General features: G+C 36.6%; 3 protein-coding genes and 1 long non-coding RNA gene across 4 annotated transcripts; 2 read left to right on the plus strand and 2 right to left on the minus strand.

Annotated features, from left to right (window-relative positions):
* Window positions 1–9981: 9981 nt before the first annotated feature.
* On the minus strand, window positions 9982–10476 carry LOC145822341 (uncharacterized). The gene has a single exon (XM_082919127.1). The coding sequence runs from the start codon at window positions 10474–10476 to the stop codon at window positions 9982–9984; it is 495 nt and encodes a 164-aa protein (XP_082775253.1).
* A 12673-nt stretch (window positions 10477–23149) lies between these two features.
* On the plus strand, window positions 23150–28461 carry LOC114281623 (serine/threonine-protein kinase PBL27). Its single transcript, XM_028224171.2, has 6 exons — window positions 23150–24136; window positions 24398–24655; window positions 24766–24938; window positions 25033–25112; window positions 25233–25380; window positions 27809–28461. Exons 1-6 carry the CDS (start codon window positions 23191–23193, stop codon window positions 28151–28153), a joined length of 1950 nt encoding a protein of 649 aa, XP_028079972.2. The 5' UTR covers window positions 23150–23190; the 3' UTR covers window positions 28154–28461.
* A 5620-nt stretch (window positions 28462–34081) lies between these two features.
* LOC114281605 (uncharacterized) lies at window positions 34082–36229 on the minus strand. Its single transcript, XR_003635965.2, has 2 exons — window positions 35923–36229; window positions 34082–34721 (listed from the first exon to the last, which is right to left on the minus strand). It is a non-coding gene; the product is annotated as an uncharacterized LOC114281605 (long non-coding RNA).
* A 22547-nt stretch (window positions 36230–58776) lies between these two features.
* LOC114281606 (putative calcium-binding protein CML18) lies at window positions 58777–59675 on the plus strand. The gene has a single exon (XM_028224150.2). It carries the CDS (start codon window positions 58911–58913, stop codon window positions 59406–59408), a length of 498 nt encoding a protein of 165 aa, XP_028079951.2. The 5' UTR covers window positions 58777–58910; the 3' UTR covers window positions 59409–59675.
* The last annotated feature ends 12414 nt before the right edge of the window (window positions 59676–72089 follow it).

Raw genomic sequence — 72089 nt, forward strand, 5'->3', positions numbered from 1 at the left:
TGTAGAGCTTTGCATTGGAAAAATCAACTGGGTTAAAATCATACATACTCTCTGCAAGAGAACTTTCCATTACATGGGGCTATCAGCCAATGTATTGGATCTGGAAGTTCATGTATGGATCAAGGTTAGTAGTATTGGTATTCTATTTCCATTTTAATTTCTAATCAATTGTGTATCTCTCATCACTTGTCTTTGATGGAAAGGTTAGTGCCTTGGTGGTTAGTGTTGTTTGTTGTTTTTTTATTTTTTATGGTGTGCTTAATATTTGTTTTAGGCAAGCCTGCAGAGGAAGTCATGGATATGTTGTTAGTTGTAGTTTGATACATAGCCTTGTTTATTGTTTCCTAGATGTGGGATTTGTTGGATTGTTAGTTTTTATGTTGGCTTGTTACAGCAGATTTGTTGAAACATAGCCTAACAATGGAATATTGAAATGATTTTGCCTAACAATGGAATATTGTTGAAACATATCCATGACTTGTTGAAACATAGCCTAAAAATGAAATAATCATTTTGCCTAACAATGGAATATTGAAATGATGCTTAGCAAATTTGAGAGGATTCCGCCTGCCTAAGTGTGTGTGGTTCTTACGTTTTGTTAATTTTGTGTGGGGACACGTACTTCATTTATATTAACTTGTTATGCATTACTAGATAGTTGCTCTCTGTTTTACTCTTCCCTCTAATAAGTTGACTATGATTTTCTAGTTAACCTACCTCATTTGTGCCACTTGTATAAGCTCTATAGCCTTGTTAACTTTGTTTTGTTTAAAATAATTTTCTTTTTATTTTCTGTTTATTTTATTTTGGGTGCAAAAATGTGGACTGCTTGGAGGCATTAATTGTTTGGAAAGGTTTATGACAATGGAGTTCTGCATATACGTAAGCAAATTCTCTTGGCAAAACTAAACTATTTAAATAGATTACCAATATAAATGATGAGGGACCCCCTTTATGTATTTCTTCTGTCTTTCTTTTAATCTTATTGTATATATGTTTTAAATAATTGAATGTTGCTATGGAAAAATGCAAAAAATCATGTGGTTAGATGGCATTGTAACATAAATTAGAATTTCTCTTTTATTTGCTGCAGCTAAAAGTTTGTACCTAGTTTCTGAACTTTATATGTTTTGTCCACACTTAAAAAGAAAAAAAGAAAAAAAGAAAAAAGAAAAAGAAAAAGAAAAAGAAAAAGAAAAAGAAAAGAAGGGTAGTGAGAATGCTATCTCCTTTTTATTTTATAATTTTTTTCTTGTTGAGTTTGGTGCATGGATTATGAGTAGGAACATTTATCGGTTGGTGGAATTTGGCAAACAAATATCTCTTTCTTTGAAGAGAATTTCAAAGGAGTTACTGATCTTGAAACAATGTCTTCATAATCAGAGGGCAACAACCTCTCCCAAACAATGTCAGAATTTGCTGCAGAACGAAACGAAGATGATACTGACAAAGACCTGCATGCATCTAGAGGTAAGGTGTTGGAGAGAATTGTGGATACACAGTCGTCCAGCAACATGGTTGAGTACAACCCTGAAATTGTTTTGGTTTTTTGTCTGTTTTTGTTTTAAAAAATGTAGGAAATAAATAGGCAGTGTGAAATAGAGTTTGAAAACAAAAATCAAATGATATCAGAAGACTCATTCTTGTACTTATTTTGTGTTCCAAACAATTTAGGAGAAATTACACTTAAGTGAATAAAGTCAAAATAAATTTCAAATTAATGGCATATCTTATTAACTTTAATAATTGAAATTATAAATTTTTTGATGACTTTACAATTTTTTTTTGGTCATACAATTAATTCACAACAACATTTTAATGTAGATCTAAAGTTTGACTTATCGAGAATGAACAGTTTCTTTCCTCAATAAATGCTAATAATTTACTAGCCAATAAGCTTTATGTTCATATGACCATTCAAAGCATGTGAAGATTTGTTTTAGCTGGTTGGCTCTCAAAAAACTGCCGCAAAACTTGTTACAAAGTCCAGGCCTATTCCTCTTTCAGTACTACTGCAAAATGGATCACAAAACACTTAGAATGGTGCGAATCTTATCGTGTGTGTTTACACAATAAGCCTCGCTCCCTGTGACATTTTTGCAATTTAATTTTGTGTAGATATGTTTTTGTGAGTATTAATATTCACAAAATTATTTTAAAAACACTATTTGGTAATACAATTAGGCAAACAAATGGTTAAAAGTGCCTCTCAGTTATTGTTTAAAACTGAGATTTGTGTGAAAATGTAAATGCAGAAAAAATTTAAAAACATACTTGAGAGGGTAATTTATATGAAAATTGGGCCGAGCTAGGTAAATGGGCTGTTATGGGCCGCAGTACGAAGGGCCGAGTGGAATGGCCGTATAAGTTACTCCGGTCTTGTGAATGTTTTGGAGTTAGTCCGGTCCGAAAGAAGGTTGAAGTTACTGGCCTAGAGATGCTTTGGAGCTAGACCGGTCCTAGAGTTGAACCGGTCTTGACATGTTAGTTCGGTCTAACTGTACCATGAGTTGTGCATGAGAAGCCGAAGTAGGGAGTAAAGGGAAGAACCGAACTAAGTATAGTCCGGCCAACTCTGCGGCTCAGCGTAGCCAAGATTGCTTCGGTCATGATGGAGTTCGGCCGTGGTAATAACCATCTCACTTGGTTTAAGCAGTGAGGGGGGTGTTGGAGGATAAGGATGATCCTTCAGGAGGTTCAATCCTAGGACTCTGTGTGGAGGAATAGAAGTCCTACTAGGATTGTGCCACGCGAAACCTATAAAAGCTCACAAACATTACCTTTGGGGAGGTAATACACAACTTTGCTTTCTGAATTCACAGAGCTTTGTCTATTTGTCAAGTTCGCTGACTTAGGCATCGGAGAGGTTTCCGGCACACACCCGCCGGCTAGCTCATGTTTGTGTTTTCAGGTGATAAAGCGACGACGTACGGAGGAGTGCAGACTTGGTCAACAGGATTATACGAGAAGGTTTATTTCTTTCCCGTACAATACTCATCCCTAGAAAAGTACCTCTCAACTAGAAAATTTCATTATCTGTATTTTGTATTTTATTACAACCCAAATAAATTAGTTATAAACAAATGTAAATAAAAACAAACAGAACATTAAGATCTGGATTATATGCCTCCATACACCATAATTTATCAAAGATTTATGTACCCACAACAATTTAAACAAACTGCAAACAACAGATTGATCACTCAAGAAATGGATCCATCTTTCAGTTGGGTTTGCATAAAACATAAATATATAAGAATTTCAGGCCAGAAAACACAACAAAACAATGATCAATATATTTTCTATGTAAGGAAAACATGATAAATCTCAAAACTAGACTAGCCACAGAGCCAATATCTGTAAAAAAACAAAAAAAAAGTCACTAGAAACCAGAACCTCAGTCCTCAGATCATCCAAACAAGAAAATCTCCCAACAAACACACACACACACACTCATATATACACATTATATTTATGGAAGAACATGAAACCAAAAGAATTGAATAACCAAGAAGTCAGCAAGATTGGATCAAGAAAATGCATATTGGGCTCAACAATAGTCAATAGTGTCAATTTTTAGAATCACATATATACTGGGCTTAGCAATAGCCTACAGTCAGCAAGATCAGATCAAGAAAATGCATGTTAGATTCTGATAAGCAAATAAACTAAACCTTATATATTAATATGCAAAATTGATGATTGATAGGGTTTTGAAAAATTAGGGAAATCAAAGAGAAGAAATCATTCATGAACATAAACATTGAGAGCGAGCGAGAGACATAGAGCGAAAGAGAGAGAGAGAGAGAGAGAGAGAGAGAGAGAGAGAGGGTTTATACCTCAAATTGATTTTAGGGAGAGTTGAAAATGTTGCGGAAAATGGAGAGGGCGAGGGCCCTGGTGGGTAAGACATTGTGCAACAAGAAGAGTATGAGAAAGACGAGGGGCGCGGTGAAGAGAAGGTAAGAGATAGTACAAAACCCTTACCTAGATGACGGTAGCGAGGCAAAGACGGATGGTGGCAAGGTGAAGACAGATGGAGATGCCGACGGTGAAGAGGAAGGACAGCAGGCGGTGATGCTGACGGTGAAGGAGAGGTGAATGGCGCGATTCAGAGGGCCAAATGTGATTAGGCGGGATTTTGGTGAAATATACTTTGAATTTGTTTCAAAAGGTTTTCCCTACAACAGAAACATTGGTCGGCCAAAATTACACTGCAGAAGCAAAACGATGTCGTTTCTACATTTGCAACCAAATCCCATTAGTCGCTAAAAGATTTTGGTCTCTTACCTAATTTTTCACTTTCTGCCATAAATTTTTAGCGACTAATATTTCAAACTAGTCGCAGAAAATCACTTTTGTGCGACTAAATCACTTTAGTCAGTAAAAGTAAGAACTTTCAGCTACCAATTTTTTTATTAGTCGGCAAAAGTGATTGGCAAAAATGTAATTTCCTGCTCTCTAGAGAGAACAAGAGACTGAACTTGTTTGGGTGTATGTACATATTGATAGAAAATATGAAAAAAATAAAATAAATCATAACTAATAAATTGGGCCGTAATGTGAGAGTATTCCCACCAAAAAATAAATCTATCTTTTCAAATTGTTTAACTTTATTGCCGACTAACTGTTTTTTGGTCACTAAAAATAAGTATTTGCCGAACACATTTTTGGTTGGCAAAGATCAAAAGTAAAAAAATTTCATTAATAATTGGCGACGAAAAGACTAGATTAGTCGCAAAAAAGGTACCTTCGCCGACAAACCTTTTTAGTCGCCAAATCTCAATCAACGGCGACTAAAATATTAGTCACTAAAAGTATTAATTTGGCGACTAATTTTTTTTGGTTGTTGAAAATAAGTTTTTGGCGACCAAATTTCTGGTCGCCAAAGAAAAAAATAATTTTTTATTTTCCATTCGGCGACTAAATTGTTTTAGTAGCCAAAACTCAATATATGGCAACTAAAATATTTTTTGGTGGGGGAAAATAAGTTTTTGGCGACTAAAATTTTGGTCGCTAATTCCACAACTAACTTGTTTTTGATCTTCTGCGACCAACTTATTTTTTAGTTGCCAAAATGTGACATTACGCGACCAAATATATAGTTGGTCGCCAAAAGCATATCACTTTCTGCGACCAACTCATTTTTTGGTCGCCCAAATATGACCTTCTGCGACCAACTCATATTGGTCGCCAAAAATAATGATCATTCGCGACTAATAAATATTTGGTCGCCAAAAGATAACTTTTAGCTACCAACTTTTATATTGGTCGCGGAAAGTGGTCGCTAAAAATGCAGATTCTTGTAGTGCCTGCACCACCGCCAATGAGAGGTGGGAGGAGGCCATGACCAATAATGAAGAACTGCGTGACCAGGCGATCAAAGACAAAGAATAGGCAAATGGTTGGATCACGTAGTTGGAGAAGGCCCTAGCGGAGAAGAGGGCCAAATTGGCATCTGAGAGGGCGGTGTACCCCGACTTGTGTATGGCGGCCGTAGAGCAATTTAAGGGGTCCATCGACTTCCAAATGACCATTGATGCCGCTGTTACCAGTAGCTTGGCAAAGAAAAGGGATGAGGGGACTGGGCCATCGGGAGTGGCCGCTGGAGGTAGGAGTAAAGATTAAGTGATCCAAAGCTTCTAGCGGTTTGACTTCTATAAGCACGAGATGAGCGAGTTCTGGGACAGCGGCTGGATGACCTTCAAATATAAGGCGCAAGAGCTGTTCCCGGACATGGACTTCAGCCTTGTGAAGGTAGGAGAAGACGACGCCGCCCAGACCCCTTTGGACGAGGGGATTGAAGAGGAAGATCTTGCCTCCAGTGAGGAAAAATGATTTTTATAACTAGGTGTAAAAATTTTGTGTTTGTTTGTTTGTTTTTTTGTTTTTTTTTTTGTTTTTTATATATATGTAATTTTTGCAACGAATTGTGTGAAAGTGGAAGTTTGTGAATAAAACAACGAGTTTTCTTTTGTATTATTACTGTCGTTATGCTTCTGAGTTGTAAATTGGGAATAATAAAAATGGTTAAGCAGATTTTAATAAAAAATGGGTGTGAAAATGAGACTTGTGCGTGAATTGTGATGTAAAAAAGTTTTAAAATGGGCAATCAGGCTAACTTGTAAGAAAACCATGATGTAAAAAAGTTTAAAAATGGTCAAATAGGCTAACTTGTATGATTAGTGAAAATGAATGGGCATGGACCTGGATTTAACTAAGTATAGCAACAACTGAGACCAGTTTTGATTCAGACCAACAGAATTCTTCATGCTAGTTCCGACTAAGATTGGAAGGTCTCTATCAGGCTGAAACTTTAATTAACTCAGTCTGGCTGAGCCCTTCGTGCTCAGTCTGGCTGAGGCTTAAGTTAACTTAGTCTGGCTGAGCTCTTCGTGCTCAGTTTGGTTGAGGCTTTAATTAACTCAGTCTGACTGAGCTCTTCATGCTCAGTCTGGCTGAGGCTTAAGTTGACGCAGTCTTAAGTTAACTCAGTCTGGCTGAGCACTAGTTAACAAGTCGTTATTGAAACATAACGTAGATAATGGAGATATAAAGTCATTGTCATTTAAGGCGTAGCCTATTGATCACAAGTTTACACCATGTATGGAAAGGGCAAAAACGAACAAGTGTGTAGATTGTCAAAAAGAACATACAACAACTGATCAATACAAAAATAGGAGATGCCACTTTACTAGAAATAACACTTCAAGTGCTCGGCGTTCCATGGATAGGGGAGGTCTCTGTCTTCCATGTCTTGGAGTTGGTAAGTGCCTGGGCGTGGTCTAGCCTTAACAATGTAAGGTCCTTCCCATTTGGTTGCTGGCTTGCCTTCGGCGGGATTTTTGGTAGCAAGAGTTGCTTATCGCAAGACTAGGTCCCCCACTGCGAACTCTCTCGGTCGGACTTTGCAGTTGTAATGTGTTCTCATTTTCTGTTGATATGAGGCCCGTCTGACAACAGTGGTCTCTCGAAGTTCTTCAATCAGGTCCAGGTCAGCCCAACGCAGTTTGTCGGTTAATTCTGGATTCGGGTGTAGAACCCTCGGGGTCGGCAGGCCGATTTCCATTGGGATGACCGCCTCAGCGCCGTATATTAAGCGAAAGGAGGTCTCCCTAGTAGGGGTTTGGGCGGTAGTTCGATAAGCCCAGAGTACGTTTGGTAGTTCTTCAGCCCAGAGTCCCTTAGCGGCTTCCAACTTAGTTTTGATGATCTTCAAAAGAGAGTGATTGGTGACTTCGACTTGCTCATTGGCTTGGGGATGACCTAGGGAGGAGAAACATGGCTTAATGTGGAGCTCTGCAAAAAATTTCCTGAACTTGACATTGTCAAATTGTTTGCCATTGTCTGAGACGATGGCTTGAGGGCTTCCAAATCGGCATACGATCGACTGCTAGATGAATCTAGTTATATTCCGTTCAGTGATTGTGGCGAGGGGTTCCACTTCCACCCATTTGGTAAAGTAATCAATGGCAACTACATTGAACTTGGCTTGGCCCCTACCGGTTGGCAATGGACCAACTAAGTCGATGCCCCATTTGCCGAATAGGTAAAGGACTGCAAAGCGTAATCAGTTCTGTCGGTGGAGCATGGGGGATGTTGGCAAAACACTGACATTTATCACACTTAAGCACAAATTCGGTGGGATCTTGGCTGAGAATAGGCCAGAAGTAGCCGATGTGAAGGATTTTATGGGCCAGTGACCTGGCGCCCAAATGATTACCACATACACCCTCGTGGACTTCCCTCATCACATAGGTCGCTTAAGCAAGACTGAGACACTTGAGGTATAGGCGTGAAAATCCATGTTTGTATAGTAGGCCGCTGATGAGGATGTAATTGGACGACCGGGTTCTGACTTTGGCGGCCTGTTGTTTCTCGTCTGGAAACTCCCCACTTGTCAAAAACAGAAGAATGTTCGCAGCCCATGGGATAGGTTCATTTTGAAGGAAGCGAACCTCCTACTGGGTTGGCGAAGTAGTCGGGTGGGCCAGGTATTCAAGACGGACACCATGGCTGAGGTTTGACTAGTTGGCCGAGGCTAATTGGGCCATTTCATCTGCGTTGGAGTTTTTCTGACCAAGGGATGTGTTTGATATGAAAAGTATTGAAAAGGTGAACAAGGGGGAGTTCAATATCCCTGTAAGCTCGCATCATGTCTTCCTTGGCGTCAAATTCCCCTATAATTTGCCCAACGATCAATTGGGAATCACTGAACACTTGGATATGGCTTACACCAATGTCTTTGGCCAGGCGAAGACCTGCTATCAAGGCCTCATATTTGGCTTCATTATTGCTAGCATCGAATAGGAAACGGAGGGCACACTTAAAATAACCGTCCTCAGGGGCGGTGAGGATGAGACCAGCCCCACTGCCTTCTTTACGGGATGATTCATCGACATTGAGGGTCCAGGAATGGGGGTCTTCTACCTCAGTGTTGAATTGCCTTGGTAGAGGGGGTGTGGTTGGAGTGGGATTGGTGAATTCTAAGATAAAATCGACGACAACCTGTCCTTTGATCGCTGTTCGACGTCGGTAAAAGATTTCAAATTGGCTGAGCTCGACAGACCATTGCATAAGTCTGCCGAACAGCTCTGGTTGTTGCATTATCTTCTTCAAAGGTTGATCAGTGAGGACCACTATGGAGTGAGCTTGGAAATAAGGTCGGAGTCGTCTTGCGGCTATGACCAAGACAAGGGCCATTTTTTCCAGCAGAGGGTAGTTCTGTTTTGCCCCCTTAAGAGCTCGGCTAATGTAATAAACCGGACGCTGTACTAAGCCGTCCTCCCTGATGAAGGCTGCACTAACTGAGGTATTTGATACGGCTAAGTAGAGAAAGAGGATCTCGCTTGAGAGTGCCTGAGAAATTAAGGGGGGTTAGCCATGCACTGCTTCAATTGTTGAAAGGCATTTTCGGATTTGGTGGTCCATTCAAAGGCCTGTCGAAGGACTTTGAAAAAAGGGAAGACACTTGTCTATTGCGCGAGAGATAAAACGGTTGAGGGCGGTGACTCTGCCGATAAACCGTTGAACCTTTTTAACCATTTTGGGAGACTGTATTTCTATCAGGGCCTTGATCTTTTCGGGGTTGGCCTTGATGCCCCGCTGAAGAACTTCCCAGATCCTACGCCGAAGGCGCATTTCTCCAGATTCAGTTTCATTTGATACTTACGTAGGGTTTCGAAAGTCTCTCGCTGGTTTGTCAGATGATCAAAGGAGAGTTTGCTCTTGGTAAGCATGTCATTGACGTAGACTTCCATGTTCTGACCTATCTGATGGTGAAAGACGGCATTGACCAACCGTTGGTAAGTTGCTCCAGCATTTTTCAATCCGAAGGGCATGACACGATAGTGGTAAGTTCCTCTGTCGGTGATGAAAGAGGTGTGTTCCTGGTCAGTCGGGTGCATCTAAATTTGATTGTAGCCGGAGAAGGCGTCCATGAAATTGAGCATCTGATGTCCAATAGTGGCGTCGACAAGCAGATCTATACAAGAGAGGGGATAACTATCTTTGGGGCAAGCTCGATTGAGGTTGGAGTAGTTGATGCAAAGTCGCCATTTACCGTTGTTTTTACGGACCAGAACCACATTTTACAGCCATCTGGAGTAGTCTACATTCTTGACGAATCGTGCCTCCAGTAGTTTGTCTACCTCAGAAGCAATAAGGGCATTGCGTTCCAGATGAAAGACACGCTGCTTCTGGCGAAAAGGTTAGAAATAGGGCTCGATGCTAAGACGATGTGTGATGAAATATGGATCGATACTCGGCATGTCGGAATGGGTCCAGGCAAATACATCATTGTGCTGAGTTAGGAGGGCTGTAAGGTCGGCCTTGGCTTGGGAGGAGAGTTGGCTGCCGATCTTGGCTGTTTTTGTTGGGTTGGCTGGGTCGATGGGGACTTCAACAAGTTCTTCTACTGGTTCCCTCTAACTAACTCGTCTTCGTCTCTGACATCGAGCCCTTCGATGATCATGGCCTCTTTTAGCTTGACCTCTTTGAGTGAAGCGACATAGCATTCTCTGGCCACTGTCTACTCTCCCTCACGGTGCCGACCCCGAGGTCGGTAGAAAATTTCATGGCCAGATGGTATGTGGATGTGACAGCATGAAAAGCGTTGAGGGTTGTACGGCCGAGGATGATGTTATAAGCGGAGGCACAGTTGACGACAAGGAAAATGAGTAACTTGGTGGTTTGCCGTAGATGCTCTTCGATGGTGATGGGAAGATCGATGGAGCCTATGGAGGTCACCTGATCCCCAGTGAAACCGACTAGTGGGGTTTGGAGAGGGGACAAACTTTTTTCCCCAACCTTGAGCTGGCGATAGGCGTTCAGGAAGATGATGTCTGAAGAGCTTCCATTGTCGACAAGCACTCGTCTAACTTTGTAATTGGACAGGAGAGCAGAGATGAGAAGGGGTTCGTCATGAGGGTATCGGATGCTTGTGCAATCGGTCTCTGTAAAGGTGATGGGCTCCATCCATTGTTTGGGGTGTTTGAAGGGGCGATCCAACGTCGCGACTTCTTTGTTGGAGCCCTGCCTGATTTTTCTGAGTTCGGCTCACTGGGCTGAATGGGATGGTCCTCCACACACAAGTCCGCCAGCAATGACTCTGATTTCTCCAACCGGGAGAGCAGGGTTACCTTGTGCTCGGAGTTGTGGCAGCGGCCGATCATTGCCTTGGTTGGGTTGTACGGGTTGTCGGGGAGGGGTGTGTCGGCGGTTGCCCCTAGTAGGTTCGGTCCTTGGCTGTTGCTGGGGACGGGTTGCCGTGAACTGACTGAGGCGCCCCTGGCGTATCAAGCTTTCTACTTGGTCTTTAAGGTTAACACATTCCTTGGTGTTGTGGCTGTGGTCTTGATAGAAACAATAGTATTTGGATTGGTCTCGCTAGTTGGAAGGAGATTCTGAGGGTTGTGGCCATTTCAAATTGTAATCTCGTTGGATTTGGTTTAAGACTTGCTTCATGGGGGAGTTGAGGGGTGTGTACCGTTCGAATCGACTGGGCGGTCGGGTAGGTGCCGATCGGTCGGCTCAAGCGGTTCGATCGGTATATTGAGGTGTTTGCTGTGTGTACTGGGTGGTTCTGGTTTCAGGTTCCTTTCTCTTCTCTCTGAGGGTTGGGTTTTTGGTATTGGAATTTTGGCGAGCGGCCAGGGAATCTTCGGCATTCATGTGTTTTTGGGCTTTGGAAAAGAGGGTTGCCATGGAAGTTGGAGGGTTTTTGGAGAGGGAGAAAAAGAAATCGGATGATCGTAAACCAGCCATGAAAGCCGTGAGAATGACTTTGTTGTCGTTTTCCGCCACCTGCAAGGCTTCGGTGTTGAAATAGGTGACGAAGCTACGTAGCGACTCCCCCTCTGTAACAACCCCGAACCTTGATTAATGTTAATCCATGGTTAATTATGCTTAATTGGTAATTAGAATGAAATTCTGAATTAAACTGCATATGTGTGTTGCATAAAGTATGTCTATATCTGTTTAACGTAGGAAAATTTGTTTATGTTTTTCTTTCGGTTTGCAAATTGGAGGCCTTATCGGCATCTGAATAAAAAATTGACTTAATTTATGCACTAATTAGGATTCATAGAATTTTATGGTAGGCTCAATTGACATTCGATTTGGAACGATTAAATTAGATTAAACTAATGTCCACTAATTAACCTTAATTAAACACACTTTTGTTTAATGGCCTAATTAAGGCCTTAGTGGCCTCATTGATCACATGCACTCTCCCACTCACTCATTTCTTCATCCATATGCATCCTTGAGCTCTCAAGACCCAAAATGTGAGAAGAGAGAGAGAGAGTTCTAAGTTTGTAGATTTGGTGAGCCTTGAACCCAATCAAGAGGAATTATTGATGATTGAAGAAGATTTGAAGATCTTAACTTCAACCATCGTGGATTCAAGCCCCTAGGTAAGAAATTGAACTCTTCATTGAGTAATTGAGTTGAATTCTACAAGATTATTGATGAATTAAGTGAATTCATGTAGGGATTGCACTAAAATTGGGAAGAATTGGGCCATACCATACATGCATGTGCATTTTCTTACAATTGAGCATGATTTCAAAGAATTCCTTCATGCATGTGTTTATCTCATCTATGTTTTGAGAATTCATCATGTTTTCTATCAATTTGCCAAATTTGATTTTGTTTTGAAGTGCTTGAATTCAAAGGAGTTCATGCATGTTGTATTCTTGAAATGGTCATAAAGTTTATGTTGGAATTTTATACAATTGGCAAACTCTTGGGCCATAATTTTGTGAAATAATCTCCAATTCATCATGTCTTACAAGTTTGCCATGTTATCTCACATTTTGGGGCCCAAGAGATGTGTTTTGAAGAGTTGAATTCATGTTGTGAAGATTGGAAGCAAATCTGGAAAACCCAGAATTCTGCTTCCTCGCTCGAGCAAAGGATTCCACGCTCGAGCGACCAACTTTATTTCACACTTCCGCTCGAGTGACAAGAAGGTTGGCTCGAGCATAAATAACATGCTCCCAGGTGTGTGTGCATCTGGAAGCACGCTTGAGCGACGAGAGTTACGCTCGAGCGATGGATTGTGTCTTACGCTCGAGCGAGCGTCAAGCGACCGTCGAATGAAGATTTCATGCATCCAGAACTTTTTCACATTTTGCAGACCGCTCGAGTGAAGGAGTGTGCGCTTGAGCGACCACTCACTTTCAGTATACTCGCTCAAGGGAAAGAAGCTATGCTCGAGCAAGACCCCTGTTTCAGCAAAAATTTGGCTAAGTGTTTCAAGTACATTTTTGCATCCTCATTCCATCCTAAACATTCCTAGGCCATGATTAAGGCCTCGTTTGGGAACAAGCTATTTTAGTAACTTTTTGACTTTTTAAAAAAAGATGTGCAGAAAAGTAGAGAGGTGATGTGACTAGTTTTAGTTGACTTTTTGACTTTTTGGCTAAAATAGTTAGTCCCCAAACGAGGCCTAAGACTTCATAATGAGGTTAAGGGCTAGAAACACACTAAAAATAAATGAGATAAATTTTGTGCAATCCGAGTGTGTGTTTCATGCATGAATCTGCTATGTTATGTAGGTCACGCGTCTCAAGTTAGCTAAATTGTCCACTTTACCGTCTCCCTGGAGCTACCGGTTATTTGTGAGTAATAACTTAGTAAAGCTATGTTCAAAGTTATGTATTTTCTGTATACGATATATAAGATCTGTTGAAAGAAATGCCATGTTTTATACTATGAATGATTGTCCGACAATAACAAGCTTTTATGACACTATGCCATGATTCAAGTATGTTGCAAGTGACATTATGCTATGATTTAAGTATGTTGCAACTGACATATGCCACGATTCAAGTATGTTATAAGTGACGTGATGTTATGATCCAAGTATGCTATAAGTCCCCGGACCAGAGGTTCTTCATGGAACTGACAAGCTATCTGTACCCGACTGAAGGTTCCTAAATGGAACTGACAAGTCTACAAGTTCCCAGTCCGGAGGTCCCTATAAGGGACTGACAAGTTATCCTTACCTGGCCGGAGGTTCTTTTATAGAACTGACAAGTACGATTTGAGACACTCTGTGTGCAATCTATTAGCGCTAATGAATGTAATATGTAAGATTAAGTATGAACCCTGATTTATGAGTATACGCACAGAACAAGAATAAGAATGTAAACTTTTATTTCAGTCATGAGTATGGAACATCATTCATAGACCCCCTTTACTTAGTTATTATTCGCTGGGCATCCGCTCACTAGTTATTTATATGTATGTAGGTGAGCAGATTTGTGATCAGGCTTAAGGTGATGCTTGGAGTATTTTTGTGCTAGTCAGCCACCCTTTACGCCTCGCGAGGAGGTTCCAGATCATGTCATGTTATGTGACTATGTTAATATGAATGTATAAGACTGCTCCTTTTGTTTCATGAGCGAGTTCTCTTTTGTACGTACATGTTAATGACGTATAAATGCTGTATCTATGACGTCACTTGTATATAAAGTTTTAGGTTCCCTGTTTCATGTATGTCTTTACAGCTCAATGGACTTCATATATTTTATATATTTGCTTCCGCAGCCCCTAGCTATATGTTAATCAGTCAAGAGGCCTTTGGTAATCCAAGGATTACTAGCCGGTTACGTCGCCAAACCTATAGGGGCGGGTTTTGGTCGTGACACCCTCTGTCTGGCGGATGTTGAGGAGCTTGGTTACCGGATGCCGCTGGCGCTGGGCACTAATGAAGTGGCTAAGAGAGGAGTCACTTAGGTGTTGGAAAGCAGAGACGGAGTCCGTCGGCAGCTGACTAAACCACAGTCGGGCCGACCCCTTAAGCGTCACGAGAAAAGCCCGACACATGATCTCATCAGGGAATGCATGGCGGATCATCAAGGTCCTGTAAGTCTCCAAGTGGTCGACTGGGTCTGTTGTGCCGCTGAAGGAGTCGATCGAGGACATTTTGAACTTAGGAGGTAGGGGTTTGTCCCTGATGGAGGCGACAAACGGTGAGTTGGTTGTTGTGGAGGGTTTATTCTACATGTTCTGCATGACGCCTTGAAACTAGAGTTTCATGGCTCACAGTTCCGCATCCCAGATAGGGACGTTGTTACCACCGGAATACAATGGAGGCTATACATTGCTGGCCTCTCCCTTGGGAGCAAGTACTTGGGCTGATGGATGTAGACCCCGATGTGGCGGGTTTATGTCTTGGGAGGGGGTCGCGAGCCTTCCAAGTTGGAGGCGTGGGCTTGTTGGAAGGGATGGCTTGGGATTCGTTCTCGATTAGGTGGGATATCTTGTGGTGGTGGGGGAGGCACATGGAGGTCTCGCTGAAGCAAAGCATTGATCAAGGCTTGGTTTTGTTCGGCTAGGCGGTTGATGCTGTTGGTGAGTTCTGTAAAATACTGGGGTGGATTGTTCAGGTTAGAAGAGTCGGCTTGGGGGTCGGCAACGTTGTGTTGAGAAGCCATGGATCTAGTTGTGACCATCTACCTTGGTGGGTGGCGGGTAGGGATTATCGGGAATGAGTCTCTAGCAACAATGAGCACAATTGTCACACGGAGTGAAAGTTTCCTACAGACGACGCCAACTGATGATGCTGCTGGTCTTTGAGGAACGGGTCGGGTTGATCCAGGCCTCCGACAAGGTTGTCCAATCGCTGGGCCCACTGAGAAACTTGCACAAGAGTTGAACGGGGAACGAGAATCCTCCAACGGACCCTCCGACGAGCAAGTTAGAGAAGAGAGATCAACGGAATATAGAGATAGGATGGTGATAAAGAACTTAAACCTTCTCTTTGTTTTAGAAACCTGCTTATATCTTCTGTTCATTATTTCCTTGTCCACTCCAACCTGTCATGTTGGCCGAAAGTCTATGTTCTAGATTGCCTTGTTCATGGTGAGGCTGTTTTATTCTGATGTGAAAAGGTTATCGTAATAAATGCTGCAGGGAATCTCATTAATGGCTAATGTGTGGTGTAATAACTTTGCAGGATCTTTGTCTGCTTATGTGACTGGTTCTTCTCTTGACAGGTATTTGGATGTTATTGGTTCTTGATGTAATATTGGATTCCAGTGATGTTGAGCTTTAGTGTTTGAATTATGCGCTAGGCTTTAAGTAGTGGGCTTAAAGCCCCTATGGGCTCACCTATGTCAAAATTAAAATTTTAATAAAAATATATGAGTTCTTAATGTAATTAACCTTTATTTTTATTTTGGTGCGAAAATAAATTTCGAAAAACTTAAAAACATTCTAAAACACAGTCTAACGTTAAGTGGTGCAAACCAAACATTATGATATGTCTCAAAGCAAAAAAAATTATTTATTTAACGAAATGTTATTTTATCAGAAAATTCAAACAAAATACTTAACAAGAGTGATGTGGTTGCCATTCTTAAAATAAATATCATTTTGACGAGTCTTTCAATTTAAAATGATAAAATTGAAATATCTCATATTATTCATTATTTTTTTTTCTTTGTTATAAATTTTATGTTTTTACATTATTATTATTTTATAACGCAAATAATCAACGCTAGAAATCATCCTCTAATATTTGGGTAGGGCCCAATTATCTGTCATACGTGCAAGAAACACAATCCATAGTAATTGAATTATTATTATTATTATTATTATTATTGTTGTTGTAGGTCTGGTAGCATGATAAATTAATATCACAGTGGTACCATGATATCACCATCTAATATGAGTTTTCTATTTTTACTCCTAACCACATACTGTATTAATTTTTGACTCTACAAAGTGGTACTATACCATTATCTGGCCAAAATTTTGGTTGGATTTGATTATTTGGTATTGTTTTATTTTTAAAATTTTTGAAAATAAAGTTAAAAAATATCTATTATTTTTAGCATTAGTTACACTTAACATTCTTATATTTTCATCAAAAATTCACTTTAGTTCATTTTTTTTCTTTCAATTGTGACAATGAACTATTTATACTTTAAGTAAGTTCTAACGTCACAATTCTATTTTGTCAACTTTAATAAGGTTAACATAATTTATCATGTGAACAATATATGATATATTTTCGCCTTATTAGCACTTTTACAATTTTATTAAAATTTGACTTTAATTTTTGTATTTTTATCGAAATCTTACTTTGATATTTTTAATTTTGATTTCCGTCAATCACATTAACCGATTACGGACAAAAGAAAAATATTACAAATTTATTCAAAGTGTAAGAGATTGACTATTGCAATTGAAAATGATGGATCAAAGTAAAATTTTAATAAAAATATATGAATTCTTAACGTAATTAACCTTTATTTTTATTTTGGTGCGAAAATAAATTTCAAAAAACTTAAAAACATTCTAAAACACAGTCTAAACGTTAAGTGGTACAAACCAAACATTATGATGTGTCTCAAAAATAAAAATGTATTTAACGAAAATGTTATTTTATCGGAAAATTCAAACAAAATACTTAACAAGAATGATGTTGCTGACATTCTTAAAATAAATATCGTTTTGATGGGTCTTTCAATTTAAAGTGATAAAATTGAAATATCTCATATTATTCGGTATATATATAGTTTTGTATAAATTTTATGTTTTTACATCATTATTATTTTATAACGCAAATAAAATCATCCTCTAATCTTTGGGTAGGGCCCAATTATCTGTCATACGTGCAAGAAACACAATCCATAATAATTGAATTATTATTATTGTTATTGGTTTGCTAGCATAAATTTGGAAGAGACCTACCGTACCAGAATCCTACCTCCGTGGTGGATGGCCCCGTTGGCACCTCAAAAACCGTTCATCATGTTGGGAGATCCAAATCTTATAATAAAAATATCTGTCCCCTAGTTTGATTATTATTATGGCTGCCAAACAAAAAATATAAAAATTAAAAATATCCACCTCTGTTTTTTTTTTTTTTTTTTGATAATTTCGAGTGTCTGCATCAACTTCTACACTTTTCGACTAATCTCTAAAAGACCAAGTTTATACTTTGATTGAGCTTATTCACAACTCTTCCTCATTTGAGCTTGTTTACAAGTTTACACTTTCTATTCCTAATCTTACTTGTGTGCAATTTACCAACTTTAATAGTGCTAAGATGAGAAAAAAAATTATGTGATATATATAATATTATATTTTATGGTAAATTTCAAAATGGTTAATAATTAGATTAAGTCAAAAATTGTCTATTGATTTCAGTAAAAAATGTATAAATTTTAGTGAAAAATGTCTCATCTTCTTTCTTTCCTTTTTTTGTCTTCTTTTTTCTTGGGGTAAAAACAGAGATAACATATATTAAGATAAAGAAACAGAAACAGTTCTAGGATATAAAACCCCTACACCATCATCATGCAATTGTTTAGATAGACAAGAAGAAGCAAATTCGAAAACAGCGAAACTATCTATGGCATAAGTGCCTTGATTTGTTAAGATGCCGGCACACTCGTTGGCTTCCCAAAGGATATGTCCGCACACTTTTTGTCTTCGTCTTATGAACTAGGGTACTTGTTAATAATAGACAAATGCTAACGAGTGTTCATTGGACATTGTTTAAAATTAGAATTGAGCTAAAAGGTGTCTTAAAAATAGGTAACATAATTTAAAAGTGTATAAAATAAAAAATGTATTCAGTTTTGTGAAAAATGTCTCATATTCTATGAAATTTTTGTCAATTTCTTATATTTTAGGAGCACTTACTAGTATTTTAATATTCACATAACATTAAAAATATACTGAATTTAAGGGTGATTATTCACTATTTTCGGAGTATGGATACTTGTTGCTAGGGCTGAGCATGTGATCCGTGAAATCCGTAATCCGATCCAGTCCAGTCCAATCCGATAGGTTTGGATTGGTTTTTTGAATCCGCGGTTCGGTTCCGGATTGAAGAATTAAAAATCCGTAGTTTACGGATTGGTTCCGGATTGAACCCCACGGTTCCGGATTGGAACCGATCCGAACCGTATACAAACAGTCTATATTTTTATTATACATTCTCTCCCATAGTATCTTCTCTTAATTCTATATAAAATATAAACTCAAACCTAAAACCGTATAATATATTCTTTTATTACTCTTGTTTGTTGGATTTTAGTTTTAAGTTGTAATGGTTTAAATACTTATAGTGAAACCAATTTTCTTATGGTTGTTTAAATTTTAGAATAGGATGTCGCTATTATAGAAAAATATGTTGCTATTGTGGAACTAATATAGTGCTATGTTTATATTTTTATAAAATTAAAGTGTTATAAATATATTTTTGTTATTTAATTATGTGAATCCGTGGTCCTAAACCGATCCAATCCGTATTTAAATGGATTGGTTCGGATTGGTTCCATAATTTAAACGGATTGGATTGGTTCCAATTTTTTAGGAACCGTAGATAACGGATTGGTCCTGGTTTTATCCCAATCCGGTCCAATCCGGACCATGCTCACCCCTACTTGTTGCTCCATAAGATTTTGATTAGTAAAGAGGGGTAGTGGTCCACAATTTATGTTAAAAATGGAGGAATAATATAAAATTAAATAATTATTGATTGATTTGGAATATGACCACATGATGTTCTAAAATTATTAAATAATTTCCCCTAAATTTTAATCTATGAAAGTGCCTCAATAAAGATCTTGATACTTCATCGTAATAAAAATTACAATTCACACTTTTCTTCTTTAAATTTCTAAAATTACGGTTCATTAAAATATTGATTAATGAAAAGTTGGTGGCACAATTTTCCACCATTGCCCTGTTTTACGAGATAAATTGAAATTATGGACAAAAATAAAATCCTACAATAAAATTAGCAAATTGCAAATGTATTCAATGCATTTTCCCAAAAATTATGTTTACTTGTAAGGGTTGAATTTTTGTTCAATTGTGTGACGTTGATTAATTGCCATATCCACACAGAAATAGACTTTTAATTGAGACATTAGACCAACCAACCAAACAACTAACCAATATAATTCAGTTGGAAAAATTCATTCCACCTAGCTAAGGTTATTTTTTGGCTTTTTGGGTTAAAATCTACAAAAAAATAAAAAAAAATAAAAAAAATTAAAATAGTCAATAAGACAAAATGTCACATCAAATCCATAATTATTTTATTTTTTTTCTCACAAACATCACATCCAACTATAAAAAAAATCCAACTATCTTCCTCCACACAAAATTTTAACCTACTAAAATAGCTAAAAATTAAAGTAGCCTACTAAAATAGTAACTTCCTAAACACCAATCGTTTGAATGCCTTAGCCAACTGGTATATGTTATGTATTTCAAGAAATATGTGATAAAATCATCAAAATAAAATGTATGATATAAATTTAAGACAACTATATTATATACTTCAAATAAATACATTCACTCATTTTATTTTTAGAGTAGCATAGTGAGTCTGTTTAATACAAATTTACAAATTAAAAATTATAATAAAAATGTAGAACCTAAAAAGACGAGGGAAAAAAAAAACAAAAATAGTTATTGACCTTTTTTTTTTTTTTTGTCTTTAGTAATTTTTGTTTGAATTTTTAATTTTTTAAAGAATTTTTTAGAATTTCCACATTAAATGGGTAGGGAAATTAAAATATTGGCCACAAATTTGAAAAAAAGATAAATAAAGACAGTTTTTTTTTTTATAAAAAAAAAAATACAACTTCTTTTTAATAAAGAATAAATCATAATTAATCTTATGAACTGCATCAACAGACGAGTATTGTTGTTAAGTGACTAACACAAAGTGCCAAAACAATACAAAATTTACAAAGGAAAATATTTTGTAACTCGAAAGTTTTCTTCCCGAATCCTCCGACTGTCCAAAACGACGTTGTTTTGGGCAGTTTATTTATTTTTATTTATTTTTTCCCTTTTTTTTTTAAAACAGAGGGAGAGAGAGAGAGGGAGAAACAGAGGGAGAAAGAGAGAGGAGGAGAGGAGAAAGGGAGAAAGAGAGAGAGAGACGGCGATGGCGATGGCGATGGCGATGGCGGTGCGAGCAACGGTGATGGAGGGTGCGACGGTGGATGCTCACCCTTGCGATTTCTGGCTCTGATGTGTTGATGATGAAGATGAAGATGACGTATTGATGATGGTGATGCTGATGAAGATGTTGTTGATTGTTGTTGTTGTTGTTGTTGTTGTTTTTTTTTTTTTTTTTTTTTTTTTTTCTAGTAGATCAAGATCTACATCCAGATCTGAAGGGGGAAAAAAAATATGTTGGCTGATGATGATGTGATGAAGAAGATGTTGTTGATGATGATGATGTTCTTTTTCTTCTTCTTCTTCTTCTTCTTCAGACAAACGGGAAGGAAAAAAGGAAACAATAATAATAATAATAATAATAATAATAATAATAAAAATAAATAATAATAATTCCAAAACGACGTCGTTTTGGGATTTCGGGCGGTTTGGGGGGCTTCCAATTCGAGCTATGTAGCGCGATTGATTTACAAAAATATTTTGGAGCTCTAATAGCTCTAATGAGGTGTGAGTCCCACTGTGATAGTGATGTTTGTGTTTTTTTTTTTTTTTTTTTTTTTTTTTGACTTTTTATGTCATTAGAGCTCATTAAAACTATAAGATTTAGAGGGATGTATCATTGTTGCAAAATTTATAGCATAAGGAATTACAATAAAAAAGTAGAACCTAAAAATACTTCCTCAAATTTTCAATAATTAAATTTTTTATTAAAAAAATTGAAAAACTTGACACTTTTTGATTTTATTTGATTAGATGGACAAGGGGGAAAAAAAAAAAAAAGTCTACTAAAGATTAAAAAAAAAATAAATGCCAAGAATAATTATTGCCTCTTTTTTTTTTGTCTTTAGTAATTTTTTATGAATTTTTAATTTTTTAAAGAAATTTTTAGAACTTCCACATTGTACGGGTTGGGAAAATAAAATATTGGCCACAAATTTGAAAAAAGATTAATAAAGATAGTTATTTTTTATTTTTTTTATATACAACTTCTTTTAATAAAGAATAAATCATAATTAACTGCATTAATAGACAAGTATTGTTGTTAAGTGATTAAAACAAAGTGTCAAAACAATACAAAATTTATAGCAATGACATTTACAAATTACTTTAATGCAAGGGGTTAAAGGTGAATTGTTTGTTTGTGAATTGAATTTTTTAATAGTGTTTTTTGAGTTTTTATAAAAAAAAAATACAAAATATAAAAGAATGATTAATAATTTATAATAATTTTTTAAACTTTTTGATTAAAAATCACTCTTCCCAAAATTAGGAGAATCAAAGCTCACCCAACTGAGAACAAGCAAGGTCCGATATGAGAAACGGAGCCGCCCCCCTCGGCTGTCGAGGGATGGTGGTTGAAGGGTGGGCAAGGTGTTGGGTGGTCACCAAACTAAACATATCTGTTCTCTCTGATGTGTCCATTATTTATATTCTTTAATTATCTATATTTCATAAATCTCATTAGCCCTCAAATTTCTCCTTCTTGCTCAACGTCTAGCCCCCACCCATCTATCTATATCTCTCTCTCTCTCTCTCTCTCACATGTGGGTGCCATTATAATCATTCTTGTTTCTCTCATTTCATGTTGGTGTCATTATAATAATATATTATTCAAAACCCAATCTCCTAAACACAATGTGCTACAAGCATCCCCATTTTCTTTGAGCAATTCAGTTAACAAGTTTCCAACTAACAAAATAAATAAATAAATAAGTAAAAAAAATAAAAATTATAAGACACTTTATTAATTTCATTATAACTTTTATTGATATCAAAATTTTAAGATCTCATCACGCTGTGTTTGGTTGATAGATTTAGAAAGGAATTTAGAAATAGAAAGAGAAAGATAGGTGAAATGAGAATAAAATATACCTATATTTTATCTAATTTCACACACATTTTCCCTTTTTATTTTCAAATCTCTCTCCAAATCTTCCAACCAAACACAATATTAAGATGTGTCCATAAATTACATGTCAAAAGAATTTAAAAAGTTCACACAATTTTTATTAAACATATTTCAATGTAATTGTATATTTTTTTTTAATTTTTTTTAACATGTATCTTAAGGATATATATGAATAAAATTTAATTTTTATTGACATTTTATAATTTAAAAAATACTTCTTACATAAATTATAATACTAAATAATGTTTTAATGAAATTTATTAGCATTTGTCATAAGTATTTAAGCCTCGTAGTATAATGTGATATTGTTAGCATTAGACAGTTAAAAAGTAATTTTCTTGCAAGTCTAGCCTCTTTTCAATTGTAAAGAAATATGTAATCACTTTTTTATTTTATTTTATTTATTTATTTACATTTTAACTAAAATAATTTGAAAATGATATATAAATATACTTTTTAAATCCAATGATATATGTAAGTGAAATAATAAATTGATAATTAAAAAAAATATAAGAAAGAAAAAATTATCTTAAATATTTTAATTGACTATTATATTATTGAACTTAAAAAATAAGTCTAATTTTAGGTTAGAATAACAATGCCCAAATAATTTTGTTGAGTATACAATGTATGTGATTAGCCAGGTCTATCAAATAAATTTCCTTAATTGAAAAATAATAAGTGACTTATCTAATGTGTTTGAGAAATCTTTTTTTTTTTTTTTTTTTTTGGGACTAGTCAATAATTTTTCAGAAAATTAAAAAGAAAGAGTAGTTTAGGTCTCTCTCTCCTTTTGTGTAGAGAGGCGATCCGTGTTGCTCTTTGCATCCAAAATAATGCAGAAAACGTACACCCGTTGTGGGTTCTTGTCTTGTCAACCTTCAACACCAAGAATCTCTCTCCATCAAATTCAAGCCTTTCCTCTATTAAATACATTCATTCATCTTGGTTATGGGCCATCTCCCCTTCTCCCATTAATACAATTGTATAATTCATTCCATTCTACCCCTATATACAAATACATATTCCTCTATGTACACCCTCATCGCCAAATCTTTCTCTCTCTCTGTGTCTCTGTTCTGAAAATTCTCTCCGCTCCTTCAAGCAAAGCTAAGTGTAGCTTTTTCTCTCTCCACCTTTCCTTTATTCTCTCTCTCTCTCTCCCCCTCTCTCTGCCTTTTTGGTTTCTGGGTTTCTGTGTTCATATAGAGATCTGCTTCAAAATGGGGTTTTCAAGAAGTAGTTGCACTAACTCTGGAGAGCCTCTTCACAATCAAATTGCCCCAATTACTACTTCCTCTCTACCCACTGATCAGTATTGCGACTACGATGACTTGAAATTCAAGACTCTCTTGTCCAAGATGGTTTGGGAATTTGGGTTGTCCTGTTTTCTTCCTTCTCTCCCCCGAGGCAAAAATCAGAGGGAGAGAGAGAAGAAGAAGAAGAACAGCAACAATTCAGACCACAACAAGGCTTGGTTGCTTGCTGAGTCTGGTGGGTGTGGAGGCGCTGAGTTGACGAGCTCTGACCCACAATCAGTTCACTCCTCTTTCAGGTTCAGTTTCTGCTCCCAAGTGGAACTTGAATCCATGAATGTGGCCAATCCTTCTCCTGCAACTGTTCTCATGGTGAATTTGGACAATGGGTTAACTGACTCTCGCGCTCGAGAGCTCAAATGGCGAAGAATTGAATCGCTTGAGAGGAGTATCTCTCCGGTGGCCCATACCTTGATTAGATTTAGCTATGCCGAAATCCTCTCTGCCACTCGCAAATTTTCCAAAGGTACTCAATTGGGTTTCCTTTCTTTTACGCCATTTTTTTTTTCTTGAATACACTAATATTGATTGCAATTCATTTTCTTGTACTATTTTTCAAAAGGTATTCAACCGGATTTCCTTTCTTTTAGACCCCTTTTTATTCTTGAATTGAATACACTAATATTGATTGCAATTCATTTTCTTTTATTATTTTTTCAAATTTAGACCATTTTTTATTCTTGGATACACTAATATTGATTGCAATTCATCTTGTTGTATTGGGTAGGCAGAGTTTTGGGTAGAGGTGCACTGAGCTGTGTTTTTAGAGGGAGAGTTGGGTTTTTGAGGACCACGGTAGCGATTAAGCGGCTGGATAAGGAGGACAAGGAGTCTTCAAAGGCATTTTGTAGAGAACTGATGATTGCTAGTTCACTCCATAACCCAAATATTGTCCCTCTTGTGGGTTTTTGTATTGATCCTGAAGAAGGTTTGTTTTTGGTCTACAAATATGTATCCGGTGGAAGCTTAGAGCGGTATTTGCATGGTATGATTTCTGGATCTTTCATACTTTTTAAGGAATTTTTCTTTTAAATTTTTTTCTTTGGTCTTTTAAATGTGTAATTGCCTTCAATTTTGATGAATATTTATATGCAGAGAGGAAGAGGGGAGTGAAGGGTGGTCCATCACTACCATGGTCTGTGAGGTATAAGGTAGCCGTTGGAATTGGAGAGGCAATCGGATATTTGCACAATGGAACCGATAGATGTGTTGTTCACAGAGACATTAAACCCTCTAACATACTCTTATCTTCGAATAAAACACCAAAGGTAAGACATGGGATATTGGATTTGCTTTCTTTTTGTAGTGATTTCATGATCTAGTATCTTAGTAGTGTTCTAACATTTTCAATGGTATTTTCAGGTATGTGACTTTGGATTAGCGACATGGACCCCTGCACCTTCGATACCTTTCCTTTGTAAAACTGTGAAAGGAACATTTGGGTATGATCTCAATTAGACTTTGAATATAGAAAGAATAATAACAAAAACCATCTATTGTTTCTTGTTGAATGGAGATTTAAATTTTCTTCTACTTACTGAATATTTGGATTGAATGTGCAGTTACTTGGCCCCAGAATATTTCCAGCACGGGAAAGTATCTGATAAAACCGATGTTTATGCTTTTGGGGTTGTCCTCTTGGAACTGATAAGTGGACGGAAGCCAATCGAAGCAAAGAGGGGACCAGGGGAAGAAAACTTGGTTGTGTGGGTATGTCAATGTTTTAATTTTGACTTAATCATCTTCAGTTCTATTAAGTTTCTGACAGTTGAATCAGTGGTCCCCTATTGCCTTACAGTAAAGAAAAGTGGTTCTCGCTACGGATAAGTTTGACAATAACAATAATGTCCAGAACATATAGTTTAAATCACAGGACAATATGATATATCAATAGGGATGGCAATGGATAACTTACCCTGTGGGTGTCTATGGAGAACCAACCCAAATACATGGATTTTCCCATTTTTTTCTTATCCATGGGTAGGGTATGTGATATTCTTTAAATATCCACAGGGGACCGGTTGGGGATGGGTACCCACTAATTTCCCCATATGTTGCCTTTTTTTTTTTTTTTTTTAGATACACAACCAAAACTAAATATACATTCAATCTTTTTTCTTTTATTTATTTATTTATTTTTTCAAGTTCACAACCAACTTCTTCTTTTTTTTTTTTTTTTTTTTTTTAAGATCCACAACCAAAACTAAATATACATCCAATCTTTTTTTTTATTATTATTTTTATTTTTAAGATTCACAACCATTTTTAAAAAATTCAAATAGCTTCTCCTGAAATTACATCCTGAACTAAATAAATTACATCCGAGTAAGCTAAATAAATTTATAAACATCCTGAACTTCTCCGAATTGAATGGGGGAATTATCACCTGAAATTACAAAACTAACTGTGAATGTTACTAATATTCAAAACTTGGTTGCTAAAACTGGTAATAAAGAATAGAAATAATAGGGAATTATTTTTATTTTTAAGGTTCACAATTTATACAACATATATATATATATATATATATTTGATTGTTTCAAAATTATATATTTGATTATTATAAAACAAACTTTTTAATTAATTAATTAATGCGTATTTGATTTTGTTGTTGAACCAAATAAAATAAAATAAGATTGAATGTATATTTAGCTTTTGTTGTGAACCTTAAAAAAAAAAAAAAAAAAAAAGTTGTTAACATTAAATATATTAAAAAAGAAAGAAAAAAGATTGAAGGTATATTTAGCTAAAACCCTTAAAAAAAAAAAAAGTTGTTAACATTAAATATATTAAAAAAGAAAGAAAAAAGATTGAAGGTATATTTAGCTTTTGTTGTGAACCTTAAAATAAAAAATAAAAAAAAATAAAAAAAAGTTGTTAACATTAAATATATTAAAAAACAAAGAAAAAAGATTGAATGTATATTTAGCTTTTGTTGTGAACCTTAAAAAAAAAAAAAAAAAAAAAAAAAATTGTTAACATTAAATATATATATAAAAAAAATGGGGATTAAAGTGGGTTGAGGAAAATCCATACCCATTAAGAAATGGAGAGGGTGATACCCATGGGGAATGGAGAATGGGGAATGGAGAAAATTTATTATAGGGGAATGGGGATGGGGAATTAATATCCACCCCATTAACCCCCATTGCCATCCCTATATATCAAAGCTGCTAATGATATATTTCAATCAGTTTTCTGCGGCAATATGGTTCTATGCTATAGTTTTGTTACATTTTTGTGGCTTCGTGGAAGTAGATGGAAATGTTTTCTTTGTATGAATCAAATTAGATTGCTTACTTGAAAAATACTTCAGCTGTTTGTAGGGAATCTGATTCTTAGCAGTAGATTGTTGCTATGTGATATAAACCTCAGATTTCTTTGAAAATGTTACTTTTGAATGCCATATCATATTTTTAATTTGGAGCACCAAAAATGCGTATTTTTTCGGACTTCACTCTGATAAAATAATTCCTTGTGTTGTATAAAGCGCTTTAGTAGAATATATTTTGGTTTTCGGTGCCATCTGAAGGAAGATTTCTTACGAATTTTAGTTATCATTCTTGCTGATGACACCATTGCATTTCCGATGGGTTTTTATGCCCACAAGACCTGACCAAGCTATAAAAGTTCTGTTATACACAGTTAAAAGTATGAAGGTTTGGCCTAATGCAAAGATAATTTTCAAGATGAATAAAGAACCAACTTTTCTTTATGAGAAACATGCTATTTAATTGTGCTTGTACTATAATGATGTGACACGGGCCTAATGTAGCAGCATGGAGTATGATATTTACCTGGAAATTTTTGCCAAACCAGATGCCTTCTTGCCTTTTTCCCTCTTGCCTTCCCTTTTCAGTTGCCCCACTACTTTCTGTTGACACCTCCCAACACCCTTGATGACTAATGGGATGTTTGTTTTATAGTCCCCACCTTAATTTCTATTTCTAATCCCCAAGAAAAGGATTGTTATCCAAGTGATATTATTTTATGATGTTTCATAAATTTCATCAATGTGAGTTTGCTTTGTACATTCTTTGTAATCAAAATGATGTGTAACTGATCTAAGCTTCTGGTCAATATGAAGTAAAAAAGAACTAAATATTATGTATTGATGTTTTTCTTTTTTCTTTTTCAGGCAAAGCCACTGTTGGAGCAAGGAGCCATTGAAAGGTTGCTCGATCCACGGCTCAAGTACACTCCAAAGAACTCAAACCAGATAGCCCGGATGGTTCGAGCCACAGCTGCCTGCACAAACAGCGAAGAATCACGGAGGCCAGGCATCGATGAGATTATTGCAATACTAAGAGGAGTAGAACCTAACTGCTGTAGCAGGAAGAATTTCAGTTTTCCTGGTGGTGGTAGTGTTACTGATTGTTATTCGCAATTACAACAGACAAGAAGCGAGATGAAGAGTCATTTAGCCTTGGCAATGCTAGGTGTTTCAGAGTTTGAGGACGATGATCACCTGTACTGCCGTTGAGACATAAACACGTTGAACAACGATCAGATTTCCCCGCTTATCCAAGTTTTATTGCGTTGCTTGCGTAGAAAGTGTGTGGTAAGTCTAGGACTCCCGACTGTGTTGAAATTGTATATAAAAAGAGTGTCTCATGAACGATTTTATGTGTACAGATTGTTGATTTCTCATCCTTTCTTTTGGAGAAAAGGATGAAATAGAAATTTTCTTTCTTTTGTTGACAATGGTGATCTTCTCTGCCTTCTCCAAGGCAGGGTGGTTGCACCATCTAATTTGAGTATTGAATTTTCTGAGTTAGTTATTTTCCTCAATTGACTGCATTCCCCCCCTTCCCTTTTCTGTCCTCTGGTATGTTTAGGCATTGGCACAGAGTAAGTGTACATCTGATCCTTCACAAACCGTGTAATAATGAGCTATCTTTTTTTTTTTGTGGTTAGTCATGATTTTCTTTTTCAGAAATATGTACTGAATTGTATTTCCCCCTGGGGAGTTGTCTAGGTTGATAGAGGAGGACACACCAGAGCTTGTTAACTCTGGGCTCGCCGTTTTCTAGTTTCGGCTTCGGCTCCATTTGCACCAAAAAAAAAAAAAAAAAGAAATATGATCCAACTGCCAGTTTTTCTGACTCAAAGAAAGGGTGATCTTTTGTTACTCCTGTGATCATTATAATTTACCTCCGTTGTTAAATTGACAAAAATTATAAGGTAAAATTGATATATTAATTATTAAAATTATAAGGACTAAATTGACACAATAAGTAAAATGCAAGGACCACGGGTATAATTTTTTTTTTGGTTTTTTTTTTTTTTTTTGGGGAGTAAAATTTTCTTGATTAGATAGGGCCAATCTGTTGATCCAAAGCACAACAAATAACGACAATCACAATGATCTGAAAATTGGTTTTGAGTACAATAATATAAAGAAAGAAAGACCGTTACAGCTTCAAATGGAGCACAAGTACATGATTTAAATTACAAAGAAAGTAGGTAGATGAGATGGTGACCATCCTAGTTTGAGAATTTTTATTATGCAACATGTTAGCACTACCACAAACAATTTCTGATATGAGAATTTTTTTTTTTTTTTTTTTGAATGGAGAGATTTAAAAAATTTTGGCAACATCCTTGACAAGGCCCCGGTTGGCGCGCGCAAAAGCAGTGAATTCCTCGAAAGAAATGTAACCATCGCCATCCGTATCGATCTCCACCATCATTCGCTTAATTTCATCAGTCGTAACAGAGCCGAGACCCTTCAAGGCATCCCCGAGCTCCGATGCAGAGATTTTGCCATCGCCATTGGCGTCGAAGCGCTTGAAGATTCGCTCGCGCTCAGCCTTGTCCTGTGGATCATCATCAGCCATTATTGATCTTGAATGATGTTAAAATTGTTTGAATGATTTTGTTTAGTTTGATTCTGTAAATTGGAATTTTGGAGATTTGAGAGAAAAGAATTGGCACTGTGTTTGTAATTTATAAAGAGATTGGCATTTTGGTAGGTGAGGGAATGGTTGTCCTTTGGATTCGGGGCACCAATATCGGATCTCCCCAAGGAATGAAATTGTTTTATAAATGTAAATGTATGGTGCATAAGCTTTGCATGGAATTAGCTTTCCTCTTCATTTGGCTTTCTAATAACTCTATTAAGGGCTAATTTAGAATGCTGGCTTCTACCACCTCTCATATTTTTTACTTATAAAAAGATCAAAAAAGTTAAAAAATCAGTTTTTAACCAACTTCTTGTTATTCCCACAAAGGGTGTGTGTAAATTAAATAAATAATAAAATACAATAATTCAGAAATAATTATATAAATTATTTTTTGAATTAAATGCTTACAGAAATTAACGTCGAGGCTTGTGTTTGACACAATATCTTTAAAGTAGATTTCGCCCTCACTCCAGTGCTTCGAGTTTTACCGCCGTCTACTTCCCAGGATGCAACGATTAGCACTTGATTTTGCAACACTACAAAAACAAGTCTGGTGAACCAAAACTCTGTTGTAACTCTCTCTTTTTCTTCTTAAAAATTAAATGCAGAACAGAAGTAGAAATACAGAGACGAGCAGAAGATGAAGGACGAAAATCTGATGGAAAAAACTGATGAGAAGAATTACTGGAAGCAGGCTTTATATAGGCAGAATGGTGGCTATTCTGAACAGGTGTCAACAGATATGCAACTGTTCGGACAGATTTCAACAGATAGAAAATCTGTTTGGACAGTTCCAGATTTGTCCGGGTGAGGAAAAACTGGACCAAAATTATTTTAATTTGTGAAACTGAAATTAAAAAAAAAAATTATTTTTTGGCTCGAAAAGATAAGTGTTGGGTTAGACAAACCCAACCAAACCTCACACCACGTACCCATGCCTGAAGGCGGCAGTGCGTGCGTGTGGTTTTTGTTTTGGGTTCAATGAGTCTAACCCACTTCACCCATAACCTCACACTTCCATAAACTTGGGTACCCCTTGGGCCCCAGCCCAAGTATCCCAAGCTAAGGTATATAAACCCATTCAAAACCTTAAGCCTTTCCAATGTGGAACAAGCATATTTCACAAATGTGTAGAAAACCCATCTAAATACACACAGTAGGAAATTCATCTTTTAGCGGCGTTTTTTAAACGCTGCTATAGGTATCAAAAACGCCGTTAATTCTTTTTGTGGCGCTTAGCACCGAACGTCGAAGATGCGGCCGTTGCTATAACATTGGGGCGCTTTAAAAACGTCGTTAAATGGTTATAGGCGGCGTTTTAAAAAACGTCGCTAAATGTGATACATAACGTTAAACTGACCCATGGCAATTTTTAGCGACGTTTTAAAAACGTCGTCATTGCTTTTTTTTGGATTTTAAAAATATAACCATTGACTGTATAATGACATTTTCAAAAACGTCATTATATCTTTATTTTTTTAATTTATTTTTTTTAAATTATGCTAATTCTATGTGGTTGAACCAAAAAATACAGTAATAAAATTAAAAAATAGTACTAATATGAATCAATAATTCCCGTTTCCTAGGGATGGCAATTTGAACCCGGCCCGACGGGGACCCGACCCCCCGTCCCCGATAAGAATGGTTTTTCCCCGAAAAATATCCCCTACGGGCCGGGGATGGTATTTAAAAATAAATCCCCGGTGACATTCGGGCCGGGGACGGTGATACATATTTCATCCCCGGCCCCGGCCCCGGCCCGGCCCCGGCCCCGCCCCCCGCCCCGGTCAGCCCCGAATTATGAATTATATATTATATATATATATATATATATGGTTAGGGTGTGGTTTGGTTGACAGCACTCTTTAAATATTATATATTATATATATATATATGTTTACACTCACTCACTCTTATCTCTTACACATTCACTGTTTCTCTCTCTTGTCTTCTCTTATTTCCTCTTCTCTACAGTGGCGACAGAGTGCGATCTCCTCTATTCTCTCTAGTGGCGACAGAGTGCGATCTCCTCTCTCTCTCCAGTGGCGACAGTGCATCTCCTCCTCCGCAGCAGTACACACACCCTCCTCCGTCGCCGCCTCCTCCTCCTCCTCCTCCTCCTCCGGCTTCGGTCCCCACCACCACGACAGATCTGGACAGATCTGAGTAGATCCCATCTCCTCCACACCACTGCAGCCCTTACATCTCACATCTCAGATCTGAGATGATCAGATTCCGCCATTTATGTATATACATATATGTGTGTTTGTATTATCAGTGTGTAATTTGTCTGTCTCCATATTGTTATTAATTTTTTTTTTTTTTTTGGTGATTGATGATGTTGCCGTTGATGAAAATGATGTTGAGGGAGCTACGGGGATTTTCCGGGGTCGGGGAAACCCGATCCCCGTTGGGGGCGGGGGTGGGGGGGTGATGGGTTCCCCGTCGGGGATCGGGGACGGGGACGGGGAGTTTTGTAGCTTCGGGGATCGGGGACGGGGAGTGCGATCCCCGGCCCCGCCCCGCCCCGTTGCCATTCCTACCGTTTCCATTCAAATGAACATTTGTCAAAAGATAAACCAATTATATGAAAAGCTGTCAAGTAGCAAATCACAAAAATATACTGAATTTTTATATATGTTTTTGTATTTTTAGTATTTAGTGAATTTTTTTTTTATAAAAGAAATCACAAATATTATACTTTTTAATTATATTTATATTAAATGTATCTAAAAATTAAAAAAAAATAATTTAAAACATTAAAAAATTTAGTAAAAACAAAAAAATAAAAAACTCAATTTTTAAAAAATTGAAATCAAACAAGTGATATGATATTTGGAAATAGAGCATTCTTGACTCATCATATAACTACTCCTTACCAAAAATTAACTATTCCTACCCGTAAAAGTGAAAAATTATTCGTTGTTCGTAAAACAGTGCTTTGATAAGCAATTGATACATTTCATATTGTCTACTAAAATTTTATTACAAAAACAAATAATTTTTATAAATTAGACTAATAATTATTAATTTAAAATATCACCAAAATAAATAACTGTTTTTTTTAGATGGTGAAATACTTATTAATTTAAAGGGTACATGTTAGCAAAAATCTGGTTTGGGTGCACAATCGACAGTCAACAAGCAAACTAATTTTCACAAACAAACGAGATCAAGTAATGTGGTTGTGTTTTAATACCTTGACAGATTCAATGACTTTTTTGAAGGTTTACTTCCTAAAGAAATAAAGCAGAGTATAACGAAAAATTGATTGATAATGATAAAACTTGTCACTCAACCATCAATGTTACGACCCGCTCCCCGTATCCAAGGGTTAAGTATTGTGATGGCCAGTAACTGAAATTACCTCCAGCCAATTCTTAAACAAATTAATAAACGCGAGAGAAAATAATATTTAAGTGAGGGTACCAAAATAATCATTGGAGCTTCTATTTTTATTACAAAATTTATTGACCAAAAGACAGATATTTACATATAAAAATATCATAAAGTGTTGTGTGTGTCTATTCCGCAGCCCCGCGTCTAAGACTTTCCAAAAGCTATTTCTAAATTGCACCGTTTCCTGAAAATTGATAAACAACTATAAGCACATAACAGAGTGAGAAATATTATGCCAAGAGTATAAGTGACACAAAATAACCATGGATAGTTATGTAACTAAAATATTTAAGATAACTTAGTCTGAGTAAATAATCATTTAAGTAACAAAACTGTGATTATGTAAATAAATAACCATAACTATGGTACCGAACAGAACAGAACAGAGGTCGCGTGAGTGACAGTCAAAACAGAGATACGGATTCAAGAGGTGACTTATACGGATTATAGAGGTGGCTCTCACAATAGTGTAACACTTATCTCCGCACAGCACTATGCTTCGCACAGAACAGAGGTCAATAGATCCATGACAATAGAGGGCCACAAAGTTACCAAAGGGAGGCCAATGGTTATTTAAGTTCCCCAAGACATGGGCCTCTCGTGGTAGTACTTACAAAACATAATTGTATATAAGGTCATCGCCAAATAATCATTAAAAATTAAACAAACATATCCATGAGTTTTATTTTAAACAAATAGAGTTTAGAAATTAATCCACGTAATTGAAATATTAATGTAATTTATAAAACATAACTTATATAAAATAAATACAAATAAATTATGGTAAGTCAAAACATACGTAAAATATATTATGGTAACTCAAGATATAATATAACTCACATTAACTTTAATATCTCACTCTTTCTTTTCACTACCAAAGGCCTTTTTTACTTCTAGTATTTTCCTCCCATTTCTTTCCTTAACTTTTCCTTTCTTTTTTTCCTTTTTTCTTTTGCACTGATCTTGATCTTCTCCCATTTATAAGGAGGCAAGCCCTATCATTACCCGCCACGTGTCCACGACAATCTCCCTCAAATTTGGATTTAAATCTCTCAGATCTATACTTATCTCATTAATTTTCTATAATTACATTTTGGCCCTAATTCTTTTAAAATAATTATATTCCCCTTATTAGTATAAATTTTACAGAATAATAAAAAATCTGGGTTGTTACAATCAAGATCAAATTACAAGTCAATAATCATTACAATCGACAGAGATTTTCAAGTACTAAAATGCTACTGCTATTGCTAATGTTACTGCTAACTTCAAGAACTACTACTCTTAAAACACATTGAACTACTCCTAGATTTCTCAGGTTGAGAGTTGATTTTTTCTGCTTTCTATCCTTTGAAATCTCAGCCTTTCTTCCACTTACCTTGCTACTCATTTTGTTGACACATGTCCCACCATGGAGCAAGTTTCTTTCCATTTCTTGCATAACTGCCCATGATCTACACAACCGTTTGTAACTGCTTCTTCTGCTGGAGCCTTCTCTTTCTCTTCAGTCTATGCTAACAAACCACGTGTCTTGTATCAAAACATTCCTAGCCTCACGGATCCACTCCTGGGCCACATCTGGCCATGTCCCACTGCACTACCAGATGAATCGATAGAAGAAAATGCCTCTGCCACCTCTGTTTCTTTAATTGTTTCACTCTTGTCACATGTTCTGCGTTCTGGGGCCCATATCATAATACCAAACTTGTGGATTTTACTTCTGCTATTCACTAGATCATTGGTATGCTTACCAACAGAGAAAACTATTTTTAGTAACAACAGTACATTAAACTTATCTTTCTCGAGGTTTGACAAAAAATACAATTATCTCACACTTTTAACATATTTATACTGACAGTTCTTGAGATTATTAATCATAGATGATTTGAAAAAAATGAGACATGATTTTTTAAAATTTTTAATGCACTTATATTTGTGAATAAATTTGAAATAAATTCACTAAAAATTAAAAATAAAATATATAATAATAATAATAATTTGTTTTATATATAGTTATGTGAAATAAATTGAAGAAAAAATATATTATATATTTGGGATCATTTTTTTTTTCCATTTAAGCACCAAATTCTAAGTGCAGCTCAATATGACTCTTTCTGTCCCATCCACAATTATCCAAAACATGGAGGATTATTAATCTGAATGGACTATTAATTTCACTTTTTTAATCAAAAATTATACTAATGGATTAATTATAAATACATTTTCGGAAATTTTTTTAAAGAGAGATTTGCTCAAAACTTCCTCATAATAAAAGTATTAAGGACAAGTAAAAAAAAATTTCTTTAAAAATCTAGGACACACTACTTAGTACCAAAATATTCGTAGTGACTAATTTAATATTTTAAATTTTAAAATGATATCACTTTAATAAAATTAGTATTTTTAAAATCTTTTCATCAAAATCTATCAAATAAGATTCAAGTTAATTATAAAATTCTTAAAAAAAAAAATATTAAAATGATATCACTTTAATAAAATTAGTATTTTTAAAATCTTTTCATCAAAATCTATCAAATAAGATTCAAGTTAATTATAAAATTCTTAAAAAAAAAAATCAAAATTGACTTAAACAGTAACATGCTACTTTATTTCACAACAACATGTTATTCTTGTTTATAGTAACATGCTACTGTCAATTCTAAAACATGACATTAAAAAGAGAGAGGGTAAATTAGCAGTTACAAGGAAAAAAAAGATCAAACTGAAACTAGCGAACAAAAAATTAAGAATGATGACTCACTATCTTTGGCAGATCTTGATTCTTCTCATAACAGATTACATATAAAATAGAGTATCAAATAAAATACTAATATATATGTCAGATCTGAAAACGATTGCGGACTCTATGATTTCGTCAGACTACGGCAAAGAGTGCATAAAGATTTACAAAATTATTCGAAAATTGATTGTTGACGAGAGATTGTACCATCTCATAGTTGAGAAGCTGAATCCATCACAGTTTCAGAAAATGGATTGAGAGGTGATTGAGGTCAAGATCAAGAGCTAGCTCCACGCGATGAAGATTGTCGTGAAGACGCTTTTCTACGGAGAGAGAATCCTTTTTGGCAATCTTAGCGAAAAACGATTTTGAAATTCTGGAGCACCGGAGATGAAATACGAGCTTCACACTACTCAATCCCTTCAATTTATATTCAGGGTGAGATTGTCTGGAAAAGAAGAAGAAAAATATTAGTATGTCCTTCACGAAGAACACGCTTTTTGCTCAGGGAGTCAGGAAGTAAAATATTTTGAGTTTATACACTAACACGTTGGGCCTAGGGGATTTTGGCTAAACTGACCCATGTGGTACGGAAAATTACATCATGCTTTCTGAAGTTTTTAATTTCATAAAAAATTATCATTTTTATTAATAATATCACAAAATCGATTAACAATTTTTAATGATACAATAAATTTATTTTAATTAATAATTCAAGTAATTTTATTATTATATAGGAGAGCAGCTAACAATTTTATTTTTTTAGTTAATTCTATTAAATAATAAATTATAACAATGAGATGTTTGTAATTTTTCAAACTATATGGGACAATTTGTATTTTAAACAAATCTCAAAGATGTATTTGTAATTTACCCTATACTATTCATTCTACTAAATATAGATTATGTTTGTTTGGGTGATTTGGATTTGCGAGTTTAACATTTGTAGCACAGTTAGTCCTCAAATTATTAATCAATTTGAATTGTATATTATATATTATAAGGGTGTTCACGGTTCAGTTGCGGCGGGAAAATTTTCAATCCGCCATCCGTCCACAGGATAAGATTGGCAAATTGGAAAAAAATTTATCCGCATCTATCTGCCGGATTGACGGATACAGATTGAGTGGATTGGCAGATGGATGCGAATCGATTTGGTGGTTTAAACTGTTACAAATTTTGAACATAATACAACAATTTGTCAGCATTTTTTTTGTGATAATTATCAAGTAAATTGTCAAATACCAATAATAAATACATATAAAAAAAGTATGCCTTATCAAAACTATTTCATTACTTTTTTTATTCAAAAATTATTTAATTTGATTTTTTAAAAAAATGACAAAATTAAGCCTTATATTTTCCACACAAAAGTACCAAATATCAATACTTGCCATTTGATAAAAGGATTTTCAAATTGAAAACAAATTGAAAATACAACAGAATATCTAAACTCTTTTTAGTTAAAATTACAAACAGAATATCTAAACAAATTAAAAACACAAGATCTTACAAATTACTAGGGTGCTTGCGGTTTGGCGATTCAGTTGCAGCCAAAAGAATCTCAAATCTGCCATATGTTTAAAACTAGGCGGATTGAAAAAAATCAATCTGCAACCGTCTGTTCGTCATCACGCATCTATTCAAAATGTGGTGGATTGATTCGGTTCGATCGAAATATGAACTACTCACCCTTAATATATTATGTTTGAGTTGATTTAGGAAAAAATACAAAAAAAAAAAAAAAAATTAAAAATTTGTGAACCCCACACACGCCCCTCTCCTCCCAATACCTACATCATCTGATTTCGCCTTTTGCCCTTACAACAATTTTCACGCCTCTTCTCTTCACTTCGACTACTTTGCTGCTCCTATCTCTTCATCGACGACAAGGGAAATGGTGATTCCCTACACTACAACCACCTCTTTTCCTCAAGGAAAACCCCACGACCACTATCATTAATACAACTCCCTCCTTCACTCCGTCCCCCCTTTTATACTCCAAATCTATTAATCTATGCCCAAATTCTTTCCATGGAGGAGGCAACTATCGACAAATTAAGAACACCTTTTAACTTTGTGAACACAATCTATGAGAATTATGTTATTTCCCAACTCACACCTTCAAGAATTTCAAACCCACAACCTCTTATAATAAACTATATCAGTATAGATTTTATTCTTTAAGTGCATATTTCCCCCCCATAATCCAAGATTACAAAATTAATATCATCAAATATATACATACATATGTAAGGATGGATCTAGGGATAAAGATGGGCGATCGCACTCCTTAAAAATTTAAAAAGTATCCTATGTTATATTAAAATTTTTGAAATAATTAAAAATCATAAAAATTTGTACTCTTAAGTATATTTTTGTATCTGTTTGCACCATATTTTATTTTTCTATCGATTGTGACTTATTAGTTATGGCCAAGTTTTTCTGTTGATTGAAATTATAAAATATTTTCAAAGAATAATCTTAACCACATTTGTTTTTGTAATGCCCCCAAAATATAACCATAAGTTCCACCTAAATATATACAAACAATGGCATGAATCTGAGTGTAAAGTTCTTACATTTCATAATATTAATAGTACAAAAGAGTTCAGCATATATAAATGCCCTTTTAGGCTTACACCTTTCCAAGCCTTGGCTTGGTTACAACAAAAGTGAGACTAGCTCATACAATTTAAGCACTAAGCTATACAAAACGTGAAACAAAACAAAGAAGGTCTTACTTATCAAAAGTCCCTCCAATGCTATTGCCTTGGTAGAGGCATGCCATCCATACCTGAAAATGTTTTTCTCAAATAGGGTGAGCCACAACCCAGTAAGAATAATCTAACACAATATATGAGATTTAACGAAGATATAAGTGCAATGTACATATACCATGCCAGGGATAAATCATTCACATTTTTATATAGTCATAGAATACCAAATCCATATTTCATTTCATTCTCCTTCAATTCATTTCAATACATGAGCCAATCTCATTGTTTGTCAATAACGCAAATGAGACTGCAACTCAATGGTTCTACAATCACAAAATTAACACACAAACACTTCAATCTGCCATTTTACGAAAATTTCGTCTGTGGGATTGGCACCCATGTATAAATTTAGGGACTTTCACCCAGGACACTGTAGCCAACTTAATTATAATGGAGTTCATCCATTTTCTCCCCCCCAAATAGTGGAGTGCATCTCTTTTCTCCTCCCAAACAATCATACATATGCAATGTATTCAAACACATAATCATACATGGAGTACAATCCCTTTCTCCTCCCAAACAATCATACATATGCAATGTATTTAAACACATAATTATATTCAATGATAACCAACCATGGATTAGTTTTAATTCACGTAATCCTCATGTAATTTCTACAACAATCATAGCTATCCTCCATTGATAGCCTAATACAGTTATTTCTAAACAGGTATACAATCTCAAAATATATAATTTATTTAAAATTTCTAAAGATGAGACGTATCATCTACTTAATTCCACCATGTATTTCAATACGCTTCCAATTTCATGTTTACAACACCAATTTCATTTATTTATACAAAATAAATATCATAATCATTTTAGGGCAAACTCCCTCTGTTCCCAAGTCTTAACCAAGTACCAAAATCAACAATTTTGACACCATACAACATCATTTTCAAACCCCACAATCATTTACCTCACATTCACCAAAACCCTTCTTTCCATTTTACATCTAAACCCTAGGTTTGTTCACATTACCCCCAAATCCCACCATTGTTACACAATGACAAATAACTAAGTTAAAAACCATATTAAAGTGTAGAAAATCCCTACCTCAAGAAGAGAAGACCAAGCAAAGCAAGGTAGAACCCTCAACAACGCCGAGACCATGGTCTAATCGGATCAAAATAAAGCTCTTGGAATTCTCTAACTTTTTCTCAAAGACACTAGGATAAAGAACCCAAAGGATCTAGGCCAAAATGTAGAGAGAGAGAGAGAGAGAGAGTCAAGATCTAGGTTTTTAGAAAGTTTTAGAGAGTGAGAAAAATGAAAAAGTGATACAAAATGTCATTTTCGCGATCTGATATATGCACAGTCCGCTCGACCGGAAGAGTTGACGCTCGAGCGCCAAACACAAACAAGTTGTTCCACTCGAGCGCAATAAAGGCCGCTTGAGCGCCAAGATATAACGAACGTTCACTGCTCCAGAGCAAGAATTAGCCGCTCGAGCATAGAAAACACACATCCAAAAGTTTTACAAACAACAAACCAACACTCGAGCGTAGGAAATGCCGCTGGAGCATAGAAAATACTCTCCTAGTAGTTTTGCATACTTGCAAAGTACCGAGAGTGTGCAAAGCCCAATTAAGCGCGAGAAGTACCGCTCGAGCGGAGGAGCAAAAATCTAGGCAACAAAGGTTTAGAAAAACAAGCAACCAACCTGTTCCAAACGCACAACTATAATCAAAAAACCAAAATAAAGAGGAGACAAGAAAAACAAGATATGAATCACCATTCAAAACCATACAAACCCGAGTCTGGAATACAATAAGTGACAGGTCAAAACCGGAATCGCTATAACCTCCATCTCTTAAAGAATTTCGTCCCCGAAATTTCAAATCAAGTTCAACATCATTAATAAACCATTTACGGTAACGTTAATCCAACAAATTTAACACTATAACCCACTCTCCGATCATAAATTCTCGTTGACTAGTTACACAAGTCCCATTCTGAAAGTGCAATTTACAATTTTCCAAAACATTTACAATGTTTAATCAAAATCCGAGCTTTCAAAAACTTACATAGCATATACAATGCTTCCAAAAGTGATACAACACCCTCAATATTCCATATTCTCAAAACATATGTAATGCTTATATTGAATCCATGTTTCCAAAATACCCATAACACATACAATGTCTTTACTTTTCATTTACATAATGAAAATCTCAATATAAAATTAAATATCAACAAATAAGTTCGGATATTTCTCTCAGACTTCTAATTCACGTTCCCAAGTTGTTTCCTCAATCCCGTGATGTTTCAATAATACTTTAACCAAGAGAATTGTCTTACCTCGCAAAACTTGATCTTGAGTATCTAAGACTCTTACTAGTTTCTCCTCATACAAGGCAGCTTCATCTACCTCTAAGTCGGTCTAATCCAACATGTGCGATGGATCTGGCTCATACTTCCGAAGCATACTAATATGAAACACGTCATGAACTCTGAAAAATTGTGGCTGTAACGCCAAACGATAAGCAACCTTCCCAATCCGCTCAAGGATCTCAAAAGGGCCAATAAACCAAGGGGACAACTTCTCATTCTTCCCAAATCTCATCAAACTCCGTCTAGGTGATATTTTCAAAAAAACATGATCTCCCATCTCAAAAGACAAGGGTCTCTTCCTACGGTCGACATAACTTTTCTGTCGACTCTGAGCCTAACCAATCTTATGAATAAGTGTTACCTTCTCCATTGTTTCCCGAACTAACTCTGGGCCCAACAAAGGTGCATCACCCACATCGGCCCAACACATCGGAGATCTACACGGTCGGCCATACAAGGCCTCAAATGGTGCCATACCAATACTGGATTGGAAGTTGTTATTATAGGCAAACTCCACTAAGGGTAAGTGCCTCTCCTACAACCCTTTAAAATCAAAGACACAACCTCGAAGCATATTCTTAAGGATTTGAGTAGTACGCTCGAACAACCCGTCGGTCTGAGGGTGATACGCTGTGCTAAAAGCCAATCTAGTGCCCAAGGCACTCTGCAAGCTCTGCCGCAATCGAGCTATAAAACGTGGATCTCTATTCAAAATAATCATTACAGGGACCCTGTGCAACCTCACTATGTCCCTAATGTAAAGGTCGGCAAGATATTCTACAGAATTGCTCAGGCGAGTAGCTATAAAGTGCGCCGACTTGGTCAACCGGTCAACTACCACCCAAATGGCATTACTACCTCGTTGAGTCCTTGGAAGGCCCACAACCAAACCATTGTGACATGCTCTTACTTCCATTCGACTATAGGCAAGGGTTGCAACAAACTCGCTGGCCTCTGATGCTCGGCCTTCACTTGCTGACAAGTAAGGCATTTCAATATGAACACAGTTACATCCTTCTTCATACCTCTCCACCAAAACTGACAACTAAGTTCGTGATACATCTTTGTGCCTCCCGGATGCACTGCAAGGCGTGAATGGTGAAACTTTCGGAGTACTTCCTCTCAGCAAGACTCCGGTACGAACAAATGGTCACGGTATCTCACACTTTGGTCGGGATATACTGTCAAGCCTCTTTCTACCTTCCTATTGGAAATTTTCTCTCGTAAAGGTGTCCACCTCTAAGTCACTTTTTTGCACTTCCAACATGTAGACGTCCCCGAACGTCCCGAGAGGAAATCCCCCCCGTTTTTTTCATTGGGCTCACTATAGTTCAGGACTCAATGTCACGGTCCTATATCTAATCTCGCAGAGTGCAATGCAAGACCGATGAAATCATCAAAGAGTCCAAATCCGGCAAATCGTTTTTGAAAATAGATTTTTTGAAAGAAGTGCCAAACATGGACTGCTTTGCCAGATACAGAGTCGCCACCTAAATATTTATTTTTGGGAAATTTAGGAAACCCTGACTCGTTGCCTAAGGCCACGTGTCCGTCATCACCAAAGTTGCCTCGACTCGGGAACTTGGGTACGGTTGGGGAAGGTCACTTCGTGAGCACCCCCGCTTACCCGATCAAAGATCGGCCTCTACTAACCATGATATCTAGTTTTGAAAATATTATGCGTTCTTATTCCGGTTATTAGCCTAGATTTACTATGTGATGCGCACAGCATACAAGTATAGACTGGATCGCCTAAATTGGAACGAAACATTTTATGTTTGTTTATTTGAAAATGGTTTGATGGTGCTACCCGTAAGTAGGCTAAGATGTGAATTTGCCACCCTCGGGTGGGCTTAGAAAACATGATTTTGCCACTATCTAGTGGGCTTAAAACTCACAATTTGATGAATTGTTCCAATCTAAATAACCCAACCTTCACCCACAGGCACTCAGGCAGTTATATCACATAAGCAATTAGCCTCATGGTAAGTATGCTATCATGGCAGTCACTCACACACATGCAAGGATGCTAAAGCATAAGTACTTACCGAGTACTCCAAGCCAAAACAGAAGCTGATTAGAAATCATGTATGATCCTAAATATACAGAAATGCCTAATGCAACACATGCAAAATGCAACTAAGATAGGCTCGGCTATTCTAAACATAGCATATGATGATGCTACAGCTAGCACATATTCAATTTGGAATTTGAAATACAAATGCAGTTGGTATGATGCGCCGAGCCCGGTGCATGCAAGACAGATGAATGGATGCAAACATGCTATCATACTGTATGCTAATTGAAACATGCCCTAATCTAACCATCATAAGCTGGTAAATAAAAGGGAGAAAGACGTAGGGTTGGAAGACATACATTACACTCACGCACACTTATTACAATATTGCCCTCGCTCGGAGGGTCTGAAAGAATAATACAGTCCGAGTGAATAAATACAAAATACTAATTAATTAATAGATTAATCTAGGAAAGCAGGTAAATCGGCACGCAAATCCATGGACCGCCTTAGCTCTGTTCCAAATGATGAATGATGCATGCTCGAGTTGCCTTGCGCAGAAATCCATTGCGATGCCCGGGCTTGCCTCTGTTTGTAATTATTTTCAGAATATTGCGCAACGCTCCAGAAGGCCGCTGATTTTTGATTTACTGCAACGGAGAGCAACAAAGGGGCATGGCAAAGTATTTCACATATGTATGCATGACTACTCTTCAGGGAGTGTAGTCCTCGATCCTCGTGCCACCAATCACGCATATCGATGCATGATGGCCGAGGAGCCGAATTGCACGACTCAATATGAGATGAATGCACATGAAAACACAACAAGACCTAAACTCCATCATGGGTAATTCGGAGTGTCGGCGACGGGGAATTGAGACACGTTCCGTCACTCGGAGTACGAAACATCCCTCGTTTCCCGTGTTTGGGCTAACTCCTATCCCAAACACAATGCAAATGAGATGGCATACATAATGCGGCTAACATACAACCTAGCATATGCAATGCTATGAAATGGCATACATAATGCTCGATGTAACATGGCATACACAATGCTCTAACATACAACCTAGCACACGCAATGCTAAGGACTGAAAATGCATACACAATGCATAATGGACTTACACCAACATGAGTGGACCTCAGCCACACTCACATCAGTAGCCCTAAGATGAAAATGAGATGACCGAAATGTGTGTACACATGCACGCAAACCGAGGACCGAACCTAAGGCATTGAATGCCACTCTACCAAAACATGGCAAGGATGAAGCATGGCATTCAAGCATGTAATTTTCAGCACTGAATCATAATATTAAATGGTCCCGAAACATGAAAATATTGCACCCGATGCATGGAATAAGCCCCGAAACTCAATACTAGGCACACGCATTGAACCACAAGTATACAAAGCAAGCATTATTTGATCATGAAGTCTAAAGAAAGAACCAAGGCAGTCCCAAAACATGCACATTTTTAGTTTAAAGCATGGCCAAAAGATGCTAAGATGATGGACTAAAATAGCATGCAACATTGGCTAGCAAGCATGGTTTACATGGCATGTATATAAAGCAAATGAGAACTCACAAAACCAGCCAAAAACAGTGAATAAAACATGTCAAAATATGCCCAAATAATCACTGAAATGCAGCCAATGCATGTAAAAATGAGGGGCTTCTTTAGAAGGCCATTCAAGGGGTTGTTAAGCACATATAAGATAGACACTTAGCATGACCAAACCAACTCTGGAAATAAGTTATGACAGCCCTAAAACTCACAAAATTGGCCCTGAAATCAGTCAAGGAAGCGTACAATGAAAGGCCCCCTCAAAAGGCCTTGAGTGGAATTATTCTACACATGCACTATAGACATAAAATATGATCAAAAGGGCTACGGATAGACCTAAGGCAGACCTTAAAACCCAAAAAATTGGACCCAAAAAGTGACTTTGATGCATGCAAAATAGAGCCCCTTTGGAAAGCCAATGATGCTAGTAAAGAAAATGAGGGGTGAGCGGGTCACCCCTCTATGATTTCAAAGCTCAAAACCTCATCAAAGCCACTGAAAATCCCCTAGATTTCAGTGGCTAAGAGGCCAAAATAAGTCCAAGGCAAATGCTCTAATACATAGCCCTAAATATGAAGGAATGAAGCATGCAAGGAAGGAGATGACTCCAAACAGAAAAGTGACCTCAAGAAAACTTAAAGAGGAGGTCAAAAAAAGGCTTTTTCCATTTTATAAAAAATCTCGAAAATGTTCACAAGTAAGGCTAAAGTATGATGCAAAAATAGCCCTAAAAGAGAGATAGAGGGTAAGCGGAAGAAGATGACCTCAAATAGAAAAGTGCCCTTAAACAAAGTTGAAGAGGAGCTCAAAATATGACACTTTCTAGTTTATGACAAAGCCTAGAAATACTTGCAAGTGAAGCTAAGTAATGAAGCAAAAAAATGCAAGTTTAAAGGAAATAGACACTTACCCTTGAAGAGCCGACCTCCAGCAGCTTTTGAACCAAGTTGGTGAGCTTTTAACCTCTGGAAATGACTTCCAAGGTGCTGGAATGGATGATGGAGGTGTGGTGCTAACGGTTGTAGTGCAAATGGACCAAGAAAATTAGGGTTTTGGAGCTTGGAATAGTGATAATGGAGGAGGGAGGTTATAAGCCTTAAGCAAAAAATGTCTAACCCTTTGATATGAAGAGGAGGGCCTCTCTTATAGAGAAGAGAGGCCAAAGCTTCTCTTAGAAGCTTCAAAGATCCTCCATACACGTGTATGGAGGATGCACCAAATGCCCCATAGCTGGCACAACTGTAAAGTATTCAGAGAGGGCAAAAAGCAAGAAGCAGGCCGGCCAGTTCAAGTGGCCGGCCGGCCACTCCCCCTGGTCGGCTGACTAGGGGTCAAAAGATTCAAGCAAAATTGCTGGTCGGCCTACCCAGAAAGGTGGCCTCCCAGATAAGTAGAACAGAGATATGTAGAGAAAAACCAGAAAATGTGACCTAGGAGAGAGAAAAGCTAGCTTTTAAGCAAGGTTCAAAAGGGTCAAGATGAATTTTTGGCCGGCCTTCCCATATTGGTGGCCTCCCAGATGAGCACAACACAATGGTGGTATGAAAAGCCAGAAAATGTGGCTCAAAAGTGAGAAAAACCAGTTTTCTGTCAGAAAAATCGGCTTTTGGAGAGAGAAAATGAGAAAAATGGCTTTTCAGGGGAAGAGGTGACCGGCCACCATCCTACCACCTTCCTAACAATGAAAATAGTGTCTCTACCAAAAATAGACAAAGACGGATGCAAAACGAGGGTTCGGGGGCCAAAACACGCAGTTCGGGGCCCCGAAAACAGGCTGTTAGGCACCAAAAGTGGCGTATGACCACGAAGGTGGTCTCCCGGGCCACAGTGTCCCTCTAAAGGAAGGAAATAAGGTGTGTGTCAAAAACCGGAGCAAACGGAGGTAGTTAAGCAGTCCCAAACCGAGGTACACGGCCGACGGCTCCGAAAATCGGAAACCGGGCTCCAAATGGGAAAAATGGCCTACGACCACGAAACGTAGCCTACGGCCACTGAGAGATGGTCTACGAGACCTCTCCCTCCCTTTGGAAAGAGAAAATAGAGAAAACAGGACCTGGTTCGCAAACCGAGGCAAAGCACAAAAGAGCCTCGAAGTCCGGAGGCAAGGCTCTCAACCAAGACTCTGAAACCTCAGATCGAGCACAAAATGCAACATCACCGAGCGCTCAACTGGTGACGTCTAAGTCTTAAGGTCGGTCAAAAATGGGGTGTCTACACAACACTCGATTTACAAGTGTAGGTTGTGTAACCACTAAAAACAATGTTGCAGACTCAACATACTCGCCCAGACGCAAGTCAAACTCACCAAAAGTACCCAATATCTCCCATTCTCGGATGGCGACACAAGCCATACTGCTAATAGACTTCCTACTTAAGGTATCGGCCACTACATTAGCCTTCCCAAGATGATAATACAACTCAAAGCCATAGTCTTCTATGAACTTCATCCACCTTCTCTACCTCAAATTCAAGTCTTTTTGAGTAAACAGATACTTCAGACTCTTGTGATCAGTAAATACCTCAAATTTCTCACCATACTGATAGTGCCTCCAAATCTTCAAAACAAAGATTATTGCCACTAGCTCTAGATCATGGATAGGGTAATTCCTCTCATGTGTTTTCAACTGTCGTGAGCCATAGGCTACTACATTCCCCTCTTGCATTAATACACAACCTAAACCTTCTCGTAAGGCATTACAATATACCGAATAGCCCAAACCCCTCTTCGGAATAATCAAGGCTGGAGCAGTGGTAAGTCTAACCTTGAGCTCTTGAAATGACTTCTCACAAGTCTCATTCCACACAAACTTAACTTCCTTCCTCGTCAGTCTAGTTAACGGTGAAGCTAATCTAAAGAAATCCTTCACAAATCTCCGATAATACCCAACCAACCCCAGGAAACTACGGATCTCAAAAGCATTCTTAGGTTGTGTCACGACCCAAACCCGCCCCTGTAGGTTTAGCATCGTAACCGGCCAGTAATCCTTGGATTATCGAAGGCCTTCCTGTATAATCAAAATAATTGGGGCTTGCGGAAGCAATAAACAAAACGCCAATAGTCCAATGAGCTGTGCATCTACATGAACAAATAATCACATGCAAAAGCGTTAATTTACCCACTTACATTACATAACATATAACACAATATCTTATAAAAAAAAACAGATGTACGGGACAAAAATGTATAACATAACCGAAAGCTTACTAACGGCCTTCCGGGTTTAGCCCCAACTCGGAGGCACCCAAAACACTTGGTAGGCTTCAAAACAGTGGCTCGGTAAAAACCCTCATACACTTGCCCTCCAGAATGCTCACCTATAAATATATATATATATATATATAAACAGTGAGTTAGAACTCAGTGAATAACATTAAAGTAAAGGGGTTAGTGAACGAATTCCAAATATATCATATCCATAAAACAAATCATGTCACAATCATTCATATCAGTCTCATATCAGAACATAACATAATGGTACATCTCATAGAACATATTACATATCATCTTCCGACTAGAGTAATCAGTTCCGGATACCGATTAAGCACATATCACCACAATGAAGTGGCTAACGAGATCTCATATTCACATTTATGTCATGGACCCGCATTTACATGCCGTCCCCCATGACTTGGGACTATCTATGGATGCCATAGTAGATTTCAAACATGGGACATTCGTTCACGTAAACAATATCATTTCAGAAATCATAACATATCATAACTCGTTTGGAACATAATTCATATCAACATATCTTTACAGAAATGTTACTCACAGTAGGCTTCCAGAAACGGTTGGTCAGTCTTTGAGTCTTGACCTACAAACATAAATGTACATAGCACAAAACATGTCTCATTATTACTCATTCATGTGGCCATACATGGCTTAGCTTTCTCACTTTAATTTCCCATTCATTCCATGCTACATAGCTTGTTCATATTGCCCATATACTCAGATTCAACACATATATTCTAATTCACTTACTTATGTTGTTTCTTAGCTTATTAATCTTTAACGGCTCATAAATCATGCCTAAGAATGCCCATAAAGAGATAGGAGTGAAGATATGTACTTAAAACATCTTTTGAAATCATGCTGAAAATAAGTTGGTGGCTAGAGCCAGCTTTTCTTCGCTAGAGCCAGCAGAAGGTAAAAACAGAGCTCGCTTGAGCCAGCTTCTGTAGAGTTCAAAATTCTGAGAGCTCGTAATGTTGGCTCGAACCACCACTTCTTCGCTCGAGCCAACTGTAAATTTCTGGGCACCAAGCTTAACAAAAATGGCTTCCAAACAACTTTCAAAACTTGGGGTCTTGCATGATTTGATCAAATACATAAAATAGCTTTAGAAAACTCCAATACAAGACCCTTAAAACATCTTTTATTCAAAAACTCATCAATTCTTGAAAGATTTGAATCAAAATTCCTTCATGCAATATTTTAACTATTTTCATAGTTTTTCATAACATGCAAATGGCGATCAAGAAAATCATGAATTTCTGAAACATTAAACATGATAATCTCTTGAAGATGACAAGTAAAATTCACATCCATGCAAAGATTTCAAGACCAAAACCCAAAACATGAATGAACAAGGTATAATCTTCCATAAACATGCATACAAGCCACTTTCTTGCTCAAAACCCATCTTCATTTCAAATTCCATTAGATGATTCAATAATTTTCTTAATACATGATGCATGGAGGAATAGCTACAGAAATTAGACATAGAATCCTTACCCAAAGCTTTAATTTCATAAATGCGAGTTGAATCTTCCTAGTTTCTTCAATCTCTAGCACAAAAACAAGCTTCTCTCTCTAGAATGAGCTATCTCTCTCTCTAGCTCAAGACATGGATGAACTCAATGAAGCCAAATGAATGATACAACATTCCCAACTCATCAGAATATACACAACACATACCTCACTTTGAGCACAATACAGACACATGCAAAATTCCAACACACACACACAAGGGTTTCAATCCCCTACACTCAACACCACAAAATGTCTTAGCACATCATACACTTAATCACATCTTGGATCATTAATAGGATTAGATTAGGTACCAATCATGCATCATTTAAATCAAACACAAGTAACCTTAATTAGTCAAGGTTGGCACAAAATTCAATTATTCAAAAATAGTTCCAATTAAAGTTTAATTTAATCACATGTGATTTTACTAAACTGAATCAGTTTTTAACAAAACTTCTCAGATGGTTCCAAAAATTCTAATTAGTCAATCCATATGCTCAATTTCAATTTCTGAGACCGTTTAGGCTATCAAATTCATATCAAAGCATAAATCATTTCATATCAAAGCATAAATCATAATAGATATTACTACGAGTAGCAGATTGAAGGCCCTAATAACATACAAAATACATAATAAACACATAACTTTTTTTAGCCACTTAATTAACATCCTTAATTATGGATTAGTAGTTAATTACGGACCGGGGTTGTTACAGTCTCCCTACCTTAAAAAGTTTGGTCCTCCAAACTTGAGTTACCACATATATATATCAGATGCATATAAGATATTTTAGGTTTACACTGTTCCCCATTTCGTAGGTAGTTTCCTCCCATTCTGCTTGTTACAAAGACTTAATTCGTTTCCCAATCATTCAACAGTTCATTGTTCAATTCAGTATTTGATTCAACATCCCACCACAGTTATTCAGAGTCATTCAGAAGTTATCAGGTATACAAGGAAACAACAAGACCCCTTAGAGAAACAACAAGACCCCTTCAACTGATCAAACAAATCATCTATACGAGGCATTGGGTACTTGTTCTTAACAGTTACCCGGCTCAACTTCCGGTAATCAATACAAAGTCGCAACGCTCCATCTTTCTTTTTAGCAAAGAGAGCCGATGCTCCGCAAGGTGAAGTACTAAGGAGGATAAAACCCTTATCTAACAATTCCTGGAGTTGAATCTTCAATTCACTCAATTCAGTAGGTGCAAATCTATACAGTGCCATTGTAATCGGTGCCGTACCAGCTACTAAATCAATAGAGAACTTCATCTCTCGGTAGGGTGGTAAACTAGTAAGATCTTCGGAAAAGACATCAGGGTATTCACAAACCACCCTTGGCAACTCAACTCGGCCTTCATCACACTCAAAAAGCTAAGAAGGAGACAACTAAGTTCATTCCGCCTACGCGGATCGTGCACCGGTGATAAGACTCTATCCATCCAGTCCCCCAAGAAATAAAAACAATCACTGCTCAAGGTATACACAATGACCCTATGACGGTAACAATCTATAATAGCCCGGTATGACGATAACCAATCCATACCCAAAATAATATCAAAACTAGTCATATCAATCAACACAAATGCAAATGGAAGTCGACGATCGACAATCTCTATGTCACAACCCCGACACCTCTATTTCAGAATAACTTCACCACCAATAGGTAACTCTACACAAATAGGAGATTCTAACTGTTCCAACTTCAACCTCAAAACCGATACAAATGTAGACGAGATAAATGAATGGAATGCACCCGTATCAATCAACACATTAGCAACAAAATTACAAAATAAGAAGGTACCTCTCACTACAGATGATGCTAATACAAGATCTGGTGCGGTAACAGCATACACACGCCTAGTAGGTCTTTGCTTAACCTGCTCACCTCTCGGAGCATATGCCTGATGCACTGACTGAGCCGAAAAGGCTCCCTGATTGGCCCTCGAGGCCTATGCTGACTGTGAAGGTTGGTGATTCTGTGTCTGCCTTGAGCCAGACGCACCAAATGTGCCACTCAACTATGGCAAAATCTCTTCAAGTGCCCTGCCTGCCTACACTGATAACAAGTGGGTAGCTGCCCTCTCCCTTGACTCTAGCCCTGAGAACGAGTCAAAGACGATGCAGACTGTTGTCTTCCTCTCTTCTGTGGGCAAGCTAGAGACTTGTGGCCCAACTGACCACATGTGTAACAAGTAAAATCTCCCTGACCACCCCTCCCAGAACCCGAACTCGATACTAGAAAGGTGGACCTCGACTGAGCTCCCTAGGATGACTGAGGGTTAGAACCTCTCTCTCTCTTACCGTCCTCCTGACTATCCTCACTCCTCCTGGAGCCCCTCATCCTCTCATCTTCTGCTTGCATAATGGTCTCTATATGGGCCGCCGCCACCACAAGGCACCCATAGTCTCTAATCATGGATCCAACCACTCTAAACATGAGCCCGATCCTCAGCCTTTTCTCAAACTCCAAACAACGGCGCTCCTCGGTTGTCACCAACTCAGGTGTAAACCTAGAGAGGCTATTAAATGTGGTTTCAAACTCAGCCATTGGTGTATTCCATTGCACCAGCTTGGAAAACTGGTCCCTCAACTTCTCTCTAACAGTGGGAGGCAAAAACTTGTCCTGGAAGGTGTTGACAAAAGCCTCCCAAGTCCCTCAAATGCGTCCTTGTGCATACTTCCACCATTGATCCGCGTCTCCCTTTAACTGGAAGGACGCCAAAGTCACTCTCAAACCCCCGTCTTCGATGCCAAGCATCTTAAAAGTCTTCACCATATGCTCTAACCACTCATCCGCTTTTAGTGGTTCCTTAGGATCGCCCAAAAACTCATATGGGTTTGACCGAAAAAAACTCCCTTTTCAGAAAAGATGGCCCTGCCTCAGCAACTTGGCCTGGACTTAATTCTCAGCTTTGAGAATGTCTATAGATTCCTGTAAAGCTCCCGCCATTTCGCGGGCTAAGGCGTCTATGGCCTGTTAACCCACTAGCTTGGCCACGCTGGCCTGATCAACCCCTTCTTCTTGTACCAGAATTTCATCCGGTATGGGCATCTCGTGCCTTCTAGGCCTACCATGCCTGCCACCATGACCACGTCCTGACATCCTAATAAAGGTAACAAAAGATTAGCACATTCACAAATGTGCTGAAGCTAACTCACTCGCATCCTAGTGCGATGGACAATAGTAAATCACTCCATATAAGCATGTAATCACATAAGCACATACAAATTTCCTTCCTAGATAATGATCGTCTTGCAGCGTTGCTAGAGTTCCAATTAGAAACAGCAGTGACTAAGTGCTCTTCTAATAGGACTTCCAGATACCGGTAGACCCAATCAACATCTTAGGAACTAAATCCCATACCTATATAATCATATAAGAATGCTATCACACAACATTACTAGCATACAAATATCTTTGTTAAACGAGACAAACCCAATGTGGTACTAACCACTTCCCACATACCTAAAGTATTCAAACCTGGTACGCTTTGATACCAAGTTGTAATGCCTCCAAAATATAACCATAAGTTCAACCCAAATATATAAAAATATTGGCATGAATTAGAGTGTAAAGTTCTTTCATTTCATAATATTAATAGTACAAAAGAGTTCAACACAAATAAATGCCCTTTTAGGCTTACACCTTTCCAAGCCTTGGCCTGGTTACAACAAAAGTGGGACTAGCTCATACAATTTAAGCACTAGGCTATACAAAATGTGAAACAAAACAAAGAAGCTCTTACTTCCCAAAAGTCCCTCTAATGCTATTGCCTTGGTGAAGGCATGCCATCAATACCTGAAAATATTTTTTCAAAATAGGGTGAGCCACAGCCTAATAGGAATAATCTAACACCATATATGAGATTTAACGAAGATATAAGTGCAATGTGCATATACAATGTCAGGGATAAAACATTCACATTTTTATATAGTCATAAAATACCAAATCTATATTTCATTTCATTCTCCTTCAATTTATTTCAATACATGAGCCAATCTTATTATTTTTCAATAACACAAATGAGACTACAACTCAATGGTTCTACAATCACAACATTAACACATAAACACTTCAATCTGCCATTTTATGAAAATTTCGTTCGCGGGATCGGCACCTATGTATAAATTTAGGGACTTTCACGCAAGACACTCCGGCCAACTTAATTATAATGGAGTCCATTCCTTTTCTCCCCCCAAACAGTGGAGTACATCTCATTTCTTCTCTCAAATAATCATACATATGCAATGTATTCAAACACATAATCATACATGGAGCACATCCATTTTCTCCTCCCAAACAATCATACATATACAATGTATTCAAACACATAATTATATTCAATGATAACCAACCATGGATTAGTTTTAATTCACGTAATCTTCATGTAATTTCTATAACAATCATAACTATCCTCCATCGATACCCAATTACAGTTATTTCTAAACAGATATACAATCTTAAGATATATAATTTATTTAAAATTTCCAAAGATGAGAATATCATCTACTCAATTCCACCATGTATTTCAATACTCGTCCAATTGCATATTTACAACACCAATTCATTTATTTATACAAAATAAGTATCGTAATTATTTTAGGGCAAACTCCTTATGTTCCCAAGTCTCAACCAAGTACCAAAATCAACAATTTTGGCACCACACAACATCATTTTCAAACCCCACAATCATTTACCTCACATTCACCAAAACCCCTCTTTCCATTTTACACCCAAACTCTAGGTTTGTTCACATTATCTCCAAATCCCACCATTGTTACACAATGACAAATAACTAAGTCAACAACCATATTAAAGTGTAGAAAATCCTTACCTCAAGAAGAGAAGACCAAGCAAAGCAAGGTAGAACCCTCAACAATGCCGAGACCATGGTCTGATCGGATCAAAATGAAGCTCTTGGAATGCTCTAACTTTTTCTCAAAGACACTAGGGTAGAGAACCCAAAGGATCTAGGCCAAAATGGAGAGAGAGAGAGAGAGAGAGAGAGAGAGAGAGAGAGAGAGAGTCAAGATCTAGGTTTTTGGAAAGCTTTAGAGAGGGAGAAGAATGAAAAAGTGATATAAAATGTCATTTTCACGATCTGATATACTCATAGTTCGCTCGAGCAGAAGAGTTGACGCTTGAGGGTCAGACACAAAAAAGTTGTTCCGCTCGAGCACAATAAAGGCTGCTCGAGCACCAAGACATAACGAATGCTCACTGCTCGAGCGCAATAATTAGCCGCTCAAGCGTAGAAAACACACATCCAGAAGTTTTGCAGACAACAAACCAACTCCCAAGCATAGGAAAGGCCGCTTAAGCGCCCACCAACTTAAGCGCAGTAAACGCTGCTCGAGCGTAGAAAACACTCTCCTAGTAGTTTTGTAGACCTGCAAAGTACTAAGAGTTCGCAAAGCTCCTTCGAGTGTGAGAAATGCTGCTTGAGCGGAGAAGCAAAGATTGCAAAGCTCGTTCGAGTGTAAGAATGGCCGCTCGAGCGGAGGAGCAAAAGTCTGGGCAACAAAGGTTTGGAAAAACAAGCAACCAATCTGTTCCAAACGCACAACTATAATCAAATAACCAAAATAGAGGGGAGACAGGGAAACCAAGATATAAATCACCATTCGAAACCATACAAACCCAAGTCTGGAATACAACAAATGACAGGTCAAAATCGAAATCACTATAGTTTTTTATTATTTTTGTCGACATGTATACTGACATGGCGTGACAAGTATGCTAGTAACGTGGCATGGAAGAGATGATGATGTGGCTTGAGAAAATTAAATAAAGCTAATAAAGATATCTGTTGAAATCAATTAGAAACTATATGCTAAAATCGGGGGGATCAATATTAAGTCCAAGTACAAAATTTGCAAATAGTTCTTATGAAGATATGTGATATGGTTGAGTGGAGCAAAGATCAAGGAAGATCATGAATTGATAGCTACAATATGAGGTGGCCAAACAAATATAAAATGAGGACTTGAAGAATGAAAAAAGGACATCTCAATCATCAAAACCACTTGCAAAGAGTCTATCTAGGAGTAGTTTAATTTAACATTTTAGGAGTAGATTAAAACTAGTAGATTTTTCCAGCCCCCACTTCTCTTCTTTTCTTTTGTCAATTGTTGTATTTCTTCAATTTTTTGTTCTTATTTAGGTTCTCGTAAGTAGTGACAAGTGACAATTTATTCGAATTAATATATATTCTGTTATGTTCCATTTCCTTATTAGTTAATTACCTCTAGGAAAGTCCTTAATCTGTTTAAGGCAAAGAACTCAACCATAAAGTCTGATTTTTATTTGTGTTTACTTTAAATTTATTTGAGTCCGTTGATCAAATCATTGTCGATTGGGCTTAAACTAAATTTTACCAACATAAATTGGAACGCCTAATGGAACCATTCTAACTTGAAGTGATGATGGTGAAAAAGCAAACTTATCCTTATGGAATCATGCCTTTAATGTATATGTTTATATCTTGTGAACCCATGGATGCAAATTGCCAATGGAGTGGCAGTGTTCCCATGGATACAAATTATCAGTGGAATACTTCATATTTTAAAAATTGTCAGTGTTGTGGTGGTGGTTCTACTGCTTATTGCCAACATAATGGCATGGCAAATGATGTGAAAAGAATGATTTGGCATTGTGATGATGAAATTTATTGATGCGAGAGTGAAATCTTGGCCCTAAAAGAAAAAGTTAATTCTCTTTATAGGCAAAGATTTCAAATAATTTCGTCATCTCCGTTTTATTTTACGCACAGAGATTTAAATTACTGTGATGAAAAAATTCGTCGACTTAAAGGCCACAATTTTCTAATTGATGAAGAATTTTGATATTGGAAGAAAAAATTAGAATGCATAATGGCCAATGAAAAATTAAGATATGAAAATAATGTGGCTCATAAGGTTAACACACATATTTTTGAAGAGCCAATCATTCATGAAGAGCCAATGTATGTGGCTTGAAGGGTTAGTACACCAAGTCATGAAGATAATATGACTTTGGAAAATTTCATAGGCCATTAATGGCTAAAAAAGAAGAATAACCCTGTTTCTCAAAAATTGTTAAAAATTCATCACAAAGTAATGGTGAAGGTTCACTTGGGGGGCATAATTTTAAGCAAAGATGGCTAAAAATTATGAAAGTGAGGGACATGATTTTAAGCCAAACATGGCTGAAAATTATGAACAACCCACATTTGTTGAATTTTAATTTTTTAACATTGTTAAATTTGTTAAAAGTTTTGATTTTCTAAAACCATTTGATATTATGGTTTCTGCTACCCAACGACCACCATGGGCTTGTGGTTTACACCAAAAGTTAATTTTGACGAACTGGTTGACAAAAACATCTTATACTTTTAAGTTTGATGGAAAAAAAAAAAAAGGCCATATAATAGCCAATACTTGATCAAACCAATAATGGTCAATGGCCAAATGGTTATACTTTGCATGAAGGCCAATTTAAATGGCTAATTGTCTAGTGTTGACACATGCCAATTTAATAACTAATGGCCAATTGGTTACACTTTGCATCGACAGAAGGCCAGTTAATTGTTTTTGTTTATAATTTTTGTTTCAAAATTTGAAATAGGGCTAAATGTTAGAAGTGCAAGTATATGCCTTGCTTTAGTAAATACAAAAGGGCTTAAACTACACCATTTATGGGTAGTGTAAAGCCTTAGAAAATACTAGTGATGTAAATCAGGCGAGGGCATTGTTAGCACCATAAAATATTTTCTGTCATTTGTGATAAATTGTTTTATAAATCATTTAATTGGATTTCATTCTTCAATCCATTTAAATTAAATGAGGGGGCATTGTTTGCACCACATTTTATTTTTCTGTCAATTGTGGCCTATTAGTCATAGCCAAGTTCGATTATGGTCTATCGATTGAAATTATAAATTATTTTCAAAGAATAACCTTAACCACATATGTTTTTATTATCTCTGTCGACATGTATGCTGACATGGCGTGACAAGTATGCTAGTAATGTGACACAGAAGAGATGATGATATGGCTTGAGAAGATTAAATAAAGTCAATAAAAATATTTGTTGAAATCAATTAGAAACCATATGCTAAAATCGGGGGGATCAATGTCAAGTCAAAGGACAAAATCTACAAGTAGTTCCTATGAAGATATGTGATGTGGTGAGTGGAACAAAGATCAAGAAAGATCATGGATTGATAGTTACAACATGAAGTGACCAAGCAAGTATAAAAGGACTTGAAGAATGAAAAAAGGACATCTCAATAATCAAAAACACTTGTAAAGAGTCTATCTAGGAGTAGTTTAACTAAATATTTTAGGAGTAGATTAAAATTAGTAGATTTTTCCAACTTGCACTTCTTTTCTTTTCTTCTGTCGATTGCTGTATTTCTTCAATTTTTTATTCTTGTTTAGATTCTTGTAAGTAGTGACAATTGATAATTTATTCGAATTAATATATATTCTGTTATGTTCTATTTCCTCATCATTTAATTACCTCCAAGAAAATTCTTAATTTGTTTAAGGTAAAAAGCGCAACCACGAATCCTGATTATTATTTGTGTTTATTTAAAATTTATTTGAATCCATCAACTAAATCATTATTGATCGGGTTTAAATTAAATTTTTACTAACGGCATCTCATTATGATAATTTTAAATATCTCTCTACATATACACAAAAATATAAAAGACGAGCACAGATAAAACACAATCCATTATATTGTGTGTATGTATATATGTATTAATCTTTATAGAGAAAGAAGAGGACTTCGAACATAAAAGAGGTTTCTTGTCAAGACCATTAATTTGCTGCAGGGACATTTTTTTATTGGATGCCGTAACGTGAGAGTTTACGAGTGGGCCATGCATAATTTACTCTCCTCCCCCAGTCTAATCCTATAATTTTCTCCAAAGTCATAGTCAAATCACATAATCTAATCCCATTAAACAACGGGATGTTATTAGTTAGTTCATTATATTGATGAAAATAATAAGATTATGAGTAATAGTATCCACTATTAATTTATTATCATTAATCCCACTACTAATAAGGAGATAATTTAAAAAAAAAAAAAAAAACAAGACATAAACATACTGTGACAGTGAATGGGATCTACTATCACATCATTAGAGCCACCATTAATTAATGATTTAAAGCATTTCTCTAAGATTATTATAAAAAAATAAAAATTTATAATTAGTTTAAAATATGATTATATAACACTCAACTAATAATTTTTTTAAGGTCTCGTTTGGGAACATACTATTTTAGTAATTTTTTAATTAAAATATGAAAGAAAAAAATTAATATGTTTGTGATGACTTTTTAAATTTTTACGAAAAGTTATACAAAAAATAAAGAGAAATAATCTCTAATTTTTCGATATTAATTATAAATTTTTTAACTTTTTCTAATAAAATGTTAACTTCTCAAACCAGTTCTAAATTAAGATCCCATAGCTTCAATCCTATTAAACAAAGACCCCATCAAAAAAATATCGCATCAGCTGAAACTTCGAACCGCGTCCACATAAAAATGATATTCACTGAAACGCGTTCATGCCGCGTTAACTCACCCTTATATACAGAGTTAAGAACTTCGTAAGTTTTGACTTGACTTGACTTCACACTTCTCTTCTGCCAATTCTATATCAGCATACACATACATACATACATTCGTAACTAAATCTGACTACTAAATCTGACCAGTCTCTCAATCTGTCTCCACCAAAATGGCCAATAGTCCGAGTAACGGCGGCAAACATTCAGTCACATCTCTAGGCAACTTAGACGAAGTCGAGAAAGTATTCAACAAGTTCGACGCCAATGGCGACGGAAAGATCTCCTCCTCCGAGCTCAGATCCATTCTGAGAGCTCTCGGCACCGAAACCTCTCCCGAGGAGGTTCATCGTATGATGACCGAGATCGACAAGGACGGCGACGGCTTCATCGATCTCAGAGAATTCACCGATTTCCACCGCAGGGGATCTGACGGCGGCGAAGGCAGCAACAACAGCAGCAGCAGCAGGAATAAGGAGCTTCGAGAGGCGTTCGATCTGTACGATCGAGACCAGAACGGTTTGATTTCCGCGACCGAGTTGCACTCGGTGATGAAGAGATTGGGAGAGAAGTGCTCGATCAAGGACTGTACGCGAATGATCGGCTCTGTTGATGTGGATGGCGATGGTTGTGTTAATTTCGAAGAGTTTAAGAAGATGATGAGGCTTTGAGTTGAGTTTGGAATCTCAAATTAGATTTGAAAAGAGATTTAAAAAGCAAAAAGTCTCTGATTTTTTTTCTTTTTAGATCCATGAACTAAAGGACTTGCTTGATTTGTCGTGTTACTCATATGGATATGTAATCTGTACATGTTGTGACGTTTCTCTTTTCGTTGACAAATTGTTGTCAACACAACTAAATGGATTGCAGTAGTCATCTTCATAATAATTTTGTAACTATAATAATCATCTTAATCAGTGCAGGATTATTACAGAGAATTTTACTCCATATTTTATGATATACTTTAATGAAAAATAATTACACTTTAATGAAAAAGATTATAATCAGTGCAGTGATATCAGATCAAAAATAATTACACTTTAATGAAAAAAATTATAATCATAATTATAAATATTTGGGAGTTGTTAGGGTGTGCACATTACTTTTTTACAAATTAATCTAAACTGTTAAATAATTTAATTAGATTAATTTTATACCTTCTCAATTTAATTTAATTTATATTATGACATTGTTATTATTTATTGCAGTAATTATTATGATATTTGAAAAAATTTATGATTTTTTCATGTAACTTGTTCAATGACAAAGTTCAGTAAGTCACTTTTTATGATATGATACTGTATATCACACAATAGTTATACCTTGGTATTACTAGTCCCAATACTCTCCTTATAACCTAAAACAAACAGGGCTGAAGGGATTGATAGTGAGGGGATTAATAATGAGGAATTGTTAAATTATTTTTATATAAAATAATAAAAAAATATAAAAAATTAAACATTATATTTAAAAAAAATCCCAATATATAAAAAATAAAAAAATTTCTAATCCCCTCTCTATTTTCTAATACCATTTCTACTTCCTTCTTACCAATCCCCTTTCCAAGAGTATTAGTAATACCAAGGGACTAATAGTCTCAAGGCTATCTCTGCAAACAAATAAGGGCAATAGGTGCATATCATATGTCTTTTTAGAAGATGCACATTGTAGACTTTTACCTTTCTAAATGTTTATAATGTTTATCACCTTTTTTGGGGGGGGGGTAAGTTTTCTTATTCCCACTGCACAATTATTTGTCCTAAATTATATTGTTTACCCTTGAAATTTAGAATTTTGTTGTTGTCGTCGTCGTAAATTTGGCATAATTTGTGATTTTAATTTTAGAAGAATAAAATAATTAAAATTAATGTAAATAGTATATAAAAATATAAATAAATAACGGTAACATACACATTGTAGTATAGAAAAGAGGACATGCACGATTTTTGTATTCTATGTTGAATTTGTAGACTTTAATATATATTTTTTTCAAATTTAATTAATGTAATTGTTGATTACATATTTTGTATAAGCCAATTATAATTCAACGCGTGGCAGAATAAGGGTAATATGGAAAGACTATACAAGTCTTCGATCGTGATCGTACACGTGACAGTTAGTATTGGTTCTTACAAGATCTGCGTAGCACTAGATCAACAAAGAGATGCAAAGTGATGTGGTTTCAACGGTTACTCACATTTAAATTCAAAATCAGGAGGGAAGCCTAACTGTAGGTAATGGCATAGTGGAGCTAACTATAAGGCAACATGATCAGCGATCATGAATGAGCAATTCGATGGCTAGAGGTGTAGTTCGATGGTCATCATTGAGAAGTATAAATAGCATAAGAAGCCACAGAAAAAGCCCCAGACTCATATCAAAAAAATCAGTTTTATCTACTTTATTTGCTTTCCAGTTTTACATTTTCTGTTCTTTGTATTTCTATACTTTAAAATTCCTGCACTGCACTTCGTTTATAGGAGTAGTTTCAAGTAAATTGTTACTGTAAACCTCTACGAAGCTGAATTGGATCATTTTAAGTTTTTCGTTTTACTTAATGAAATACTACAATTGTTCTTCATATTAATCATTGTCAGTTTATTCCTCCTAAGTAAAGCCACCAGTAAAAGTTCTCTTCATTGAGGTTGAAAGAACTAAAATACAATCGTCTGATAATTGGTTAGCAATTAAATTTCTATAAGGACTGATTGACCTTGCTGGCACGCTCACAATTACAAAAATAACCTTCGAAAGCCAAAAAAGTCAACATATATTTTTGGCACGCCTAGTGGGACTAATTGAAATGGCTAGACGTAGGAGACAAGGAGAAAATGAACGCTTGGAAGAAGGCGTGGAAGGAGAGGTAGAAATGCCTAATACAGAGGATAATGTGATAACACATCCTGTGGAAACATCCATTTTATTATAACCTATGGTTGAACAGACCAGCACTTCGGAACAAGTGCCATATGTTCATACTATTGGACGAAGCCAAGGAATTGGACCATCCACTGTTCCATCTACTCAGCCAATGAATCCATGGGGTGGCCTAGTAGATGCCATGTGACAGCAGTTAATGAACACAATGAAAATGTGGGCAACATCCTTTTTGGATCGAATGAATACCCACCAACCAACAAACACAAGACACATGGAGAAAATTTCAAATGTCCCTCAGCAAAGATTGCTTAGAGATAAACAGCCTATGCAGAGTAATGGACATACTAATGGTCAAACTAGTAACTAAAACCATGAAAGACCACCACCTCAGTCTTGGTATGAGCCTCTTTCGAGACCTATGGCAAGTCAAAATGCCTCATTACTTAACAGTGAAGCCATGCAAATTGGTGGATCTAGCCTAGTACAAGAAAATGGCATAAGGGTGGTTCCAAATCCCATGTTTGAAGCCATACCTGGCACAAGGGGGTTCACTAACCCTTTATTTGAATTTTTACCCAGGGGGCTGGAAGGTTTTCCTACAACTGAAAGAGACACAACACCTGTTCCAGCACCTGTTGCAGGACAGACTCAAAGAGGTCATACATACCCTCAACAGTAGCCAGTACCACAGGGACAACCCGTCCCAAATGTACCACTCTATGGACCAAGAGGACTCCAGGCACAAGGTTGTCCACCAAATCCTGTGTTTGTTCCTCCAGTAGTGGTTCAACAGGCACAAAATATGGTCCATAGGGACCAAATTGCTGACATTGTTAGAGAGATGTGTGGACCAATGGCTCGGGGGGTTCAGACTCTTATGTATAGGAAACCGTACCCAGAATGGGTAGATAGGGTACATGAATACCCAAGAGGTTTCAGGATACCAGATTTTGCCCTTTTTTATGGGAATGGAAACCAGTCAACAGTTGAGCATATTGCTAGGTTCGCGGTTCAGTGTGGTAAATTTACCAATAATGACTATATGAAGTTAAGATTATTTTCAAATTCTCTAACTGGGGGAGCATTTATATGGTATATTAACCTTACATCTGGCTCTATCCAAATTTGGCAACAAATAGAAGAGGTATTTCATGCCCAATTCTTCCAAACAGAGCCAGAGGTTTCCATGGCAGACTTGGCAAGATTGAGTCAAAGGCCTGATGAGAAGGCTACTCAGTTTATTGCTAGATTTAAAAGATCACGAAATAAATGTAGGATCATCTCACCAGAGCCTGAATTTATGAGATTGGCTCAAAATGGTCTAGAGTTTAGGCTTCGAAAGAAGTTTGACTCAACTGAGCTTAGAGACTTAGTGGAATTAACTTATAAAGTGTCTAGGTATGAAGTATTACTAGAAGAAGAACAAGATCGAAGTAATGCATCATACAAGACGTGTTATAGAGATTCTAATTATGAGATCGATGCAGTAGAGATTGTATGAAAAGAACTTGTGATCTGTGAAGCATTAATTCATAAAGACACAACAATTGACCAGCAGTTTAAAAAGAAAGACCTTTATAGGAAATGCTCTTTCGACTTAACAAAAGCAGATGACATTTTTGATCGTCTGCTTGCTACAAATTTCCTAAAGTTACCAAAAGGAGTCAAAATTCCATCTCTAGAGGAACTTAAAAGAAAAGTGTATTGTAAATGGTATAATTCTTGGTCTCACTCAACTAAAAACTGCATTATTTTTCGAGATAGGATCCAAGAGCAGATTCGAAAGGGGAGTTTAAAATTCCCAACTAAAGCAGAAGAGGCCATGGGGATTGATACTAATCCATTCCAAGAAATTAGAGATGTGGCAGCCAATGTTATCACGACAAACTTCCAGAACTTGTCCTTGAGAGAATTGTAAGAAGTCAATGTGCAGATGCATGTTGCCAGCCAGACAACTGTCAAGAAAGACACTAGAAATCTACCAGCTATTGGACAAGGTTTCTCAGACCAGATGGAAGACTTTGATGAAGAAGCACTGGATGACGATTCTTTAGAAGCAGCTGTCATGCAAAGAATGTGCCCCAGATGCAGGCTGAGCTACAAGTGGTTGAAAGGGCTTCAAATTGATGGGAAACAATATTACAAGGATGTGCAGAGGCGTCCTAAACCAACTGGTGCTTATTACAAAAGGTCATATCCAACTAGCATTAGGCAGCAGCCATTAATGGCTCAGCCAACAGCCGCTAGAATGCATTCTAAAGGCAAAGTGCCTTTATATGAGTCTAGACCACCTAATTATTACAGAATGGAGAGAAGTCATCCTGAAAGGAGACCGGAGAAGGGCTCGGTTTATGGGATCAAAGCCAGAGATTGGCCTCCTAGACCAGTTTCACACAGGATGGAAAGTGGCCACCTTCATCAAAGGCCTGAGTTAGGTCCAAAACAGGGAGTCAGGGCTAAGCAGTGGCCTTCACAGCCAGCTTCGAAGATGGCTTCGAAGGAAGAAAGAAACAGTTCAACAGTTGGGTCAGTAGGTTCGTAGGTACCTGGAGTTTCAGATTGGTTTGTCATGCAGAACAAACCTAAGGAGATGTTTACCCAAAGAAATGTTGTTGGGAACCTAGGTAGGATGGTCAAATCTCCTTTGGTGGCTCCAAACAATTGGGTATTGCTTAAGCATCCGAAAACCAAAGAACCAAATATGGTCCCAATGATTTTTAGGTCCCAAAGAAGGAAGATCCAGCGAAGGTACACTCAGTACCAGAAGGATCTGAAAGAAAGTGGAGAAAGTTCTTCATTGGTTCAGTTAAAGAGCCAGGCAGAAGGAAAAGAAGATTTAAAGTTAGACCATAATCTGAAATCAACTCTCCCAGACAAAAGGAGTTGTAGTATGGAGCAGTTGGCCAAAGTTCATTCCAAACTAAGGGCCACGGAAAGATCCAGCTTGGTAGGATTGGAAAAAGCTTTAATGGAAAGTGATAGTGAGGTAGAAGATGAAGTCATCCCAGGCCAAACGAAGGGAATGGTTGAGGAAGGAATGTTTGAAGCCTTCATGGCTGAACAGACATTTTTGGTCGAAAAACCAACAGAAACAGATCATTCGAAAGAAGTTACTAATACAGAAGTGCCAGAATGCAGCATGGAAGACGCTTCTGAAGTAATTGAACAAGTTGACCAAGAGGCAAAGCAGGTGTAGCCAGTCGTCCAATTTGGCTCGTTTCCTCCGGTGTCAATGAATATGGTGCTTATATTACCATAGAAGTTTCAAGTTGAAGATGAAAACCAAGGTCAGGAGGTTGACCCAATTTCAGTCTCCAGTGAAGACTCACTAGTAAGTACGGTGCAAGATGAATCTGAAGCAGCCATACCAAGGGAAACTGAAGACGAAAGTGACGAAGAGGTAAGTATTAACCTCTCATACCCTTTTGAGCATCCCACGACGTCCATGACACAGCATGTCAAACCCTTGTATATCAAGGCCTTCTTCGATAGAATACAGATGAATCGGGTGCTGGTGGATAACGGGGTAGTAGTAAACCTGCTTCCAAAATCTTCGTTGAAAAAACTAGAAAAGAAGAACCCTAGACTAATCCTAACCAGTACAGCCATTGTTGGTTTCGCTGGAGACAAACAGATGGCCCAAGGTATTTTGCCCATCAACCTAAGTGTAGGAACCAGGGACTGTATGACAGCATTCTTTGTTATCGACAGCAATGCTAAGTATAATGCTTTACTTGGAAGAGATTGGATTCACACCAACACATGTGTGCCTTCTTCTTTACATCAGAAAATCATGATGGCCTTGTGCAATGGAGAGACGGAGGAAATTAATGCAAATCCTCAACCCTTCATAGCTTGTGCAGATTTTGCAGAGGCCAAATTATATACTGAAGGAGTGGCACCACTCAGTATACTGAGAAAACCTGATGGATCAGCCGATGTGACGGCTGATGAAGAATTTGCACACCTAAAGCACTTGGTTCAGGAGAGTGCTGATGACGAGTTTGTCGTTAAGGATGACGATGATGCCTGGTTGTAGGCAAAGAGATGAAACCCAAGAAGCCAAGTCTTTGGCTCTAATTAAGTTCTCAGTATTGGATGTAAAATCAATAGTGCAGAAAATGCAAGAGCAAGAGAAAGAAGCCATGATGATTGGTTGTAAGAAGGAACAACAACAGGCACTACAAGAATTCACACTTTTGCCGACTAAAAATTTGGTCGGCAAAAGTCCATTTTTAGTCGGCAAAAGTTATCCGCGACTAATTTTTTTGGTCGCCACTTGAGGGTCGCGGAAAGTAATTAGCGACTAAAAAAAATTTTAGTCGCAAAAAAGTTATATTTGCCGACTAAATTTTTGGTTGCTAAATATATAATTACTGCGATTAATCCATTTAGTAGCTAAAACACTTTAGTCGCGAAAAGTCATATTTTCACGACCAAACATGTTAGTCGCCAATTCGCACATTCAATGACCAAATAGTTTGGTCGGCAATTGTCGCCCATTTCCATGACCAACTAATTTGGTCGCCAATTGTCACATTCCGCGACCAAAAAATTTGGTTGGCAATACATTCCACAACCGAAAGATTGGTCGGCAATATTAATATTCAAGAAATTACACTTTTGCCGACTAAAAATTTGGTCGGCAAAAGTCATTCGCAACCAATTTTTTTGGTCGCCACTTTGGTCGCCAATTGAGGGTCGGCAAAAATAATTGGCGACCAAAACTTTTGTTAGTCGGGAAAAAGTTAGATTTGCCGACTAAATTTTTGGACGCTAAATATATCATTATAGCGACTAATTCATTTAGTCGCTAAAACACTTTAGTCGCAAAAAGTGATATTTTCCCGACCAAATATGTTTGTCGCCAAAAGCAAAAAATCGACAACCAACTATTTTCGTCGCCAAAAGTTAAGGAATCGCCAACTAATAATTTAGTCACCAAAAGGTAAGGAATTGCCGACCAAAATATTTTTTAGTCGCTAAAGTGTAAAATTTGGCGACCAATTATTTAGTCGCCAAAACTTTTCTCAACCAAATATTTTGTCGCCAAAAGACATTAAACAATCAACGACTAATTAGTTAGTCACCAAATCTCTTTTTTTTTTTTTTTGAACAATCAATTTTTGTTTATAAACATTCAATCCAATATTGAACAAAATTCATTCAACCCAACCTAAATATAACATTAAAATTCATCATATTTTCTTGCTCAATCCCAAACTTTACAATCATTCCATTCAAAACATTAATTGAGACAAGTTTTAAACATCCATCCATTGAAAACCAGTAAGTAATTGAACAAAAATTAAAAGCAAAATCAATGAAGGAATCCAAAAAAAATTCTAAAACAGGAAGGAATATATATGGTTTTGAAGCATCAGTCTTGTGCTTAATCGTTTTTGGAAGTCACCTACAAATAAAATAAGAAAAGTTAGAATCTAGAAAAACATCCAAAATGAAGTATTCTCATAAAAAAAATTAACCATATGGCAAAAACTTTATATGATTACATTACAAACATTTGATGATGACTATACCACAATTAAGTATTGGCATACCTAAACAATGAGACAAAGCAGCTCTGCAAGTCTCGCCAAGGTAATCCTACAGTAATACTTTGAGACAACAAGGATGTTCTGCAAGAAACAATAACGTCTTGTAGATGAACCATTGCAGCATATAATTGAAATATATAATTGAACATGAGTGAAAGATTACATGTTCTATTATTCTCTGTCTCAAATCTTTAGCTGCTTTTGTTTCTCTCCTTTTGCTAAGCCCATTTACAACAAGAAATTATATGCTTCAAGTGTCCTTGATATCTTGTATTTACTTCAAATTTTTTTTTTTTTAATTTTCCTTTTCAAATATTTTTAATCCATTTCAAATACACTTGAGATTCTCAGTCTAACCACCACTATTTATATATACACACACCATGGATGCAACAAATACCTATAGATGCAAAGGTAAAGAGGAGCAATATGATTACCATAAATGGAAATGTTAAGGGAAGGGAATGACCTATTATGACATGGGATGTGGTAGTAAAAAAAGGATAAAAATTTAATTAATTTAATTGAAGATATAGCCTTTGATAGAGCAGGACGGTGACAAAAGATTCATGTAGCTGACTCTACTTGATTGGGACACCAGGCTTAGTTTAGTTTTACACACCAAATTGATCCATTTAGAAAACTTATTCTGATATCTTCAGTTGTCAGATATATCATTTTAAACCTGTCCATGATTTATACATTTGAATGGAGTAGTGCGGTCCAATTGATATGAACAATAAGTGCATTCAAATGCTAATGCAAAGTGTAACCATTCCACCGGGACACTGATCTGTTAATAGAGTTCAAATTAAAACAAAATTCAAAATCTGTTTCTGATAGATAAACAACGGAGACAATCTAACCTGATTATTTGAAGCCTGTTCATGTATTTGATGTGGCTGCATATTCAAATCCATCATATTTGTCTTCGTGTTGGCATGCCCATCGGCATTGGTATTCGTAGCTGACTCTGGAACCCTGTGATTCTGCTGGTTCTCTCCCATCGTCAATCCGAGTTGCTGATTCTCTTCCCTCCTGTTCTCAGTTGGATCCTCCATACGGCCACGCTTATCCCTGGGAAACTAAAGATAAAACCGAGGGAAGAAAAAATTGTAAGAGTCTTAGCATAACATTCAGAAGAATAAAATGATCCAGTTCTATCCCACAGAAACAAACCTCAATTCTCTGCCTCAATACAATATATCTTTCATGGGTTCTTTTACCTCATACATGAACAATCATATCGCACTGCAAACAAAGGGAGCTTCCATCCACCTCACAGTAAAAGAAAGCTGCACATGCACAATTCAGAGAGACAAACATAAGTTTAAACCTTTTTGACCCTCTTACAAAAACAGAAAGCATATTTCAGGTTCTATTTAAACAGATAACTAGACACCAACATTTGGGCAACAAACAAGAGAAAGCATCAATCAATTTCAATTTTCAACAACTGATGTACCATACCCATGATAAGTAATTGGAAGTTAAGGAGATGCAATGAATAAACCAGTTGACTTAGTCAATTCCATATCCAGATGGTATTTTCTTATTTACAATCAGTTTCAGGATCTTAAAAGCCCAACTCAAGTTCAACCAATGGTATACAAATAAGAATTACATTGTTAGGGGAAAAGTATTGACCTAAAGGGAAGGAGCCAATTAACACAGAATCATATATAGTCATCCCATCAAGTAAACTATACACCAAAGTCAAATTAGGCAAAAAATATTTTGTAACAAAGTGTATGCAAGAAAATAGATAAATCCATTTGAAATAAATAGACCATAAAACTCAGAGAAAAATGGGGCCATTAAAGTTTCATGAAAACAATACCAATTCCTTGCCAAGCTCAACATCATCTTGGTAGCTGCTCTGCTTGCCTTGGCTACTCCCACAAAAGACACAAATACTCTTGAACACACAAAGATATGTACACACATAGCTAATACACGCAAACTTAACTTAACAAGATATCGGTGGTGTTTGGGAACCTAGGTTCCAAATTTTTTTCTCATTTTTTCCACTAAAAGACAAACTTTTTACAAAACCAAAAAAAACACATCCAAACAAAATATCACATCTAACCCTATAATCATTTCACTTTTTCTCTCACAAACATCACATCCAACCACATAAAAACCCAACTATCTTCCCAAACACCAAAAATTTTTTATCCAATAAAAACCTACAACTAAAAAAACCTACATAAAAACTCACTTCCCAAACACCATCATCATAACATTAAAAAAAAAAAAACTTAACTTACATCACATGTGCCGACCAGAATCTTATGGTTAGGGTCTCTTTCTATATAAATTATTGCTTTATTACCAATCATGATGCTCCACATAACCATCTAATCATTATTTATGCACAACAAATGAAAGTGAATTTACATAAAAGAAAAAAAGATTCATTGTAATTTCCATCAGCTAGGAATATGGCTATTCATGACATGAGTGATACTGAGCAGGAAAACAGAATTTACATATGGCTTCCTAATCAGCTCCATGTCATCAAGGTGGCCCCCAAGTGTATCACCTGGCATGAGCAGTGCACAAACATTTTTTTCTAAATAATTAGGCTTGTTTAGTTTATGAGCTCTTTCCTTCTAACATCTCAATAACTAAATTCTCGGGAAAAAAATTAACTACACAAATACACAAATTCTCATAATCTACTTTAAAACCAAACACAACATTCAAAAGATAGCTATGACTGAAGAGTACCTAACTCGAAGTAATTCACTATTACAATTTCTGGGCGAAATTCTTCGGATATTACGGACGAGTGTATCTCACAGAACTACAATGAAACAATGTTCAAAATAAATTGATGGCCGGTGTTCATGCTAATTAAACAAAGATGTGCAATATGACATATGTACGAGAATTGTAATTCAAGCCAATTGATGAAAAAACTTACACGGGACACAGGTCAAAACAGATAGTTGGTGCAAATATCTTATGAAAGTTCAATAGACATCAAACGATATAGAAATTCACAGTGGTGACCTCATAGCTTGAAGCAATACCAATCATGGTCCAAATGGGTTGCTAGTATTGAAAGAAATAAAGGCCATAGTACTCAATTTGAGATAAAAACTGAAAAAGAACAATATGAAATTAGCAATCACCTTGGACCAGTCAAATTGCAGTCCAAGAGTACTCCACCATAACTTCCGCAGCAAACCAGATGCTGGTATTGATTTCAACATATTTCCTCTTGATGATACTCCAGGTTCCTCACAAAATTTCCATCTAGGACCATCAACATGACTGACAAAAGAATTAAACTCAGAACCCTCCTCAACATATCCTTCAATGCATTGACACTGAGACAATGCTCAAGGAAAACAGTTCGAGGAAAACATTTCGAAAATTTCCATCTAATTTTATTTCCTTAAAAAAAATCCCTAATTTCTAACATTCTTGCTTCAATCAAAAAGGGTATTGCTAAAACATTATCAAATAAGAAAACTAGTCAAGAAGTAGAAAAATTCCTGCATAGTGAACCATTGCTGGATGCTTGGACCAACTCATGATTGGAAATTTGTAAGCATAGAAGAATTTCATGGAGTTCTTAACATTGTGCAATTACTTTGATATCAGCTATTACAGAAAAAGGTTCAAGAAAACCAAGAAACATCAAAAGAAAATTAATGGATTATGAAATTACAGTGGCTCTAAACCAATATTTATGCATTTTTTCAACAACGCAACAGATATGCTAGCATTATGTTGAAGGGGTACTATACATGTATGCCACTGAACTGCGCAGACAGAGCCACAAAATCGACTGACTAAAGTGCATAAGCTACAAAGAAAGAACTAATCTTGCAAATGACTGAAGTCTAGCCCACATATTAAAAATGAAAACTCATGAACTAAAAAAAGCCAGCTTATTAGCTTATTAGATTATTTAGGTCACAACATCTCTACTTTTTATCATGCCTTTTTGTAATAAGAAAAAAAATCAACTTATAAGCTATACCAAAAACAACCTTAGTTGTCAACAAACTAAAACCTCCATTATCTCAAATTTCTAATATTTGAATAACCTAGTATCACTTGCACAAGTGTGCCCAATAAGCATTACAATTTACAACACTAGTGCAACCAAATAAAGAAAAATCCATCCAAGTATGCTCTAAAGTGACACATGTTATCTATCATTCCAATGGTTCTAACATTTGCATTGCAATGCAATGCTATAGCATAAGCCTGCTCACTTGTTTACATTTGCACACAAGTTGAAGATTGGCAGATTTATGGGCAACAAAGCAAAGACTGTCAATAACAAATATTTTCTTCACAAAAAAATATGACAAAATAAAACTTAAGCTCTTTAGGAAAAAGAAGAAGGGGGGACAAATGAATGCATAGAGAACAAATAACTATACAAAGATGAGCCGGTAACATTTTTTTTTAAACAGAAATTTTATTTAAAAAAGTAACTGCAGACTTTTGGTTACTACATCAGAAATTCAGAACTATACATATATACAGTATTCTAAAATTAACCAGAAGAAGAAGAACTAACAGAACCATAGTAAATATTTGTTTCTAGATGTCGAACAAAATATTTTTCTTGGTAGAATACCATCAATGTTTTAGACTTAATAGCCAATAAGAAAGTGAGACCTTACTGACTTGCAGAGCCAATCACCTCATTCTTCCAATTTTGTCCAAGATGTCCAAAGCGAAGGCCCGCTAAATCATTTCCCCATTTGGCTTAGTAGTGCCAGTGAGTTGTGTGATTATGTATTTCGTGTATTTCTCCTAAATGTCCTAAAAATAAAATTACAGGATAACTGTCACCATTTAGAAATTCTATTAAAGCAATGAATTGGTCTTCCGGCAAAAATGCAATCATGAACAACCCTTGTCCTCCTCAATCACCATCAT

Source organism: Camellia sinensis, chromosome 1, assembly GCF_055761805.1.
Source record: "Camellia sinensis isolate YWXY chromosome 1, ASM5576180v1, whole genome shotgun sequence".
NCBI classification, from domain to species: Eukaryota; Viridiplantae; Streptophyta; class Magnoliopsida; order Ericales; family Theaceae; genus Camellia; species Camellia sinensis.

Excerpts from the sequence above, each read along its gene's own strand:
- LOC114281606 (XM_028224150.2), top strand. The coding sequence starts at position 58,911 with ATGGCCAATAGTCCGAGTAACGGCGGCAAACATTCAGTCACATCTCTA.
- LOC114281623 (XM_028224171.2), top strand. The coding sequence starts at position 23,191 with ATGCAGAAAACGTACACCCGTTGTGGGTTCTTGTCTTGTCAACCTTCA. Across the intron at positions 24,137-24,397 it reads CACTCGCAAATTTTCCAAAG|GCAGAGTTTTGGGTAGAGGT; the intron begins GTACTCAATTGG and ends TGTATTGGGTAG. Across the intron at positions 25,381-27,808 it reads AAGAAAACTTGGTTGTGTGG|GCAAAGCCACTGTTGGAGCA; the intron begins GTATGTCAATGT and ends TTTCTTTTTCAG.
- LOC145822341 (XM_082919127.1), bottom strand. The coding sequence starts at position 10,476 with ATGGAGCCCATCACCTTTACAGAGACCGATTGCACAAGCATCCGATAC.